The following is a 58,363-nucleotide window of genomic DNA, read 5'->3' on the forward strand; positions in this document are numbered from 1 at the left end:
GCCAGAAGACAGTTATTGCCTCATAAACAGAATTCCCAGGGTGTATGAGCACCAAGGGCAGGGGCTGGCAGGGTTGTGGGCAGCACCTCAGACATGACAAACTGCCCTCTGGTCCTCCAGCCCCAATGTATACATCTCTGCTGGCAGTTGAAGTTACACCCTGGCATGGGACCTGCTGGTTGTCCTCTCTGAACACTGCCCAGCTGGCTGTGCCCAGAAAGACTGGTCTCAAGACGTGGGTACTTGTCCAGGTTGTATGCTAACATGTGGCTTCTGTGCCACTGGGCGATTCAAAAATATATTAATGAGGCATTATACCAAAACAGATTATCTGTGAAGAGTACCCTAGCTGTGGGCTACATCACAGTATCACAGTATCACAGTATGTTTGGGATTGGAAGGGACCTCGAAAGATCATCTAGTCCAATCCCCCTGCTGGAGCAGGAACGCCTAGGTGAGGTCGCACAGGAAGATTTCCAGGCGGGTTTTGAATGTCTCCGGAGAAGGAGACTCCACAACCTCCCTGGGCAGCCTGTTCCAGTGCTCTGTCTCCCTTACTGAGAAGAAGTTTCTTCTCAAATTTAAGTGGCTTGTTTTGGCTGTTTCTCCACATTTTGTTGCAGGGCTGTAGGACCCTTTGCTGCCGAAAATGATTGGTGGCATCATAGGCTGCAGCTGTGTAGGGGTGTGGACACTGGCCTCTGGACAAATGCAGCAGCTATTTGCAGAAGGCAGGAGATCTTTGCGGTAGTGGGCAGGATTCAGGGAACACACCATCTCTGAGGAAAATGTATTCCTATGCTTCATAACTAGGGTAGAGTTAGGCTTTCCTTCCTTTTTCTGGGACATAAATATCCACACCTCCTAGCTGTTATGCTCAGCTAGCATGCAGCAATTCTTCTGTAGTGCTGGTTTACATCTCTGGTTATTTCCGATCAAGGAAAATCAACTAAAACCAGAAAAGAGGCAGACAAGCATGCCCAGGACAGTCAGAATAACAAAAAGGCCATATTGCACAAGGAAGGTAAAAGAACGTGGTTTGCTTGTCCATTGTTGATATTAAACAAAGAAAATTGGCAAAGGATGGGATTGGCCTAGACTGAATGACCTAGTGGGTCCCTAGTTTCTAACTTCAGTTAGTGATGTTCTCGTAAATGTGCATGCATATAAGATTCTCCTTTGGAAAATGTTCTGGTAGCACCAGTATGATTTCTGCCAGGCTTTGGGCTAGTCTGTACAGACTAAGGTTTGCTGGAAATTTCTGGCATGACATTTCAGCATGTCACTGCAGCTTGCCATGCTCTCTCCCTGCTGCACGGTGCAGCCAGCCCTGCCAGGTGGTTACAAGAACGTTTTGCTGTGGCCATCTAAACCAGCATGTTGTTGTCACTGCTGCATCTTCCTTGTTGTCTCTGCTGTGTGGCTACTTGTCTGAAAATGTCTAAGGTGACTGACAGTTCTGCAATACTCAGATTGAGACATGCCATCGGGCACCCTCATTCTTCTCCTACTGGTATTTTAAAGTGGCAACAAATAAATGCACACATCATAGAATCATAGAATAGTTCCTGTTGAAAGAGACCCTCAGGATCATAGAGTCCAACCATAACCTAACCTAACTAGCACTAAACCATGTCCCTAAGAACCTCATCTAAACACCTTTTAAATGCCTACAGGGATGGTGACTCCACCACTTCTGGGGCAGCCTGTTCCAATGCCTGATAACCCTTTCTGTGAATAATTTTTTCCTGATATCCGATCTAAACCTCTCCTGGTGCAACTTGAGGCCATTTCCTCTTGTCCCATCATTTGCTACTTGGGAGAAGAGACCAACACCCTCCACACTACAACCTCCTTTCAGGTAGCTGCAGACAGCAATAAGGTTTCCCCTCAGCCTCCTTTTCTCCAGGCTGAACAGCCCCAGTTCCCTCAGCTGCTCCTCCTCAGGCTTGTCCTTCAGGCCCCTCACCAGCTTCATCACCTGTGGAAAAGTCCCTGTGATTTAGCAGTAGGAGGGACCACATGAACATGAGCATAACATGAAGGGAATCTGCATTGCTGCACTTCCCGAACCTCATCTACCTGTCCCACCTCGGCTGGCACTTGCCTCCACCTCCAGCTTTGTGGGAGGTAGTTGATGCCGAGGTCAACTGAGGACACATTTACAACTACTCATACTTTTAAATATAGGTTAGCTGAGATACAGTTTATACGTGTGAAAGTACAGTAAATCCAGACTGATGGCAATCAATGTTATTGGTAAATAGTATCTACTTATTGTCACTGTTGGGAGTAGTGTACAATTAAAAGGATTTCCATAGCCACCCAGAGTGGTGTTTCAAGGATCATTTCCCTCTACTTTTCCTTGCAAGAGACTGATTGCTGATAGAAAAGACATAAATTTCAACCTGTTTGAACAGGTTGTAACCAGTTTTCCATAAAGCACATTACTGTTTTGAAACCAAGGAATGCTCTTTAGAAAGGATGGTGAAAAGGAATGGCATACACGCAAATAAATGTGGCTGAAGAAATTCTGGATATGCTTTTGTATAATAAACATCATGTATGCATATGTCTGTGTGCATACTTCATTTCATTTACATAGTTCTCTGTAAATAGTCTTGACTCGTTTTTCAAGAGTCAAATACCTACAGAAATATAATGTTTTAATGCTGTTTTGGTCACTTGTTCAGTATTATATCAATTTTTGCTCTTTCAGTGGCAAAGTGGAAATTATTCACACAGAGATATGGTATTTGAAGTTTATGGCTGTAATTCTGTTTTATTTTTAGAGTCAGGATATGCAGTGTGCAGACACTGACACTGTCTGGAAAATATTGTCTTTCCTTTATGACAGTGCCTGTAGTACAATGGCCTGCCACTCATTTTTGAAAAAATTCCTATTATCTATATTTGAAAATCAATATATTCAATATCAATATATTCAGTGATATGTAATTCCTATCAGAGTATTGACTTCCTCTACGAAACAGAGATTCACTTTGTCCTAGTATTTTTTTATTTAAAACTCATGAGCAGGATTTCATATGTGCCACATTTAAAGAGACTCTAAGTTGTTTTTCCTGAGAAACCATGAACAAAAGTTGATTATAGAGCTGACGAGTCGTGTTTTCAGACAGCCCCATGGTTTGCACACACATGCTCATACTCATGCAGGCTTCTCCTCGCATGGGCTGTATAAAACCACATAGGTTCCCCCAGCAAAGGTGGCCTGCAGTTCGAGCTGGCAGCTTTGCCCCATCACTTACGTGTGCTGACAGCAGTTTCTACATTTAGGGATGATTACAAACGTAGCTGAAGGCTGGTGTTTTTGAAATAGCTATGAACTTCCTTGTTCCTGCAGGAGCTTTCAGAAGAACTTTCCCCTTAATATAATCAGATCATCTTGTTTGGATTAGTGTGTTGTCAGTCTGGTTGTTGCTCCTGCTCATCTTTAGTTTCTAATCTAGCTACAAGCTGCGAATTACTTGATTTGATTCTTATGGCAGACTCATGGAAAAACTGCCATGCATTTAGGATCATATACTGCATGGCTGAGAGTGAAAAAGCATGCCCAGTTTGGATGTATGTTTTTTATGAACTCCACAGTGATGATAGGAAGCACAAACTTAAAATCCCTGCCAGAGCAGTCTGAGAAATACAGATTTTATTAGATACTTAAGGAATCTGAAAATATTTTTGAACGTATAACCGACAGTCTTTTGAAATATATTTGTCTGTGACCTGGAAAAGATTGTTCTTGGGGTTTTATGATCTAATGTGGCTTGTGCTACAGACATCCACAATGATTTTAATAACCAGTTCATTACCAGTAGTCTAATTCTACTCACCAAAGACATCTTTAACAGGTATATAAGCTCTCAGAGGGCACTTCGATGACATAATACAAACAAGGAAGTACTACGTATGGAACAGCCGCAAGACTTGTATTTTTACTTCAGTTAAAATATAACCAAACAATAATCTCTTGTACATGGCTGTGTGAGAGTTTGAATCACATGCAGCAGCACAGACATAGTGGCACTACCATAAAGTTAAGTGGTTGTTAAAGGATTTAAGATATCGCCCTCAAAGATTGAAAAAGGTACTTCTAAATATGGGGATATTAATCTCTTCAATTCTAGTAATGATATTGTATTATGCTATGTTATATTTTATTATGCTCTTTGTAATGTTCTTTTTGTCATGGCCAAAGCAACTGGTGTGTATATGAAGTGTGGTTTTAAAGCACCAGTGATACTTTTGGAAGTTGGCTGAATTTCAGTGGTGGCAAAGTGTCAAGTGTGTGGCTAAAATTTCAGTAGATTTGTAGCTTTTTTTCTCTGATTTGTCTGTTCAGGTGAATTATGCAGTTTTCATTGGGTTGGTGAGACTGATATTGGCATAGTACTTTCAACTCTAGAACTTTTTAAAGAAATTTAAAAAATGAATGGTGTACAGAAAAGTGCCCCCAAAGAGTCACTGGGGTTGTGGAAGCCTCTCTGTACAGTAAGAGATGTAAGAAACTCCCTCTGTCCTTTTAACTTACGGTGGGGCAGGCTGACAGAACTGAGAGCAACACACCATTTTATTCTGGAAAGAGCAATGACATGAAGTACTTGCAGACAGCTGAACAGAGTTGCTGAAACTTACAGATAAAGCAGAATTTTTAAAGGGAAGTTGATGAACCAAATTACTATGGGTTGTGGTTGATTATCTGCCTCTTGGTAACTATTGAATGGGGTCTTTGCTGAGCAGTATATTTTAGTCATACCAAGGTACTACTTTAAGCAGTAAAAGCCATTTCAATAAATAGAAAGAGAAATGACAAGCAAGATAATTCGGAGAAGTTAAAGCCAAAAGGAACTATCAGGGTATTAATGGGTTTTTTTTTTTTTTTTCAACCATGTAATTTATGATGTACAATATAGCTTCCCCAGTGTTCAGTGTTGGGAAAAGACCCAAGCATGTACTGGGCCAGATGGTTGAAGTTTGATGCTTGATGTTTATTCCTTTCTGCTATGTGCAGCAGGTTTTACGCAGTTATATTCTTCATAATATCTGAGCATTTCTCTCTATGATGGTCCCTTCGATCCCTTCTGGGGAAGAAGGTGCATATGTGTATTCTGTTTTGCTGCTTTCCCCTCTTTTGGAGACGGGTGTGTGTGCAGTGAGGATGGGGATACGTGATGGAGAAACCCACCCTGAGCTTTCTGTGAGACATCAGCCCAGTGAAAATACTGGGCTGAATATTTGCTGAAAGCTGAGTTGTTGGGTAACAGTGCTACAGATGTACAGAATTTTGTACTCCACCTCTTGGCCAGCAAGCTCATTAGTCCTCCATTTGGTAAAAAATTCACATATGTGCTGGTAGGAAAAACTGGCAAGGGAAAACATTTTGCTTAATACTCATAACATGGAGTCTCCAGGACCACAATAAATACATCTCTTAAAATCCCCCAGTATTGTCTTATATAACCCTGGGCATCCCAGACCATGAACTTTCAAAGTAGGGTTTCCTTTTTGAAAAAACACATCAGCTTTCTACTTGGCACTTTGGGATTTGCATATGGTGCACCCATGGCTACAAGGATCTTTTGTTCTAAGCTGATTGAATCAGAAGTCAGTGAGGAGCATTAAAGTCAGCAAAATGTGCCAATGCTCTGCAGTACTAGGTCTCTCTTTGCACTGTGGCTGGCATTCCTCCTTGATGCTCTGCTCTCTGTGCCCAAGTTCCCACGACTGTTTCTGGTTCTTATCACGGGGTGGAAAACCTTCCTTCAACAAAAAGGTGCTTCCTTCATCTGTGTTTTTTGTTCCCAGATGACTTATTGATCTGGGTCTGATAGCCCTGAGCATTGTTTCCAAACAGCAGAAGCAGAAGCGACTTGGAAAAGCAATGGTGAAACCAGAATGATAATTATTGTTATGAAGCATTTTTGCAGTCCCAAACAGGCAGGGGTGACTGGGTGGCCCAGGCATGGCTGAGAGTCAGAAATGGTCTCGAGACTGAGAAGTCTGCTCATGTAAGGGTGAGTCAGGCATCTATGTGGTGCAGATGGGTTATTTGCAACAAATGTCGGTCTATAGAACTGTGTTTTCTTCAACATGAGAGAAACAGGGTGTTTCCTGAGCTCGTAGGTTGGAGCCTGCCTGAAAATGGTCCCAGCGAGACCATCTCCCTCCCTCACTCTGCCTTGTCTGTAAGCCTGCTTTTCAGTGGCCTCTACAGACATTCCTCTCCTGAAATATTTTAGAGGAACAAATGGTTAATTCTGGAAATGACCTGTTTCACTTCCAGATGCCTTCATGCAGGCTGTGGTCAGGATTTTTATTTATTTATTTATTTATTTATTTATTTAAATAATGAAGTAAGTTGGCAATGGAAGGTTTCCTTTGCAGGACATATCACTAAAGAGCCCATGTGCTGTGCTGGCCTTGTGCCTCCTGTTGGACCAGTAAAGGAAGTGTCATGAAGCATGTTATTCCCACAGATGGATCAGTTCACTAACCCATTTCTGAGTGGCAGCATTAGGTTTTCCAGTTCCTTGTCACTCTGTAGTGCCAGGTGGATACTGTCTGTGGCTGGGTGCCACCTCTGAAACCAAAATGACCCAGTGTCCAGCCAAATGGAATTTTGCCTCCAACAACTATGTGCAAGAAGTTGTCTTGCCAGCACACGCATGGGTTGCTCAGAAGGTGTTGCATTAGTGTCTCTTCCTAATGAGCTGTGGGATGTGGGAGTCATGCATTAGGCTAATCTTTCCAGGAATTTGACTTGAAAGTTTACTGCATTTCCAAGTATAGGACATGCCCATGCAGTCGAACAGCTGGGTGTCTGAACTTCTATTTGGCTATTTATTCTAGATATTTAGTGGTCCCCGTTCCTTCAGGGCTTTTCAAAGTCCAGTATAATGTCAGACGTGCCGAATGCTGTAAAAAGGACTCATCAATCTTGATGGATTTTTGTCTGGCACTTTTAAGTTAGCCCTGGAGACTCAGCTCTTTTATGAGCATACTGTGTGCTTTTAAACACATGTATAAAGACATTGAGGCATGAGGTTTACATTTGCTTTGCACTGAACCATGCCTGCAAGTGAACCATTTGTATAAAACACACAGTCACGTTATATTTTCTTACTTCACCATGATGGTAGGACGCCCACGCCCTGCTGAGGCTGCTTGTCACTAGCCCTGTGCCCCAAACTTCTGAAGCTTGGGGCTGAGACATGCTAATGGAGGGGACCAGCCTCCTGTTGTGGGAGGACAGCCCATCTCCTGCCGAGTCTTGCTGAAGCCGCTGTGGCAACCGGGCCCCATCTTCTCCTTGCCATCAGCCTATTTTTGCCATTCCTGCCCGTCAGTGTACCACAGCCATCAACATAGACATTCCAGTGGAAGTTGTGCAGCTGTCCCCACTTGATCATTAACTCGGACATTCTGGCTGTTAATTTTTTTTTTTTTATTTCTGTATTTTGTGAGGGGAGGTGCTTGTTGGATGGGGAGGGCTGAAACACAGACAGAGATCTAGTGCTTAGGTGTGCACCACAGGCTAATCCTTGCCTTCTGCTGCAATGGCAAGACACCCCAGGTACATGAATCTCAGCAGTGCAAGGCTAGCCAGAACTGAAAGCAGGGTTTCCAATGACCAAAGAAGCAAAACCGGTTGTTACTCTTAAGGAGTTCTGGCTTTGCTGTCTGAAGGTTCTGGCTCAGAGCTGCTCCATGCTTGGTACTGCATCTGGCAATGTGCTGGGTTGACATGAAGAGCTTTGCAACAGGCAAAGGCAACGGGAGTGACCCACAGCCAGAGCCAGGACTTGAGCATCTGCATGTGGAGAGTCAGGTTGTCACAGCAAGATCTAAATTCTCATTATGGTGTGAGGATCCCTGGAGAAACACCAGGCCTGGGCCAATGTGGGGAGGTGTATAGCCAGGGCTGGAGATGTGGATGGAGTTTTATCCCTCCAGCACGCAGGTTTGTGCTCTCGCACTGTGGCTCAGAGCCCTCACTCCTGGTTGGAGGTCGCTGGTGGGGAGACGACCCCTACTTCTGCCCTCATCCTCCACCTGTGGCTGCATCTTGCTAATCAGCCCAGACTTGTCTTGGTTTGGGTTGGTGTTGCAGCCAAACAGATTAATTCCAAAGACTTGCAGATTTGCAGCACTGAAATGAGATGGGTGGATCAGCAGAGTGGTAATCTGAGTCCCTGCTCCCTTTACATGGGGTCTAACATGTCCCTCCTAAGTCTTCTTCTGTGATACACTGTCTTTGCAGTGGGTGTTTCAAAACATCCACTTTCAATAGGTGGTGTGCCAACAACTAAACCAGACAGCTTTTCAGACTGCACTTTCAGCTCCAGTTTGCAGGGTCCTACAAAGTAGTGTGAGGATGGCTCCTTTCCCTGAATGAGAATATAGGAGCAGAGGTGACAGCTGTTCCTGGGGCAGAGTCAGGAGGGACAAGCTGCGTTCTCTTCTGCCCTATGCCCTTACCCCTGGGACCAGGAATGGTGTAGCAAGGTTAAAGCAATTTACATTGTACCCAAAATATACCGAGCAAAGAAAAATCCAGTCTAGAAACCAATTTCATGCTCCACACAGGAATATTTGGCTGTTTCTGCTGTTGGTTACAAACGTGCCATACCATGGCTTCCCAGTGAAATCACTGAGCCCAGCTGGGTGTAACTGAGGGTGGTGCTCATATTGTCTGGGCTAAATGTCAGCAAGGAACAGCAGCAGTCAAATGAGAAGGATTTCTAAGCATTTCCCTTCCCCTGGTCACAGACAGCCCTCATGCTTGGACAGCTGAGGCAAAAGGACAAGAGCAAAGTTATTCTAGATGGAAAGTACCTAAATGTTTTGTTCTTTGTGCATAGAAACAAACAGAAATGAGCTCTAGGTTTTGTAAACATCAACACCCAGTTTCCTGTGTATATAACCCAGCTGCTAGGAAAGCTTGATGAATTTTAACTCTGCTTTGGGTTTAGGGGATAAACAGGATCAGCCCATAGGGTTTCTGTCCATGCTTCTGAAGATATTCAGGCAGGTTTTGGGCATTACCTGTGCCCGGCTGACCCACAGCTCTGCCAGGAATGGGCTCCATCACTCCACCAGACTCAAGAATTCATGGGCACTCCTTGGCCACTTTGGTGCAAAGTTGGCTTTCTTGGTTGGGAACAGATATCTGTCTCCTCTGATGACCACCAGCCTACCACTATCTGTTGAGTTACTGTTTTCTTCTGCCTTGGCAGCAGATGTGATTCTGCCCTCCTTCACGTTGGGCAAAGTCAGTTGGGTTAGCTCAGAGCCATCACTAAAACCAAGCATGTGATAACAGTGCTCTTTGGCAGATAGACAGTAATGTGCACTCTGAAGTGTCAGCTGCTCTCTGAAGGGACTGTCTGTTTAATCTGGTGGAATGAGGTGCCCTGAGGTGGCTGGTCTTGCACTGGTGCAGCCTGGGGATGGCCCATGTGCCTCAGGTAAACTCTGGAAGCCCAAACTCTGACCCAGGGAGCGAAGACAGGCAGATGGACAGTAAATGTCCATGGGTGCTCCTGCTAGACCCAACAGGGATGTTTACTCTTGGACTTGAGAGGAAACCTGCATGCAGGTTAGTGACTTTTTACTTAACTCCTTAATCAGCTTGCAGTTAATGAGAAAATGTCATTCAAACACAGGTTTTGAATCTAATAATTCATGATATCTCATAAATCTGAACTCTCACCTGTGGAAAAGAGGGGCTTAGTGCAGTCATCATGTCCATTGTGTCTGTCTTCCTGCAGGTGTGGGTGGACTCTATGCAACAAAACAGCTTGTATTGGGTGTGCAAGGCTTCTCAGCTACCATATACACCAGTGACTAGCATAGATTTGAGAAAAGTCCATCGTTCTAAGCCTTCCCAAAGACTGTGACCCAGATGTGAAGCCACAGACCTTCCTTTCTTCTGATACAAATTTGTCAAGTTCACGTATAAGCCACTGACTCTCCAGCAGAGCTGTAGAGAGCTCTGACCCGTGCTCTGGGGGTAGCTACTGTTGGACGAATGATGTAGGAGCAGGTCTCCAAGCAGTTAAAGACTGGCATATTTACATTGAATGTTTTGCTAATGTTGGTCTTCTAAGAAACTAGTTGTAAACCTTGCTGCAGGGCTGCTTCTGCAACTGTATGCCAGACAGCAACTGAAGCCTTGTGTCCAGGACAGAGGTTATGAACTGCTGTCTAGGAAACTCTTCTGCACCAGGCAAAAGCTTGGCTTTCTGCATTTACTGTCCTGATTTACCATGAAACGTGTTCTGAGATACTGTTCTGAGCTAGATATGATTTAAACTGTATTCCTTCTTACTATTCTTTTCATGATGCTCAGTTAAGACTTGCTTTCTGAATTCTTGCCTGCAAATTTGGAACGGGGATCAATATATTTATGTCAGTAGGGAAGGGAGGGATTTCTATTTTGGTCTTAACCTGTCCTATCAATGATCATAGACACAATTACGTTTTTTAAAAAGTATGTGAAACTGGACTTGGTTTATGTTCTATTTACATAGGATTGAACTCTTCTGGTGTATATGTATTTATTTAAGTATATGAGTAGTGGGAAAGGAAAGGGACAACTTGTGCAGTCTTCAGTGGACTACATTATTCTAGGCATATAACTTGCACATGTAGAGAAAACTGCAAAGCCACAATTCCCAGGCTACAAGATGATGTTGGTGAGATTCCTTAATCTTGCAGTTGTCATATCTATTGGGAGCCTGGTTGTGATGAACCTACAGTAAAGCCAGGCTCCTTGCAGGACAACACTGTCCACAGTGAATGCATTACTTTGAGCTCTTCTGCAGGTCTCTCCTGCTCCCTTCTGGTGAAGTCCTGAAATCTGAATCAGGGAAGATTTTGTCCACATCTCAGTTTGATATTAGGATTGCTCTCAGAAGCTCTGTGGTCAATGCGATCCTTGATATGTGTGAGTGTAGGAAATGGAGGATGGAGGTGAGTGTGCTTCATCAGCAAGTAAGTAGAATGATTCATGGGTTCCATTTCTCCTTCATTTTCAGGGGGGAACCCATAAAGCTTCATGGTACCCAGTATCTTCCAGAGACTTTTGAGGTCCTCAGAAAATACATGCTAAATAGTCACAGTCATTGCAGTGCTCTAACACCTTATTAATTTCTTCCTCTCCCCAACTTGAGGCTTGCTTTCCATGACACTTCCTTTGCCTCATTACTGTATGCCTGATGTTTAAATTCAGAGACTTCCCTGCTAACCTGACAGCCCAGACCTCACAGTACAGGCACAGAAATGTCCTGGTTTTGAACAGTGTAGCTGAATTTGGTGAAGAGATAGATTATGTCTCACAAGAATCAAGAACTTTTGAAGCAACAAAGTACTGCCCATGGCACCTCAGCACCTGGCTGCTTGTCTGCAAGTCAGTGTGCTTATTCTTGACCAAAATTAAATATACTGTGGCATTAAATGAGAGAGCATTTTTAACTATGAATTAATTGTATTTGCAGGTGAATCTCCTACCTTAACCTGTTTTACACACTTTTCAGCTTCTCTGAATAGTTGAAAGAAACCACAGGTTGGAGACTTGTGCAGGATTATTATCCCCTTTGATGGATAGGAAACCAGGACACAGAGACACAGCACTAAACTCATATAGGGTCCTATATGGAGCCAAGGCCACATAGGGAGCTCCAGGTCCTCTCTAGAGTTATGATCCTGTGACCCAGCCATGGCAATCCTCTAATTGTTTGGGAAAGAGGGTTGTCCAACGTTCAGATTCTGAGTCTCTCCATTATGTGGCAATTGACACTGTCCCCATGGGTGGCTGGACCTGGGGGGGTGGCTGGTTGAGCAAGCTGTAGGTGCTACCACTGGTGCACCTTGCAGTGCTGCTCTGGTGTGGGGATACACTGAGCTAATCCTACACATCTGGCTCTGGCTGCTGTTCCCCAGGTGGAAAAAAAACAGCTTTATTTGTAATGGAAGTTCTAACCTGCACAACTGACAACCCTAAACAAAAGACAGTGAAAAAGAAGCCCACTGTTTGTTACCTCACGGTTTTTTAGAACCCCATAATGTTTCAGCTAAACATACACCTTTTAGAGGGTATGACTCATTGAGATTTGACAACAGCAGGTAAATTAGCAGCTTGCAATACAGGAAACCTTGTTGCAAGGTTGGGATCTGAGATAGGTGTTTTGCAAGAACCTGCCTGTGTATGGACCAGCAATAGTTAGATATGTTCACATCCAGTGGAGCTGTGCTGACAGATGTTCCTGTTTAAAAAGCAAGATGGTAAAAAAGCCTTTTGTTTGGATGGGTTATATCAGTCAGGCTAAACAGTCCCAGCCAGAGGGCTTTTTTGTAAGCTGTCTGCACTTTTTTCTTCATGCTGATATAGTTAGATCAGGTAAATTTTTAGAATAGACTAGTATCATCTTATTTTCCTGCAGACACTCATGTCTCCAGACATCCATGGCAAGGAATATAAATGGGTTATTCATAATCATTGACTATCTACAGTTAAACTTTGCTGAGAATTAAGATACAAACCTGCTGTTTTTTTACCATCTTCCTGGCTACTGAGTGGCTACTGCTCAGCTTACGTGCCTCTTTATTTTTTTCTGCTACATATGTACAACCTATGTCAACATTTTTATTATGTTCAAAGCGCTGCCCTCCCGCCCCCTTTTCTCATCTTTCTCTTCCTTTTCAGCCTCCTGCTATCTTTCCTTTTCTCACCTAACCTCCTACAGACTACTGCTGCTAAAGGCATGGAAGTTGGATCATCACTAGGAAGATCTACTGATGTATGATGTTGGTGTTGCACACATTTGTATTTTTGTATTTTTGTTCCTTTATTGTTTCTCTATCTACCTATACCATGTGTGAGGGTCTCAGACTTTGTCTTTCAGATCTTGTTTGCCTTTTTTTTTTTTTTTTCTCTCCCTTCATTACCTAGTCCTCTGCCTGCTACTCACCTGTGTCCTATCAAACACTTAAAGCATTCTCAGTGTCCTCCAGCTGTGCTCATGCACTTATAAGGAGCCTGTGTCCAGCAGAGATAATTGGCAGGCCTTCAATGGAGACTGTAGGAAATAAAGCACAAAACAGGTTATTTTCCCTTCAAGGTCTATGTCTGTAATGACTACTTATGTAAAGAACCACTACTAGACTAACAACAGCAAAGGGGATGTACTGAAGAAGTCCATTCATAGGTACTGGTTAACATACCTATAGATTATCACACTGCAAACTGAGGTTGAATTATGTATCTCTGCTTGTGTCCTTGCCTAGTTCCTCCTTCATTTGCTCTTCATCTTTATAGACTGCAAACGCTCTGAGGCACAGAATTCACACTTTTGTGCAACACCTAGCAATCTTGATGAGGTACCTATGACACAGGTATTTAATAATGGTGTTATTATTACATAAAAATGAGTGTGTTCCTTATGACACTGGGGCTTCTTTTATCCACAGCTCCATGGTAATTTCACATTGAAAACCTCACTGGAAGTTGAAGAAACTGGAACATCTTGGGCTTGGCATTTGATGCCAAGAATCTGGAAAACCTTGGAGGCTCTATTGAGGGTAAGTTAAGAAATAAACTATGTTTTTGAATTTCTGGGCTTCATGTTGTGCAGCTGGGTTCTTGTGAAGCCTGGCTCTCTTATCTCATGTGGGATACCTCAAGCCTTAAGAATTCATCTAAAGTAGCACTGCAGTGTGGGCTCTCTTGTGGTATAGATCCATAGGCTTCCATGGTCAAGACTGGAAGTTGTCAGCTTTAAGATTTGTTTTTCACCCATACTAGAACTGCTAAGATGTGGGCAACTCTAATTCTAAGTACTCTTCCCCACTCTCTTTGTTTAATTTTTTCCTGGTCTTCATACTTTCTCCCTCTAGCTAAGAGGTAACGAGTGGAGATACAGGAGGTTTGGTCTGACCCAGAGAGGTTGAGCAGCAGAGCTGCTTAAGCATACAGCCATTAATGATCTCTTGAGGTTAATAAGTCCTGGTCCTTGGGGATCCTGAGTCTTGCTGAAGGTTTGGGCAGGCATGTCTTACTGCAAGGACTCATTGCATCCAGCCAGGGCTTGCAACCAGCTGTCTTCTCCATGCATTGTAATATGCTGTGTTTTAGTCTTGAGAAAGAACAAGAAGGGGGTTAGCATATGAGCCTTTTTCCATGTTGTTTAGATTCTGATGCGTCCTATCCAAGATTTTAATAGAAAGCTTTCTTCTCTATTCCTATGGGTCAGATACTCAGCTGGTGTAGACGCAAATACCATTGCTGCTGTGTTCCTTGACGCAAGATTCAGGCTTAGCTCATGGTGTTGTTGTGTCTGGGAATATTATTATCCTTTAGAGATATTTACCCCCTCTCTTCTTCTGTCTCCTCAGGAATTCTTTCTCCTCTGCAAACATACTTCTCTAACTGGAACATATGGGAAAAGTATTTTCTTCCATTCCTTCACCACTAAAATATTGTCAGATCAATTTGGCTAAAATTAAAACCTTTTGGGTTGAATCTTAGCCTAGAAAACTTCATTTCCCAAAGGAATCCTTAAAGAAAGTTGTGAGCAATTTCCGAAAAAGATGGAGTTGGTTTGGAAAACAGAGCTGGGGCAGAAACAAATTGGAAAAGCCCTTTGATTTTTGGTAGCAGTCACACCCATGTGTTATAGTGTGCAAATCTCACTTTGATTGTCACAAGAGAAGTAATGGTGGATGTTGATTTCTGTGGTTCTATATAGTCAGTGTGGTAACCAATTCTAGTGCCATTGCATGTCCTTCTCCAGCTTATTTTTCATCTCTGTGGATCTTTGTGCTTCTACTTTTGGCTGGAAATGCAAATGACTAAGTATTTGGTACCAGACCTTGCAGACTTAAGAAGGACAAATAACTTGGACAGGCTTTCCAAGTTTTGAATTGTTTAACCCAACCCTTTGAGATTACATAAAAAGCTGGCATTTTGGTGGATGAAATGCTGAAGGGCACACCGTTAAAAGAGAAAGCGGACTAATTTCTTGCAGCAAAACTTAGCTGGTTTTGTCCTAATTAACTGAATACTGTCCTGATAATTGTCCTTTCAACTTGGGAATAATTTTCTTCTTTAATTTTCTTGAGTATTGAATTGATTCAGGGTAACCTCTACAATTGGACTTGTACCAGTTACAGTAGTGGGTGAATCACTGGTAATTTGATGACTTCAATGTGGGAAAGAGCTAGCATGTGCTTGCAGCCAGGTGAAGAACATTATCTGATTTGGGGTGGATGATTAGGACTTTTTGTCCAGAGTGATTCATCCAAGGAGAGAACCCATCCAAAGAATGAGAGTTGTTCACATTAAATGAACTTTCAAGCTCTGTAGCCTATTTGACATCTGTTATACACACATTTCTAGCACTTTGTATCGAGGAAATAGGACTGGCACCTTTCATGAATTGTATGTGTCACAATAGCATTAGTTTCTTAGTACGGGTGTCATTGTTTCATGTACTCGCACAGGTAAAGTCTTATTTCTTATGTACCTTCAAAGGCTTCACAGCAAACCCATAGTAATTATGATTAGAGCCTAGATGATCTTTTGAGGTCCCTTCCAATCCCTGACATTCAGTGATTCTGTGAATTGCTTGGAGTGTATCCATCAGGGACTTATGTAAAGAGCATTGCTTGGAGCTGAAACAAATACTTTGACTGTCTTCATCACAAGTGGAATTGCTATCTAAATATCTAAATGATAGCTTCTGTTATTTAAACATCACACTTTACCTTTTGCAGATGTCCTTTCTCCTTTAGCACTTAGAGCATGTTATCTTGTATGATGGTCCAGTTTTTGCCAGCATGTACTGTAGCACATCCCATGGTGTTAGGTATGATATCATCAGAAAACAAGAAAAAAAAAAATTTTTTTGGTAAATCTTACTTGTTCTTTAAATGCCATTGTTCCACAATACACATTTCTTGAGGGCTAGTTTTAAAGAGAATGAGACAGCTCTGCAGGGCATATTTACCCTCTTAGCACCTATCTCCAGCTTCTCACTCGGTATGTCACTCGGAATATTGATGAAAATGTCGCTACCACAGGTGCTGGATACTCTGAGTCACCTCTTTGCTGATAAAGAACCATTATCCTCAGATTGAATATCAGTATTTTGAAAACACAACTTCTATAGATTAGCTGGGGAAGATTTTAATTGCCTGTGGACTGGAAGAGAGAAGAATGTAGACAGAACAGGACCAGGAGTCTGACGTCCATCTCTCAAATCTGAGAACTGGCCTGTTGGATGGCTTTGGGCTGTCTGCTTGGCATTGTGTGCCTTGAGGCCATCCTCATCTGTTATGCAAACAGCCAGTGACTCACGCTGAGGTATCATCCAGACCATGCATTTTCTCATCCATCCAGCCACACACAGCAGCTTATGGTGCCTCCGGGCAAAGCCAGCTGGGCTTTCCACAGCTGGAAAGGCAAGCAAGTGGGAGCCTATGCTGCTCAAACCTGGTCTTTCAAACCAGGACAAGCATGACCTCCCTTCCTCAGCTTTTCCCATCTGTCAATCAGGAACTCTGATACTGACCTCCTTTATTAGATATTTTGACATATACTGAAGGATATTTTTTCCTTCTATCAGGAATCCCAGCCATGCAGAAAAATCACTTTGGTTCTTTTTCTGGGCTGAGAGCAAATAAAATGCAGGGTGTTTCAAAAAGATAGGCCCAGTTCGAAACCACTACTGCCTTGAAACTGGGTCCTGTATGTAGGAACGAGATAAGGACTCAGCAAAACAAGTCGATTCAATGTGAATCATGCTAAAGCCATTTATTACAGAAACAAGTCTCCTTATATACGTAACTATATTCTAATCACACGTCCACGCTCCAAGCATGGATTCGCTAAATGAGTATCGTGGGCTGTCCATGCGCTGGAGTCTCACTGATGATACATCCGATGATTCACGCCAGGACCCCGTTGATTGAGGAACACCCCTCTCTCTCACAGCAGATTCTGTTCTCAGCTTCTCTAAGAGGCCTTGAGATTCCTTTGAGCCTGACTAATTCAGCAACAAATCTTTATCTATCAAAACCCCTCCACACCTGTATTCTCAGGAAGAAAAGAACAATCTCCGTATATCCAAAAACTTGCAATCTTAGTAGGAGGTAGATGTTATGGATAGGTAGATGTTTTGGAATGAACATAGGGTAGCTGTTGTAGACAAGGTGATATACCTCAGAAGTGTGTGTCCATAATCTTCCTGCCCTAGTGTCATCCAAAACCATGGCCAAGTTGTGTATACAAAGACTTACATAGTCATGCAAATTTAGAGATCTACTCTACATTAAGATAAAAAAGTGATTTTTTTTTTTTTTTCTGCTATAACCTTAGTGCTTCTTGCATATTTATGTTTTCACTCACATTTGTTTTCTTAATGCCCACTAATACTGAATTTCTGCAACACACATTACAAATAAAACAGTGCTCTTAACTTTGGGGTAAACATGCTATGGAGCAACACGAAAGTGTTTCTGAGGACACGGACTTGAACAGAAGCTGGATGCTGACAGGTTTGATGTGAGTTAAACTGGAAGAAGTGACCATAATCAAGAATGGGAATGTTTCAAGCCAGGGCATGAACTGCTGCTGGACCTGCTGATGCTCAGAAAGAGAGGGGACAGAATTAGACTGTCAGTAATCTGGATTAAGTCAGAGTTGTCTCTTACTTGAGAATTGAGGAACAGTTCCTACTAAGGGTAATTGAAAGTGAATGTTGTCCTGAAATGTCTATTGAGTTGAAACTTGGTTGCTCTCAGATCAAAACCTGCCTGGAATCAGTCCATGAACTTGAGCACCTCATGGAGGTGGGAAGAGGCAGCTGTGTGTGCAGAGCACTTGCTGGATTTGCAGTACATGTGCAAAGGTGGGTCAAAAGCAAACTGCTGCCATTGTCCCCACCTTTGATTAATGCAAAATGCCATGTGCAAGTGGTGGATTTGTTGCCTGCTTAAGCTGGCAGGTGGGCACAGAAGGTGCAGCAGGCTTGTTCCTCAGCTCAGTGTGCACAGCACCTGGGTGGCATTATGCTTTCAAGGGAAATCCGAACTGAACTTTCTGCAAGTGAGAACTTATCTTGGTGCAGGAATCCCACGTATGGGAACATGAGACCTGCTGCCTGGATTTTCCTGCACGCCCCATTGAAGATAGATGGATTCACCACAATGGAGGGATAAGCCATCTGCATGTAGACTCAAAGGGATATTTAGTTCCATGTTTGGCTCAACAGGTCTGGAAATAAGTGGTTAATTTGGATTAGGTGTCACAATGATATTTAGATTCCTAGATAGGAATTTGGGTGTTCTGATAAGAATTAGGACCTTGAAGAGTTGAATCTGCGATGCAACTGTGTCTTGAAAATGGGAGCTTTCTTCACCTCCTTAAGCAATTTGATAGGACCAACTGTATCAAGAATTTAAATACATTGAAGGAAGGAGGTAACACAGTGGAAGGTTTCTCGTGGCTCAAGAAAACGTATCCAAGCAGTCTTTCTCTCCCTCCCACACTATCTTTCCTTTATGTACCCAGATGGCCACGTAGTAAGTGCACTGTAAAAGACTGAGCCACAGCCTCCCTTTGCTAATCTCAGCAAGGTCTGGCTTGCTTGCTCTGTTTGCTCTGGATTTCTTCAGGCACAGCCAGCATGCATAGCTCTGCTTCTGACCACTGCTGTGATCTGAAGTCATGTGGGATGTTTCACTTGCTGAGCCACCTCCAAATCCCAAACTTCAAACAATGCTCTGACTGGAAATCTCATCATTCGAACATGGGTTGTGCTAGTTGAGAGCACATATAGAACAAGGAGGCTATTGCTAAGCACGATGCAGTCCCAAGGAATGCACTGAAGTTGGTTAGATAAATGGCTGATGTAACAACCTCACCAGTTAACACCAGTCGAGGGCTTGGGTCTCTGTGTTTTGAGGAAAATACACTCAGCTTAGAATGTGGAGCCTTCCCTTGGCAATTTAGTGTTTTCCTGGCTTTTTACAGGTTTTCCTCTAACACCAGATACTTTTTGTAACACCCTGTGGGGTGCTGAAACATGACTTTCCTGTCCTCAGGTTTCACTGGAGCGACTGATTCTCCTCAGCGCCCCCAGCACAGCAAAGTCACCTGTATTGTTCACACAGGCGCAAAACCAGGAGGGATGGGGTAGTCTGGGGATTCTCAGCACCCATCACTGGCCTGTGAGCTGTGGATGTTGCATCCTCAGAAGCACTCCAATATGGCCAGCAGTGAATGATTTGCCAGCTGGGGACAGAGCAGTGCCCAGCAATGGACAGGCTCTGCTCCCCACTTGTTTGTTCAGGTTGAGGGGGCTGTTTAGATTGACAGATGTTGTCTACTACTACTCTGCATTTGTGATGTGCCTGCTGCAGGGCTTATTATGAGGTGGTTATTTTGGAGACACTGTTTAGTGGACAGAAATTAGACATCAGGATTTCCTGAGCTGGAGTTCACATTCACAGGCATAAAACAGCAAGTAAGCTTGTAAGATTGGCTTCAATGAACAGGTCAGTGCCAACAGAGCCAGCTCTGGAGAGATGATAACAGGTCCCCACAGACAATGTTACACTCTGCTCCTTATGGGGAACATAGGGGAAAAAAGGCATTTTTCTACCCTACATTAACACAATATTTATGCTGTGTCTGAAGCCAACCTCCTCTTGTCCCTCTGCTCAACTTTTAAATAAATTAACTGATGTATTCCTGAGAACTTAGAAAACATAAGAGCTTTTGTACTACATGTGACTGGTTGAGTCAATGGAAGGTCTTTCCTCTTCAAAGGTGTGTGGGAATGAGATCAGACTGTGCTGTGCGGTGTTTTTGGAAGTAACCGAGCTAGCCTAGAGTTAGCCTTGGAACAGCATCTTGCAAAGATATCAGCTCAGGTGCCTGGAGTGGCATGAGAAGCATGGTTAATTACATGGGGTTTAATTAAGAATGTTCTGTCTGTGTGACATGTTAATTAGTGATACGTGGTGTTTCCAGACTTGGAAAGGTTACTGCTCTGATGACGACAGTTCCTGCATAAGTTTGGCATATCATGAGAGCTATACACAGTTGTGACAGCTGAGGGAGATCTCCCGTGTATTTGGGCTGCAGAGCTGGAATTTGCCAAGACCTGGAGTTCCTTAGCTGAAATGAAGGGGAAAAAGGGAAACTTGCACCTTTCAGCTCCAATTATTGCAACATTCTTTGAACTTCATAATAAATTCAATGAAAACTCTCATTCTCAGGTGACCTGCTGCTTCACTGGACTTTTAGATCAGGCATTTGAGTCAAGGAAGGTTCCTGCTGTCTTTATGGGTTTTGTTTAAACCTCAGGTCCTCTGAAAGCAGCAGGCTTATGCTGAACCATTGATTGCTGAACATGGTATTTACATCTGCTCACATCCACAGAAAGTTGCACATGCCTGCACTCAGCCAGAGAAAGACCTGAAAATCCCCATTCCGCTCAAAGGACAGAGAGAGGTTTACCTTCCATTCCTCTGCCAAGAATTCTTAGTCAAATCCTATGGAAAATAGTCTTGTGTGAGTAGTAAATCTCAGATGCTTCTGCATGTTTATTCTCTATTTCCATCTCATTGGCCTGAGTTCATTTTTTACCTTTGATTAGAGCAGCTTTGTAGTGCTGTAATGGAGGCAGGCTGGATGCAGTCATTTTTTTTTTTTTTTTTTAATTTTTCCTAGCTATGTTGTTTTTTTTAAAAGCCATCTAACAAAAGAGCAGGGCAGATGGTGATAGAAAGATTGGCCTTGCTTAGCAGTGCAAATAAGTGGTCCCTCCTTCCTCCCCCTCCTCTGAAAGGTTAGACTGGAACCAACTGACCTGGTTCTGCCTGAGCCAGCTCTGGAGAGATGATAACAGCCAAGGGTAAAAACAAATGAAATACCTGCATGGTTGTAGTTTGCAATAAAGCCCTTCAACTGTTTGTGTCAAATCAAGACCAGCCCATCCCTCATCTGACCGAAGGAATTTATTATATTTTATGCCGTATTTGCTCTTTGATCTCTGATCTTCAGGGTATCAGCTAAATTTCTAGTCCTCATTCACCTTTAGGTGGGCTCCTGAAATGCGACCTGAATTGAATTCAGTGCAATAACTAGACAGTAGCTACCATAGAGTGATGCCTTAAATTCCTGCAGTTTGCATTCTGGGATATGTACTGGAGGCCCAGATCTGCCTCTAAGGTACCTCCTTCCTTCCTCCAGGTGTGAAAAATTTAAGTTATTCCCTGCTCGAACATAGTGATATTGGTCAAATGGGGGATCAGCCAACATACAGAGGCAGTGCCACTTGTCCGCACTGCAGCTGGGCTGCCCTGCCTGCTACCTGTCCTACCAGCTGATGTGTACAGGCTCTTCATAAACAGCAGTAAGATCTCTGTAACACCTTCAGGAATGAGGTATTTTCCTGTTCTGTGACTGCATCTGTATGGAGAAATAACTTTGCACTGTAAGTCAATCATGTCTTTCAGTGGTTGTCAAACAGATTTTTGGGAACAATATGGTATTAAACTTCACACCAATTAAAAGTCAAGAAAACAAAAGTGTATTCCAATTTGTTGGATGGCTCTGAAGCATGGACTTGCTATTAACACATATTTGATGCTTTCAGAAGATATCTCACTGATCCAATCTGTGCATTGAACTGCACCTCAGATGGTAGGGCAGAATTTATAAGATATTTTGGAGCGTGCCAGCATCCCAGGCCTGGCAGCTATGATTGGTGCTGCTTTGGGGGCCTCCAAATGCAGAGAATAGGACAGGGCCACCAATACTTCCTTGGTGACCTAAAAGATGTGAAATTGATAACACCAAATGAGAACTGCTGCTAACAAGCAGTTCATGCTAGTCCCAGACAGCTCAAGTTGGAACATCTTAGTTCGCAGTGTGATGCTGAGCTGTGAAAAGAGGCAGCATGAAAATACGAAAATTCTGCCAGTCAGTAGCCACTGTGGAAGAAATGTCATTTACAAACAGAGCCTCATTTGCAAGTCATGATGTTGTCACTTCAGTGCAGACATTTTTATTAGGGTAGTAAGGTCTCCTTGTAGACTGGACCACTCTATCTCAGCTGATGAGCTAAAAAGAAATCTTAGGAGTTATCACCCAACTAATTGTTTACAACAGCATTTCTATATATCTCTCTTAACCTCCTGGAGGGGAATGTACCTATTGGTTAGCAAGAAGTTTCAGCTGTCCTTCTGAATGCAAATTAAAGGCAGGACCTTTGACATGATGAAGGCGAGTGCCCCAATGTCATCCTTTTCTTCCACCTGCATTTCCCTGCTGGACTCCATATATTTCCCCTTGTGATAATGCGGTGTCTGGGAGGGGGTCGGCCAGACATATTCATTCTTTACGTAACTTGCTGGTCTCTGGCTCTAATTTGCTTGTATGTGTCAATATGACTTCCAGATGTTGCGACAGACAGAGTAAACTGCATTTCTTAGCCAGCTCATTCTGTAGGCAGACAAGACAAGATGGAGAGGGTTTTTGCAATAAGATTTTTTTAGTGTTGACAGAGGAATCCTGTGGGCTCTAGAAATGTGTAGAAATCTCATGCCTAGTAATTTTTCTGAACCAGGTGGAGGGTGGTTGGTAAAGGAAATATGCACAGGTTCTTCTTTTAGTTCAGTCACTTCTGCTGCTTTGTGTACAGGTATTTTTTTCCTTGGTAGATGATATAAGCTTTGCATATGGCACTTTTGAAAAGGAGACTCTTTTGCTAGCCAGGCATGTACAGGAAATACATAGCTTTCTGGGGTTTATTAAAAACACTGTTTTTAATAACTTTTCTAGTGTGACTGATGGGAAGGAAAAACTCTATAGTCACACAGCAGAGGATTCCAAACTGTCTGCGTTTGGAGAAATAGGAGATTTATGTAGTAGTTAACATGGAGCTGTTTCAGCAACTGTTGTGAAAAACAGTGATGAACTGTAGTCAAGATTCAGAAGCCATCAACCAAGTCTGCCCTAGTACTCAAGGGATGGCCATCAAATAATGTAAAAAGCAGTGAAAGAAAGGAGAAAACCCTCCTGATGCAGAAGTTCACAGCTGGGGAAAAAAGATTCCCAGACTCCTGCATGGCTATGGAGACAGATGCTGCAGAAGACCCTTAGAACTTGGGTCTTATCCTTAGAGGAACTGTGGTATTTCGGTGACACAGAATTTTAAATTCAATTTCACATGGCCTGAGACTGAAGATAATGTTGTGGGATAATCTTAGGGAGAAGAATAAATTCACATATATAAGTGGCCAGTTTATCCTCTGATGTAAGTGATCATAGGTCCATTATGTCAATGGTAATGGATATATTCCAGTGCAGTGACCCCTGGCACATAAGATTTAGAAATGTAAAAAGTCCGCTTTTTGACTCTAGAATGGCACCCATGTAACTCAACTGGCTGTATTTGGCTCTGCTGACATTAACCACATTAAGTAGTTTGTATTTCATCTGTAAACAGCTTTTGATCCTCCATCAGTTCCTTTCCCATACATGGATTTTATTCATGCACACTTCACATCATTGAAACAATGATGCAAACAACAATTGGAAGAAGCACAGAAACTGGGGTTTGAGTAAAGCCCAAATGCTGCAACCATTTTACTTACACCCATCTCTTTTGGGGAGACTAATCTGCACCAAAAAAGTAGAATTATCCAAACGACTTCATGTAAATATTTGAGCTCACATAGAAAGAGAATGTGTGTTTTTAATATTGGAAGAGCTATAAGACATATGTGCCAGATTCTCAGCTGCAGTAACTAAGCATATCTACACTGATTTACACCAGCTGAAGATCTGCCCATATGTTCAGAGAAGGTTGGATGGAGAAATCTTCCAGTTACATGTAATTGAGATTGACAGTTACATCCCAAGCTCAATAGTTCTTCAGAGGTGCAGAAGTATCTTGTAAACCATTCAGATATAAATGTCAAATCCCCATTATTTTCTGTGGATCCCAGGAAGCAGAAAGGATTGTAGACTCATTCTGCAATGATGTGGATGAAGGCCACACAAATGCTGTAAACCTACTGAGATACCTATATCCAACTCTGAAAACAGGATCTGAGAAGGATCCATTGGCAGGTGTTCAGCCACAGAGTTTTTCTGTAGGCGGTCATTTGTGTTGTGCCATGCTAAGTGCCGGAAAGTAATATGCAGGAGGGGAAGGAAGGCAGAGCAAGGTCAGACTGGAGACTGTCTGACTTGTCTAACTGGGCTGAAGGAAGGGAAGGGCAGGGCAGAACTATCACCACAGGGAAAAGGAGAGAGAAACATGCTATGCTTGGTCGTATCCACCAAGGAACCTCCCCTCGGCTCTGCGGCAAAACCTCCTCAGCCTTGCTGAATGGGAAATCGCTTGCAACCCTGGGAAAGACAAAGGGCAAATGGAAAGAGTTAGCACATACCATGGCTGCTCTGTGGAAATGTTTACTTAGAAAAGCTTGAGATTGTGCTAAGATACCAAGGTGACAGGATTGTGAGATGAGATAAAAGAAGCAGCCTCAACCCTCACAACTTCAGGAATTTCATGTCCCATCATTAACTATGGCAGAACAAGGACAGCACATGCCCCTTGCTGGAAGGCATCTTGCAGATGTACAACATCTGCTTACCCCGCTTTTATCCAGGTCACTTCCATTGTAGTGGGTACTGTGCTTATCTCTGGACATTTAGGAAATGTCACTCGTGGTGACTTTCCTCTTTAACAAGATGAGACTCACAACAGCAGGTGACCCTGTGCTTAAGCTCTCACTTGTCTGATGCCCTCTGTGCATTTCAGGATGAATAACACATTCTGGGACCTGTGTGGAGCAACAGGGCTTTCCCTGCTTGTAGAGAATAGGCAAGGGGGTGTCACAATCTGTAATGTTGTAACTCAGATGCCTGAGAAGCTTTTGGGAGTCCCAGAAGCCCTGGCAGAATGAAAACATGCAGTGCTTTGAGATGAGGGCATACAGATTCTTGCAAGCTTCAGCTTGCTGATTCAGCTTCTTTTGGGGCAAAATTTGGGCTGCCCAGTACCACATCTGGTGGGAGAAAGCATCTAATGAATACAATAGAAATCTTCATGTTTTTATCCTATTTAGCTGGTATTTCCAGGGACAATAGTTGACCTCAACAGTTTCCAGAGACTTCTGCACACGGTGAATCATAAGGTTATGCTTAGAGATGGTGCAGCTGATTTTATGTGGTGCACCCAATAACCACGTTGCCTGCTGGAGGACTTCTCCTTGGCTTGTAGGCTTCACCTCTTGACCTCGTTTTCAAGCAGGAGTTAAACTATAACTAAATTGCTTTGCAGGTTGGTACAAACGGAGCCTGAGGCACTCTCTGCATTTTCTTCAACTAAAACAGACCGTAGAAGCACTTTGGACAGTGGACCAAATCTCAGAGAGACGTGACGCGGCCAGAAAAACAGCTCTGCTGGCTGGACCTATATGCTTTGACTGTGGGTCTCATGGACTAAAAATAAGGAATACAGGTTATTTCTGACTGTGCTCTGTAGGAACTGGGGTGACCCTCCAGAATGTTTCATGTTGCACAGTCTTTACTTCAAGAGTGGTCAGGAACTAGTTTGTGCTTCCACGTATCCACAGCACTGATCCCAGTGAGGACACTGCCTGTGATGGAAGACTATTAGATTCTAGCACAACAGATAGAGTAAAACATGAATATTTGCATTAAGGTGCTGTGTAAAGGGCCTGATGAGAGCAGTTGAGGATGTGGAAGAAAGAAAAGTACAAAGAAAGAGGGAGAGTGACTTCCAAGTGCATTGTGTAGCTCTGGTTTCTCTGTTACTCTCCCACAAATCTGGCCAATCTCCTGTTTTTGTTGCCTCTTTGCAAGACAGACTTAATTACAAAAAAAAAACAAACAAAAGGCTTTCTTCCACCCTGACTTATGATTTTTTTTTCAGGTGGAAAGAAGTTGTAGTAATGTGACAATATAAGTTTACACTGCTCAAAGTACATTTCTTCCTCTTATAATGTGGTGTGGTGGTTTTGTGTGTTTTTTTTTGTTTGTTTGTTGTTTGTTTGTCTGTAATGGGTACAATCACAGAGCTTTCAAAAATGCTGTGTTAACATGTGACACTGTGAGATATACTTCGGTTTTCACCCTTTAATTACACCTCTTCATAGAATGAACTAAGCCCATTAGTAACTTCCCCTCCCTTCTCTGCACACTTCTTGAAACAAACTTATTCAAATGATGTGGATAAACATTGCACATTCCTCTAAATGTTGAAGACCTGGTCAAGAAAGGTCACTTTGGTTCTGCTGATGTTCCTTGGCTGGAGGGAAGTTAGCTCTTGGCTCATTTCAGCAAACACACTGATCTTAGCAAGCCTTTGTGATGGAGAGGGGCAGAGTGTGTGAAAACATTAGCATTTACAGAATAACTTTGCTGCCTGTGAGCACCTGCAACTCTAAGTCATGTGCAACAGGTTCGCCTTCCTTGGCTTCTCAGTTGGATCCTGATTCCAGCATCTCCATCGCTCTGGATGGCAGAGGGCCCACCATGGGCTATGAACCTTCCACTACACGTGCAGACCAAGGGACTACAGTCAGATGGGGAGGCCTGGATGCAGGAGACACTGAGACCTGCAAGTCCTTTTTCTCCTGAAACCCCAAGACTGACAATATTGTGACAGTAGCAAAAATCACATGGACAAATAAATTCATTTATTGCAGGAGAGATGTTAGATAACTCAAGCAGCATGTGAAGAACGGGTAGGGAGGGTTTCTGCCCTGCACAGAAATAGCATCTGCATTTGTGCTCCTTATTGAAATAACATTTCTTGCTGGAATGCTGGCAGCTCAGTGCAGGCTTCAGTTTTTCCTTTTTTTCTGCGTAACTGTCTGCTGTGATGTTACCATGCAAAAGCCTGCCCAGCTGTTGGTAACAGTGAAAATGTCCTGCAGGATTTTGGAAAACATATGTGCTTTACTTTACTCAAACTTCTAAAATGGTTGTGCAGCACCAGCACTGAGTGTTACACAGATGTCCTTCTGCAGCAGCCTGGATCTGTGGTTAATATATAGACAAAGACTGTTTTGGGAGAGGTATGTATTTGGTGTGCTGTATGCGCACATTCCCCCTGCCAGTGAGCAATCACCTCTGGGGATCTGGGATTGCAGCTGCTACGTGCTGCACAGCAATGTTAGGTAACATGTAGAATAGGAGGAGAGGAAAACAGAATCCTACTAAAATCTATATGAGCATATAGTAAACAACTGCTGTCACCTAGATCCTGCTCCATAGCTCTTGCTGAATCTCACTTTGGATTTATAGGTGGGTCCTTCCTCTTAAAAGCAGTTCCTAATCCCTCTTTCAGCTGAAGCAGGATTGCTCACCTCTGTTTATTCTGCTTTAGCCTTATGGGAGAAAAGGCACTTTATCACTCAGCCCTTCAGGCCATCCTTTTTCTTGCTCTGGGTATTTTCAAGGCTGCAATTTTCTTGTATTCACAGGTTCTTCCCACCACCCCACATTTAAAATAAATCAGTTTTGTCCTGTGTGCGTTCCCTCCCTTCTTGACACCTGCATCAGGGCGAAGAACCAGTTTGATCTGATGTGCCAGATGCAGCTGATGGCAGTGCCAAAATCTCAGCAGCGCACGTGATAATGGGGGAGAGCGGGCAGGAGCTGAGCATCACTGGCGTATGGCTATCTGTGTCCTTCTGCCTTTGCAGTCAGTCAAAGCTACAAGCTGAACATGCACTTGGGAGCAAAGACAAATCTGGGGCAACTTCTCCCCAAGCCTAAAATTCCTATTCAGGACAGGTGAAAGAACACCACCATCAGAAGCTTGGTCTGAGGCAGGAGAGGCAGACTGTCTTGTTGCACTTGTTTGGAAGTGGAAATTATGTTCAGCTTTCAGAGTGCCCAGGAAAGTTTGAAATAGTTGATGTGATTTTAGTCAACTGGAAATCTATTGGTTATACTGATTAAGTGAGGGTAGGAGTGTTGATTTGTGAATTAAGAGGCACTGAGTCATGTGGGCTCGTTCTGCCATTTGATACTGATTGTATACATTTGTACGGCAGTTTTTTTTCCCACACGGGTTTTTTTCCCAAAAAAACACTGAAATCAGTGGATATATCTGACTTGGTATATCAGAAGTGAAGTGAAGGTTCTTGGTTTCTCAGTTGCTCAGTATCTCCATATGTAAAATGGTTGCAAAGGTGCTTGGAGAATACTTTGATAATACGCTTTGAAAATACACTGATAAAATTGATCACGTGTAATGCTTACATGTTATGCTTTGTAATGCATATTGACCCATCAAGAGCTGTCAACCTACCAGCTAGTGGACAGGAACTGGCTGGCAGGTGATCTCGGTGCCCCCTGGAAGGTGTTTTGCTGCAGTTCCTGGTGTCCATGGAAGTGGGAGCCAGTGGGAGAGTAGCAGCAGGTCCAGCTGCCTTCCTTGGGACAAGGTGTCGTAGGTACAACTTCTCTTTGGTAGTGTTGTTCAATTATCTTCTTACACTGTAAGCTCAGAGGCTTCTAGATCCCTTTTAGAGGTTTGTAGTGATTTTCAGAATAATTTCTGCCCTACTCTTTGCATTGATTAGTGTTATTCTGTTAGCATCTTCAGATCTTGCTTGTTGAAGGTCTTATTCAGATCAAACGGGTTGCTTTCTTGACTTATGTGTGGTGAACTCTTGTTAACATCTCTCTAAAAAGCAAAGGTGCATCTCCTCTTTTTTTCTGATTTTACTGGCATGATGCTCTTTCTGTGGAAATGGTCACTAATGATCAAGAGTAGTTCAGGATTAACAATACTCAAGATTCTTGCCTTTCAATCACATGTCATACGTTTTGACAAGTCAAAAAATATCTTTACTTGGGTTTTATGGTTGTCTTTGCTAGGGAAGTAGCTGAAGTCCTCAGCTTCAGACAAAAAAGCCATTCATATTTTGGCTGATGTAGAAAGGCAAATAAAGTAGTGAAATCCTGCATTCAATAGCATTGACTGTCTTTTCATAGAAGAAGTATCCATTATTTTGAGATCAATACAAAGTTTTATTTTAAAACTAGGGAAAACCCAAGCTAAGCTCTGTTGAACCATGGCTGAAACTTGATGCATCTCTACAAGGGAGCTGGGAGCTTTCACACAACAAAGTTTTGGGAAATCTGATTTGCTGTCTTTGGGTTTGTCTCATTATAAAGGTGTTTTTTTTTTCTCCTGAAGTATCCTTGGTGTCTTGGTGGGAGGGGAAGCTGTTCTGCACCTCCAAAATTGAGGGAAATGGATACCTTGCCTTCAGCACTCAGTCTGTGGCTGGAGTGTAGGTAAATGCCCCATCTCAAAATTAACTCTACCAGAACCATATGGATGTGACTGTTAACTTTGAATGTGTAGCTGAATGCCTTTTTGTCTGAAATAGTTAATTCTAAGCCTCAAGATATGGTAATATAGGGGTTGAGAAGAACTGAATTTTGAGCTTCCAGTTTTCCAACTTGAAATGGAGAAGGCAATAAATTCCTGAAAGATCTCTCCAGCATCTTTCTCTGAGGAGCTGTGCACGGCTGATGGGCCGGTGGGAATACAGGTACTGCTTTCTGTCTGGGAGCATCCTTTCAAAGTGGGTGTGTTAGTATAAATACAGATGGCTATGGGAGAGGGTTATTCTCACATTCAGAGTGCTGTAGCAGTCGTAGCTCATTGCTGGGCACCTTTGGCTTCATTTTAATATTTCTTGAACTGTATGTTTTTTAACAGGATGATGTTCATGGTGGATCATTTCCAGCCTTGACCTCTTCCCACAGGTGGCAATCAGGAGATGCATTGTAGGCTTAGCTTGCAGACCTAAAAACTTGAGACACCTCCTGGGAAGTGACAAAGGGAAATTTTTGTCTTCCTTTGTAGCAAGCTTTCTTATATTTATATTTCCTTACATATTTCCTGGTTTATATTTATAATTCCCTATACTGGGCTTGCTTTCCTTCTTGTGGTAGGCTCTGTTTATACTGTATTCAACCATTCACACCAGGACCTGCTTTTGCCTAAAGCCTTCCCGGATATGAACCAACACAACAGCACTAAGCTAGCCATTATTTAAGTTATACATTAATTCGAAGCTATAGTAGGATTCCATTACTTGCCTCTAACAGATTACTTATAAATAGTAAAATATTTAGTGGTTTTTATTTTGTTATGCCAAAAAACCTCCAGTGTCTTAAAGCCAAAATGTAACAGTCTTACTGGCAACTAAAAGGAGTTAAAAAATAATTACAAGGAACTGATTTATCCTAATCCTGGAGAATTTGGACCCATCTTAAATACTTTTTTATCTTGAGTGAACAGTTTAAGTGACAAATTGCTTTCTTCAGAGTTGTTTGTGCTGATTTCAGGTCAATTAATCAAACATCCAGCCCACACACCAAATAAGAAACCCTGCTGACTTATCCGGGGTCAGCCTCATGGTTTTGTAAAAGGAATAAGCCTTTTTGCAGTTTTACACACACACAAAAAAACAACTCATAGTGCCATCACTGCATTTGCTGCACCTCAAGCCCCCTCATGAAACTGCTGTTTACCTTAGCGAGTCACAGCTCCCAAGTAGTAAAACTGTCATATTGTTCCCATTTCCCAGTTCCTTATTTATAATGTAAACATACATCCTTTTGGGAACTTGACCTCTTTCAGTGTTTGCTTTTGGTTATAATTGAACTATTTGCATAGGAGACCAATTTTCATTCTCTGTTCTTGTGGCAAGTACACTGCGTTTTCTATTAAAAAGAGTCAGTTTTCTGATTACTAAGGAAACTAGGAAGGTTTTACAGACAATAATGTCATAAAACATGTGAAGTTATTAAATGTATGACCTATTCTTTCATTTTATGGGCAAACCAGGATGTTGAAGGAGCCTTTCTCCCATCTCTCAATCTCTGCCTGGTTGTTTAACAAAGCTATCAAACTTCCCAGGCTCAAAATTCTGCTTTGCCTCTCGAGGTTGCTGTGTGAAGGGTTTAGATGTCTATTCCCTCAGGCTCCAGACTGGCAAACTTAACAGTGGTTCAGAAGATAAGCCATGGGCTTTTTGCATCAGCTTGGTCAATTGTAGAAAAATGCTTGTGGGAGATGTGGGTTTGTTTTGTTGGTGTGGCACAAATGGGAGAATAAATCATGGGAAGGCTGGGCTCGAGTCAGCTGTGATGCATGGGCTCTTCTAGGTCCTCTGCCAACTCAGGCAGTGATCTGTGCCAGCTGGGTCAGCAGAAGGGGTAAGCTAATGACCAAGAAAAATCTGGCTGCAGAGTGTCTGTGTCAGGGCTTGGAGCAGTGGGTAGTTCAGCTACCATGAGAGGTGCATAGGAAGACATGGTGTTGCCCCAGGATAATCTCCCATGGTGCACAAAGGTAGCATTATGGAATAAATCAGGTTGGAAGGACCCCAGTATGACTCTGTTCCAACTCCCTGCTTGAATCAGGGCTCACTTTGAAGTCAGGTCGGGTTGCTCAGGGCCTTGTAGGGTTTGTAAGGCTTGTAGTTGAGCACAGAGCAGCTGGGAGGGCAGGTGGGTTTGGTGGCATCAGCTTGAGGTGCACAGCTCCTCTGCCAAGCCCATGCAATGTGCTCCCTGCCTCTCAAGGCAGAGAGGCTCCTGGATCACTGTGCACTCCTGCCCTGTGCTGGAAGTCTACAACTTGTGCAGGCTGCAGAAGTGGGCAGGACAGTGTGGGACGTCCCCTCTGCCAGCCCACGAGCCTCTAGGTTGTTTTCTTTCAGGAAAATTTTTTAACCTCCCTTTCTTGGTAAGCAGGGGTTCAGCTGGGCTGTGAAGGGACTATATGTCTCAGGCGAGGCAGGATTGGCATGCAGTGGGGAAGTCCTAAAGGATGGGCTTCATGTGCTGGCCTTACCCAGGACACGGCCACCCCATCCACGACGCCTTTTGTGGGGGTACAGGTGCCACTACCCACCTCATCCTACTGCTCAGCCCTGTGGCAGGGCAGCGAGCACTGAACAGCTCATGCATTTTTCCTTGGTAAAGCCTGTTTTGCAGGTTATCTTGTCACATGCCACTGAGTGATCTGGGGACAGTGTTGCCCAGGCCAGATCTCAGAGGGTGTTGTACTTTGATCTTTGCTTTTCTTCCCCCCAAATACAAGAAACCACAAAGAATTCAGCACCCTCAGAAATTGCCATGAGATGAAAATCCTGCTGAAGAACAATGTTCCTATGTGTTTCGTGCAATGTCAGGCTGCGGTTATGCTTGTGGAGCAAATAGCTCATTCCCTACTGTTACCATGTGGCAGAAGCACTCCAGAGATGTGAAAGCGTGGAAGAGCTATTGTAGTTGAATGTTGGCTCCCATGTGTCCTGAGCCAAAAATCCTCCTGTTTCAGCTGCCCTGAGTCCATAAATGAAAATATAATTGGGATAGCCTGGACTTGGCTTGCAGAACAGCTTTAGCCAAACTTCTCAGGGTCCGTAGGGCTGCTGGTAGTTCAGGGTGGGATCCAGCCCTGCTTTGAGCACTGGCGCAGACTCTTAGGATGGTATAATAGCTCAGCATAGTGTACATGGAACTGCACTGCAGTTATTGCAGAAGCAATAAGTTAAATCTAACAGCATGAATACAGTTTCTATTTAAATGTGTTTCTTTTAAAACTCTTCTTAGGATGCCCATGTCAGATGCTGAGGTGTCAGCCAGACCTACCCCAGAAAGTGAGGTTGCCACCTCTGAGGAACCCCACAGGGGGAAATGGACCTGATTCATTAAGGATGACAAATCTACCAGATTCCTGTGGAAGTTTTTCTGCTGGTGGGTTGTCACCCTCACAGTTAAAAATTAAATTAAGAAGGGCTGTGTGTGAGCTTATTACACTGAAGTTATTGTTTTATTTATTCTATACATTAACAGCCTGGGGCACTGGTGCATTGGTACATTGAGCATTTGGCAGGGAGATGCATAAGACCCCCATCTGTTGCAGGGTCAGCCTGTGCACACTCGCATCAATCCTTATGCCTTCCTGTAACCCAAACACCATCAAAGAATATCCCCATCCATAAATCTTACATTACTTGTAATCACTGACTTAATAAGGGAGTTTTATAACCTACCAAAGCAATATCTTTAAAGTACCACCTTTGGGGCTTCTGGGGCTCAAGGCTGGCAAATGCCTGCTTTGCCCTGGGAGGTGACCTTAAGAATACCAAAAAGGCCTTTGCTAAGGTATGACTGTGCCTTACGGCTATGAGCAGGACAACATTATCTACCACTGAAAACTTTTACAGGAAGTTTTAAGACGGAGAGTATCTTGGAGAGCTCCCATGGGAAGGGGGGACAAGGCCTGAGGGATACTATTTGCTTGGCAATTGCCTGAGTTCCCTGGAAAATGGTGAAAGCCATTTCAGGTGTCTCCCTGAGTGATGTAGGCAAGGCTGCACGTGAAGCCTGCAGTGGGGCTGGGAGCTCCAGCAGGGAGATTGGACTAGATGATCTTTCAAGGTCCCTTCTAATCCCTAACATTCTGTGAGCTGAACACCACATCCTAACCTCAGAGCATCTGTCTTCTCTCCAAAAAGACAGAAGGCTTGGCTCCCTCCTCCTGGATTTGAAACAAACATTTCCTTTTCTTAATTTGTGGCAGAGAGGGGATGCTTCTAAAGGCCACATTGAGCTGAGTCTTTTTAGCTCCACTCCAAACCCAAATATTTCTTTCCCCCAGGCAGGGAGGAGCTGCACCAGGCGCCTCCACACTCACTCCTGGTCTTGCAGCTCCACCTGCTGTCGCTGTGCACATCCCTAAGTGGGACTGCAGGGCCCTGAGCGGGTGCATTTTCCTCCCTGGAATAAGGATTAGGCTTAGATTTACCTGTTTACCACAAGGAGTTTAAGGATTTGTGAATAAAGTCTCGTATTTTTGTTCTGCACCAGGAAAAAGATGTTTCAGCCTCCACAAGGGGATTTGGTTGCTGGGAGGAAAACCTCGGTTCTTGCTCCCACCAACCAAGTCCCCTTGTGGTCCTACTTTTGGTGACAGCAGCAGATTGGTGGCTTGGAGGAAAGCTGGAGGTAAGGAGGTCCAGGGCACCCTCAGAGCCCTCAGATGGCTGGATGCTGCCTGGGAACTTGCCTGGAACCAGGGATGCAGTGGCTGGAATCAGATCACCTTCTACCCCAAAGTGCAATATTGTAGGTTTTAGTAAAATATACAATTCCCACCATTTTCGAGATGATGGGAGTAACAATTTAGGAACAACTTGGAGTTATTATTTTTCTCTGAAAAAAAGACTTAAAGTATTCATGGCTAAAAGTGGAAAATATTCATGGACTTTTTTTTTAAAATACATTTTCTCACAAGCCCTTCTTCCCTCAATTGTTCAAATTGCTTTCCTACTAAATAGTAGGAGAATTTCAATAGTCTGTTTAATTCCCAATCTTTATTATTCAGAACTTGAAAATGTAATGATGAAAAGGTCACAAATATACCTTTTTAAAATTAGCACTGTCTCCACTCTGATTCGGATTTTGAAGCTATTTTAACTTTTAAATACAGAGAAGTGTACTCTGTAGCTTTTCTGCTGATGCTGAGTACCTTCCTCTATGCCAGTGCTAAAACACCTTTAAAGTTAATCCTCTCTGTCTCTGTTTCCCATCACTAAAATGGGGTTAATATCCCCTAATGTCAAAAGAGTTTTTTGAGGCTAAAACAAACAAACAAAAAATGTGGAGCTCATGAGGGACTACCATAAGAGCACCTAGAGCATTCCCTGCAAGTAGAAAAAATTAGTGTGTTGAACAGATGTCATGAATTCCCTGGGAGAACTACTAAAAAATGCTTCACATTTTAGCACAGAGCAACCTCGGTAGAGGATATTTATGCCAGGTTTTAGCCTGCCACTCCACTAGCTAATATGTCTTGTTTTTCTCTGCACCCCAAAAGCTTGCCTGCCTCCCTAGTTATGTTTTATCTCAGCTTCTCCAGATGTTGTGGGTAACATCTGCATGCTGCTCTTGTTCTCTCTGCAGCCTGCCACTAGAGAGCACCCCTAGCACCTCTCCTCTGCCTGGGAGGTGGCAGCAACACAAAGGTCCTGGCCTCTGCAGAGAGGCCAAGGATGAAGAGCCTTAAATTCTTTCCAGCTCCTAAAGCACCTGTCAGTTGTGCCAGAGGTGAAACCAAGCCCAAATCCTGCAGTCAAGCTGTCAAGCTTCTCAGAAATTTGAGGAACGTGGGAGTTGTCTTTTAGGCAACCAAGCACTGAGAAGCAGCACTGCATGGGAGCCTGACAAGTGTAGAGTTGACTTCTACTCAAATGCTGAACAAATGCCAAAACTGTTTTTTCAGAGAGGCAGCAGGAGGAGAAACTCTTATAGCTCTCCCCTGCATGCAGATTTAATGACCAGGTTCTCTTCTGTCCTCGCCCTCATATTGCCCTCAGGGCAATTACCTGGTTGGTTACTCACATGACCAAACAGTAGGGTTTGTCTCCTGAGTAACTCCAGACTAACACCCACTGTTGTGGAAGAAACCTATATAGTGTCTCTATAGCTCATTCACCTTTTGACGACCTTGAGATGTGACATTGCTCTTTTTCTTAGTGTAAAGTTTGTTGTCTTGTGCACAGTAACACCAGCTGATACTGGTATCAGTAAGTTTCTGTTTCTAGAGCTCTTTCTACCCATGAGGAGTTCATCACCTCTCTTGATGGGAAACTGAGCAAAAAGTCTTCTCAGCCACCTGCCTGCTAAGACTGAGTAGCAAAGATATTAGTCCCTGGAAGCTTCTTCTCTACTTGTCCATCCACTTGTCCATCTACTTGTTTGTGTCTTGGTTTAGTCTGATGCTCTGTGCTTTGTAGAGGTAGCAAACCTAGAATATATGAAATCAGAGGTCTAGACCAGTCAGAGAAAGAAACTCTGGCCTGGCTTCAGAATCGTTTGTGGTTGATGCAAAAGCCTGAAATGTGGCAGAGCTCCTGGTTGTGCCCCAGCCTTCATGAGCTGCAGAGAGCAAGGTGTTTGGAGTGAGTTTAGGTGGTTTCAGCCCATCTGAGAGGAGCTGGGGGCGCCTGATGTGGGTGTGTTGGCATGTGCCTGGGTTTCCACCAAGTCCTGCCCTGTGCTTTTCTGGGGTGATCATATCTGCAAAGATGGGGGCAAACCCACCAGTCAGGGCTGGCTTCATCACTGTAGCCCCACCAGCACTACTGCAATAGTGGGGAAAACAGGGCTGGGAGGAGGAGTAGTTGTTGTTGCTCCAAACTTACCTGTTAATTTTTTAAGCTTTGCAGATCAGGCTGAAAGCTCAACAGTTTCCTCGGAGCTGTGTGTCCACGGGAGTGCCTCTGGGCAGCCCCTTGGCATAGCCCTGCTCTCCAGCCTCGCACCTCCAGTAAGTCCTTAGTGTTTTGTGTCAAGAAATTATTTGATTAATGAAGTCAAACCTAGGCAGAAATCTGTTCAAAGGCAGCTTTCTGTTGGCAAATGTCTCCAAAGACCACAAAAAGGAACTGGTTTTAGTAGCTGGGAAAACAGGAACATATGCCCTGACATCTGTGGCTGGGGCAGTGCTGAGACTGGGTCCTCACAGCCACTGTACAGTGGTGCAGTGTCAGGAACCTCTGGAACCATGTGCCTGCAGTTTGGTGATGCAGATCTAAGGCAGCATTTAAACGTGTGTGTGTGTGTGTGTGTGACCCAGGCAACTTGCCTTCCCAGCTCATCAGCTGAAGGATTTTCTGGGTCATCACAGACTCTCTACATGGCCCATACCACAAGGCCCTGGGTCACAGCAGCACAGGTGTGCTGGTCCCAGGGACAGGAGGAAGCACTGAGGGATGCAGGGTGACATCTCTGGGACCTGCTTCCTGAAACTGGGTCACCTCCTGTGACAACAGAAGTGACTCCCAGCACAGATGGCAGGCGGGACCTGCGAGTGGCCTTGCCTTTTGGTCATTTTCTCATGCCCAGGCTTAGCTGTGAGGCTGCACTGCAGAGAGTTCCTTGGTGACTTGTGTAGCTGGGACCAAGCTCACTGTGACCAAGCAGTCCCTACAGCCTTGGGGACAGCCACTCATGTGAGTCTAGGAAGAAGAGATGGAAATAACAGGAATGGTCAGTGACACCCTTCCCTCTCTGGGGCTTTTGGGAGGTGTTCAGGCATCACCATCTCCTGTGGTAGAGGTGCAAGCCTTGTGTCACAGGGGCTCCCCTTTTGGAGCAAAGTGGTGTCCTGTCACAGCTCACCCCAGGAAGAAAGCGAGTCCCTTTCCCCTCTCCTGCTCTTCTCTTTCTTCTTATCACATGACCCGTTATTGGAAGAGATGCCCTTAGGAAAGAATGGATTAACAAAGTCCTCTCCAGCACTTAGTCATCAAATTCACATAAACACTTTGAAGTAAATAAAAATAAAACTGTCACTGGTTGCACCGAGACAACTGGAAATGCTGCAGTGGCTATTTATTCACCAGTTTTACTGATGTCCAGTTATTGCTAAGAAAAGCTTGGGTAATGCAAATAATGAAGCCGATTATCTCAAATCTGGCCTTAGTGGGCAGTTTTAAATGCCTTAACTGAGCCTAAAAGTGATGCTGCTTTTTCTTATGTGAAAGTGCACTTAAGTGTTTGAGGATTTTGCTGATTGACTGCAGGAGAAAAAAATTACAGGCTTGTATTACATTGTTATGCCATATAAGCACCTTGCATAATTACCTTAGCCCCAACATAATTTTAATTATGTTAGAATTAGTGCAAAGAATTTTATCTGAGACTCATGTAAATATTTTGTGCTTTCAATACTTTGATGTGCCTAGAAAGAGATTAAGGTTTGCTTTGATAATTAGTCTGTTGTATGTGGCCAAAAATTCATTACAAACATAGTTAATTAAGTTGTCAACAAAGCTTTGGTCTCCGGCGGGTGAGAATAACTCAATAATTTTGTTTGGCTTGACAGGGGATTTCCATTTTATTGCTCTCAACCCCGGCTCTCTGCAGGGGCCCACAGCAGAGTGGTATTTTCCAGGAGGCACCGCAGAACTGTACAGGACATGGTGCACGCAGTGTCACCCTGGGACGTAGCACAAGGAAGAGAAACTTCAGATTTGAGCTGAAGCAAAGCTGGGTGCCACTCCAGACAATGGCATTGTGGCTCTGTGCCACAGAAGGCACAGGAGAACAGGGGCTCCTGTCCTGGGATTGGAGAAACAAGAGACACTCATGCTCATCCCCATAAAGTTATCTGGTCCTTCTGGGTGGATGAGGAGCCCCAGGGCCAATTCTGCCACTTGGAGTTGGCAAAAATGGTGTGGAATGCTCACTTCATGCCTGAGGCAATGGGCTGGAGCACTTCTACTGCCTGTTCATACTGTGGGTCCAGACAGGGTCCAAATGCCTTCACATGCTCCATGAATACACCTTACGTGACAGAAAATCAAGGTATTTTCCCCAAATACCCTTTCCCTGTAACAGGATTTCTTCAGGTGGACTCCAGCCTGGCATGAGCCCTCTGTCTCTTTGCAGCATCCTGCACTGGTGCCAGCACCACGGAAAGGTGGGAGCACAGCCTTCTCCAGGGGTAGAGACCTCTTGGGACCGTGACTGCACTTCAAGCTGGTGTTCTGTGCCCTATTCCTTGTGTCTGAGAGCCATGGCCTTGGCTGCCACTGGACTTGGTCCCAGGTAGGTGACAGGGAGCCCCAGGAGGAGTGTGGGTTTGGGGCATCACTCAAGAACCAAACCCTGAGTACCTCCAAGTGGCTCATTTCCATTTCAAAGAGCCCGTTTGTTTTATCTGGCAATTAGCTTGCACCCTCTGTAGAAAACAACTCCATAAATACCACCAAGCTCCTGGCTGATCTCCCCTTTTAAATATTTTTTAAGTGCATGATTAATACACTTTCCCAGCCCCTGTCTGGGACTGTGCGGGGAGGTCAGAGAGCAGGTAAATGAAAGAAAATGACTTCACTCGGCATTGACTGGGCTATTAATCACTGCCCATTTTCTATAAATCATGGCAGATGGCAGAAACAGGCAGGTACTCATGGGAAATGACACACTGTGCATGACGGGAATCGTGGATCACAGCAGACAGCGGGGAAAAAAAGAGGTTACTCCTTGCCCTGCTGTCCCCAATGGAGGAAGGCTACTTGCACTGCACCTGCGGTTCACCTCTGCATGTCAGCTTTCTCCTGTAAAACCAGCTGTAAAAGTTTGGAGGAGCCCTGGAAAATTCCCCACATCACAGCTGGACTGGATGGGTCCATCCAGGGATGTCTCTTTCTCATCAGGTGTGGAGGCAGTGGTGGGGAGGGTTTGCATCATGTGGGTGAGTGAGTGCTGGGAACAATAAGCCCTGAGTGTTAACATCTTTTAAGCCACTATGGTGAGGGATACTTTTAATTGCAGCAACAATTTTGCATGTAGTAGACAATAAAACCCAACACCAACATCCTTTGCCTGAGAGCAGATGCAGATGGGAAATGTGGGAGAGGAACTTACACTGATAAAGATAGGCAGGCAGATAAATCATAAATTGAGCATGCATTTGGCAGCAGTGTTCATCCAGGCACTTTCTATGCTGTAGTCTCGGTGGATTCCCTTTGCATGAATGGGAAATATGGGCACTCTCTCTCTGGAGTGGGTGACCCTCTTCTAATAGTGCCCTGCAATGCTGTGGAAGTTTTGTTCCCAAACCCTGTGCCTGTAATGAATCTATAGCAGCAGCTTTAGGTGGTGGAAAGCAGCTATTTTTTTTTTTAGGAGGATACGCAATGGTATATGCATAAATGAATGAAGAGTATTTTCTATGAAGGTTGTATAAAAGATAAGGCAAACACAATTTATAGGCTCTCTTCTCCTGCAAATTGCCAGTTTCAATGAAATTAGTTGGAATAAACCACTGTCCATTTGGTATTTCTTCCTCAGGGAATGGGATTTTTCCTCTCACCTCTCTTTTCTACTGTAGAGGCACAGGGATGTATTTTGCCCTCCTTAGGTGCAAGGGGAGCTTATGTTGAGCTCATCAGTTTTGCTTTCCCATACACTTGCACTCCCCTGCTGACCCCAGCCAGACCTGCAGCTGGGTGCCCTTGGTGCTGCTGGGCAAGGAGAGCAGCATTGCTGCCCGCAGTGACTCCTGCAGCTCTCACCCCCAGCCCTGGTACACAACAGCAACAGCTCCCTTTTCTGCTGGCAAAACAGCTGGAAGAACAAAACGGGCCTGTGCCAGGCAGCTCGAGCTGGACCTCCCAGCTCAGGCACGACCAGCTGGGAGAAACTGCTCCAGAGCAGGGAAAAACAGGGTCATCTGCTCCAGGTCAGACTCTGTCCTGTCAGCAGGGAAAAGGATGGACAAAGTTTGGGGGGTGGATGTTGTAAGTGGGCTTAAAATGATGAAGCACAGCTCATGTCCATCCCTGTGAAGGTTAATATGGAGAATAGCTACCAAAGAGGCATGGTGGATGGTTGAATGTGCCATGGTGAGCGTATGCTGGTAGGCTGGCAGTGGGTGCGAGCGTACATGGGTGTCACAGGGGCTTGCAGGGAGACAGACCCGGAAAGTAAGCTGGAAAGAAGATAATCCTGCAAGTGTGTGACCTGTGAAGGAAGAAACAGCCTCAAAAGAAGCCAAAAGGACCCATGAAGAGAGTGGGTGATGTGAAGCAGAAGACATGTAAGATCCGGAGACATGGAATATGCTGTAGCCAAGAAAGCTTCACATTATAAAGAGCAGGCGGGGTGATGGAGAGGATGGCATGGGGACTTCAAACACCAGCTGGGTGGCCCTGGTGCTCGCCAAAGACATTTTCCCCAGCCCAGGAGCTGCTTGGGGACATCGTGTTGCTCCTACCGGCACAGCTGGATGGAGTGAGGAGGAGGGCTGGTTGCCTCCACAGGCAGCTGTGTGCAGATGTTTTCCAGGGAGGGAAGAGCAGCGAGGGCGTAGTTTGAAAGGAAGGGGAAAAATTGTAGCGGGACCTGAAGAAAAACTGCTGCTGAAGGAGACCCAGCTCTCAGGGGCTGTCTGCAGCAATGTGGGGTGAAAGCCTTTTTTATCTTTCTTTTTTTTTTTGGCATTGATGTCCTTCCTTCCACTCAATATGTTATTGAAACTGGATGTTTTTGACACCAAACTGGCCCTGCTTGACTGTGCTGGGCTCTCCAGCCACGCCGTATCCCTGCTGCCCTGGTCACAGCCAGGCTGGAGAATCTGCAAGGAGCTTTGAGGAGAGGGCTGGGTCCTCCACCACTTCCTGATCCCCCCCCAGCTTCCCCGTAGGCCCCATGGGGGCCTAATATTTGTGCGTGTGTGTTTTAACACAGCATATGGTCTTCATTACACGCAGACTTCTCACTTCCATAATTATACCATGATGGGAGTTCCTGTCAAAGTCATAAAGCAAATTCTCTTCCCCTGCCCCATCCCTCCACCCTCACCAGCCCTCCCCATAAAACTCACAGGGGTCTCCAGTTTGCAAGGAGAACCCCCCTCAGTAGTTGCACCGTTAACCCTTTGCATCCTCTGTTTTGGCAGCAGTTGGAGGAAAGACTGACTTTCCACATTGGCGCTTGCTTACAAGGCAAGGTGAATGGGGTGTCCAGATTCTGGCTGCATGAGAAAGAGCATAGAGAGCTGGTGCTGCTTAAACTATGTTGGGGAAGCAGAGGGGCAAGTGGCAGCTTAACACAGCACCCTCCTTTCCTGCTTTCTCTCCATCCATGAAGCGTGCTGAACCCACCCACTGTCGAAATACAAGCCCCTCTGGGTAGCGCATGGCAGCTGTTTAACAACACAGTGCAACACTACCCTACAGTTTAGGACAGGAAATTAAGGCGGCTGTATCTGCAGGGGGAATTTAAGTACACAGACTGCAATTACCTGTGCTGGAGTTTGGCCAGAGCCCTGCTCCTCCAAGAGCCACTGCTGGACCTGACACCGATGGCCGGTGCTCAGGTACTGTGGGGCCACCACAGCTCCTGAGGCTGCGGGCAGCTTGGGGTCATGCCCAAACCTTGGCTAAGGTGGTTGGAGGCAGGAAAACATGGAGAACTTAAGCATGTGTGGAAAGGCAGGGTTTTTTTAGCGATGCTGCTGAATTGAGAGGCACTGAGGTGCGGTAAATCTAGGTGCTCTTTTGCTTGGTGACTGACTGGAAAATGGGTTTGGATAGTCCTTATTTGCACTAGAAATAGTGAGTACTGGAGGGGACAACTTCTCTTAACCAAGCCTTGCTGGTTCCTAAGACAGGGTGATGCTAAGAGTCACGAAGGGACCCATTGACCTGATGGCTTTTGACAGTCATTGGGATGTTCCCGGTAGGCATGGGCAGACAGGTTGCAAAGGGCTTATCCAGGCATCACACAAGTAATACTGTTCAGCACCATGCTTGCCATGGTGAGAAAAATCTGATTTCCCACTAGGTGGTAGAGAAGAGCTTGGCTGAAACTCCTCTTGCTTCTCATAGCTGAGCACAACGGAAGGGAGGTCATACAAAACTAGAGACCTCTGTTTTAACCAAGACTCCAGCAGACCCAAATAAACCAGGGGTGCTGGGAGAGAGGCAGCATGTGTGGAGGCAGAGAGTGAGTTTGGTGCAGGTACCAGCAACTCAGTGAGCCCCAGGTCCTGCTCACCACCACCCATGGTCCCTGCTGCGCCAGGCACAGGCAGCACATTTGTTTTGACACCTGTGGGTGTTTAATGACCGTTTACTGACTGGTCTTAGGAAACATATTTTGAAATGGGCTGTATCTATTAGAAAGAAAGAGAGGTGGGGGGAGAATGCGTCCGTGCTGATTGCAAGGGGGCCTAGCATCACCAAAGCCCATCAAGGAGTTGGTGAGCTTTGCCCGATGTCTGGGCTGCCTGCTTACCACGTGTCAGCACCTTTAGTGTTTTCCACTGATGTTAACTCCCTGTATCTCTCCCTTTTTTCCCCTCCCACAACTCAAACACATCTACTTTGGCAGCAATTCTAACCAGGTACATGTGAGTTATTCCCATGTAGGATTCATACCCAGCATGGATGGAGAGATGAACAGATTGCCAGGAGGAGCCCTGCTGCCTGAAGAAGGTGACGTTTCCCATTTTGATCTCCACTGCTCCCGGTGACAACCCAAGGCTGGGATTCACAGCACCCCCGGGTGACTGGTGTGCCTGGGTTGCTTCATCGGACCCTGGAAGACCAGAGAAGTGGCAGAAGCCTGAAGGGGTCACACCTGCATGCAGGATCAAACACACTTGGCTCCTGCCTGACATGTATGTATTCATCTGACCAGTTCTTAAAGGTCTCTAATGGGGGAAATTCTGCAGGTTCTCCACAGTCTGCATCAACCTTATAATTAGGTTGAGCTCATCTTGCTGTCTAACCTGCATCATTTTTGCTGCACTTGATGCTCCCAAATTCTTGTGCAGTGCACCCTGGGCACTGGGATGTGTAATGCTGGCTCAGATGCCTACATTTCCTGTGCAGGGATGGGAGTTGGACTCGATAATCCTCGTGGGTCCCTTGCAACTCAGGACATTCTATGATTTCTATGCAGTGAATTTCCAAAGCATGATAGCCCTGATTGGGATGGGCTGTGATGAAGGTCGAATCCAGCTGAGTGGAAGTACCAGTGATGTGTTTGAATCTGAAGGTACCTACAATTACTTTGAAAGGCCCCTGCAGCCCTGAGGTGGTTTGTTTCACGGCATGAGGATTCAGAGGTGATGTGTCTTGCGCTTAGCTGTCCAGGGAGAATGCTTAAATGGAAATAGCTTGGTTTTCTTTAGACACGCTCATGATAATGGTAGACATTTTCTAATAGAGCCCAGGAGATGGTGGAGCTGAATTTTAAGCTTTTTTGTCAGTTGAAGGAGGTCTGAATCCATATTATTAACTTCCCCAGAGAGAAAGGTTTCCTCTCAGGAATTCATGTCTCATGGGCCCAGAAGGAAAATAAACATGCAGCATGAACTGGAGAGCGTTCAGCTCCCAGCTGGCTCCCTGCAGCTTAAACAGCCGGTGCCTATGTGAAAAGGAAAGGTCCTAGAATCGCCATTGTCCTGTGCTAAATTCAATACCACAGTCCCCATGTGACATGACCCCGGCCAACACACGCTGTGCCAAAACACGCTGTTAGAGTGAGATTTCCTCCAGGAGGGGCAGAGCTACAAGCCATCATGTTTGAACGATGGTGAACTGGAAGGAAGGGGAGGATTGTGTGCTTCAGGAGAGTGATTATATTGCAAAGGGGTCTCTAACGCTAACCTTACAAGAGGTTTGTGCTGAGGTTTTTCAGAGGTGCCTGATGGGTTTGGGGGGCTCAACATGGTCTACCATGAAGCCATAATAGAGCCAGGTGGAAGAGTGACAATTTTGGCACCTGGTGGCTGAGCCTCTTCAGACTATGCAGCTCCAGGCTTTGCGTTGAGGTCAGAAAGCAGGGAAATCTGTGTCTACCAGCTTCTGCCCACAAGGAGGTCACTGAGTGCCTGGCAATAAAGGCTCCTTGTGGGATTTCAGCAGGTTTCACCAATTCTTGACCACAGTTTTCACAGTAGTTTTCAAACGTCCTATTCCTGAGAGTGTTCCTATGTGCCCACATGCTGAGCAGTCCCCTCTGGAGCACAGAAAGAGATGCATTTGTTTTGCTTTAATTTTAACTTTCAAATCTTCCTTGGACAGGAACAATATGGAATAAACCAACATTGTGTTGAAACACACTCCTCAGTGCTATATTGACTTTCTAACTTGCTTTTCCTTTGGAGAATCTTGACACACTTTGTTCTCTAACACATTAATCTTCACAACATCCCAGGGATGCCAGGAAATGCTGTTACTTCTCTCTCCCTCTTATTTTTAAGGATAGGGAACTGAGTTCATGGACCAGTTAAGCAGATTACCCAGGGTCTGGCAGTAAAACCCATGCCAAGGCAGGACTGAGGTATCCCAGAATCAGCCAAATGCCTTCCAAAGTGCTCGTTTTGTACATTTTCAGAAAACTCGGAGACACCAAGCACAGAGGGTGTGAACCAGGGTGGAGAGGGCTCTGAAGATATTTTTTTTATCAGATGGTTTCATGGTATGTGCTTTGCAGATGGATTAGACCCAGAACTGACTAGAGTTGAAGGTTTGGATTGGCCTGAGGGTTTTTCCCCTGCTAGAGAAGGTCTGAGGGTCCTGCTAGGCATTGCTCCCTTCCCAGCATGAGGGCAAGCTGGTGTTCCCTGGAAGTGGAAATCAGCAGCTGGCTGATTTTGGGGTGTCCCTCTCCTCATGGTGTGTTATAGGCTAGAGCAGCTGTTTTGAGATGACTTCTTTATGACCTCAAAGCAGTCAGGCAGACCTCCAAGCCTTGCCTGCTCTGACACAGCAGGACTTCTCTTTTTCCTTTTTAATATTTTGAAGTAAGGAGCTTTCCAGACAGTTGTAACATCAAGTGTCTGTGCTGGTGGGAAGGTGGCAAGATGGGACCCTATTTCATTGCATGTGCTACCAGACCCCCCAAAAGGCTGGGAGCTTGGAAGGTGACTGCACAGTTGGTCACTTCCCTGAACTATCTGTGCTTCATGAGCTTCCAGCTCATGAATCTTGGAAGGAAAGACTTTCTCATGAGATTTGTGGTGCGTCCAGTCCCAGCTAGAAATACCACAAGAAAAGCCTCTCTTGGGGAGATCCCATCTCTAACCAGGAAATGCAGAGTGATGTGAGAGTGAGAAAAAAATCCAGATGTGGCCACTATCTGCTTTACTTTTCTCTGGGAAACCAAATTCTCCTTTGCACAACATAGTTTTGTCAAGCATCATTCTCAAGCACATCTAACCATTGCGTTTGCCAGCTATAATTAAGTCAGACCCACATATCAAAGCTCTGTGTGTGTGTGTCTGTGTGTATGGAGACAGCTTCCAACAGATCACTTTCAGCTATTTTTCTGCTAACAGACTGAACGGAGCTGCTCACTCCCACATACAGAGCGAGCTCTGGCCCGGACAGCTGCCTTGGGAGAAGCATTGGCTTCTCTCCTGTTGGGCCAGTGCTGCGTTTTTGAATTACTTTAATAAGAAGTGCTTAAACATTTACATTTTTCAAAGTGAAGCAATTTCTCCACCACCAAGCCTTTGTTCTCTTGCATGGTTCAGGGGTTTTCTTTGCAGTGTTACCTTGTCTGCAGTCCCAGGCCAGCCTGGGAAACACACGGTGTAGTTTAATGCTGAACAAAGTACCTGTTTCCTTTTAAAAGAGACTAGTTAGTAGTGTGTGACAGCTACCCATGGGGTTAGAGATGTTTGCTGGATTTTGGAGAGGCTGGTGGTGGACTTGAGCTCTGGAGGGGTAATTGCAGGGAAGGAAAACAGCCTGAATTTGCCAGGTAAGTGCAAACCTTAAGATGAGTTTGGGAGATGTGTCGTGACCTTGAGTGAGGTTGGTGCTCGTGGTGCTCTGCTCCTGAGTGAGCTTGGCTGTTGGTCCGTGAGATGGCTGTGACTCCAGGCTCCAGTGCTGGGGAGCAGGAGGACATCAAATGCATACTCAAGAGCAGCCAAAGAGTTAGTCTCACTCAAATATTAGTTATTTCTTACGTTTAGGGAGGGGGTAGATACCTTCAGGTTTTTGGCAGCTCACGTTTACCATTAAAATTAATAATAATAGGAACAAAAAAGCAGAACTGCTGGCCATAGCTCCCCCACCCCTCACATGTGTTTTTTGAGTGGGTCCGGTTGGCCCCAAACCAAAAGTGCTATTCCCTAGCAGAAACTTTTCAACATTTATTATCCATCACATACGGAGGCAAAAAAGTGCCTCCAGTTCTCTAGTTACCAATGCACTAATGAATATCTCCTAAGGTTTCTTGCAAGTTCAAGGACTTGAGTAGGGAGTAAACAAGGGACTGAATTTCACTGTGTGTCTGAATAAGGTGAAAAATGGATTTTACATGATGGCAGACCCTTAGTCTGGCATTCCTCACGCTTCTCAGAAAATGGTTTCCAAAGCCCCAACCCTTTGTTTGGCAGCTTCTTGTGGTAAGTGGGGCTTTGAGTAAAGAAATAAATGTATCTTGAACTATCAGAAGAAAAAGAGGTGATAGCGATAATTTTTACTTTGTAGGTAAGTTAGACTGTTCCAAGTAGATAGACTTTGTTGTTGCTGGTCCTGGAGAGTTTGAAAGGTTCTGGCTACCATGCAAGGTATTTCTTTTCTCCCTCTTGCTAGTGGAAACAAAAATTGCCTAGCAGGCAATACACAGTTAGGTTCCACAATGAAGATCTTGGAAAGACAGCTAATTACTTCTCCAAAAGCTGGGAACGTTTGCTCTGGAGAAGTGTCAGATAGCAAGATCTCCCCTGTATGGCAGTAATTGCTATAGAGCTTCTGCAATGTTACTTTAGTCATAGCACTGTTGTATTGCTGGGTGTTCCATACAGGGGGAAAATTCGGCTTTGACTTAACCCCTTGGATTAACAGCAGGTACAAATTGGGGTGGCATTTTAACTGAGTCTCCTGAAGTGTAGTTTTTGTGTTTTTAATAGTATGTGTTTGTTTGCGTTTACACCAGCCTTTTCTGTGCCTTGTTGCCCATTACCACCCAGCCTGTTGTTTCCCAGTGTGAAGATAGGATGTGGAAATGGCTGGAAATAAGGGATCCAGCTTAAAGGACCATGTGCTACCTGCTGGTGGGTGTTACTCAGCCATACAAGGAAACCAAACAGCTCTGAAAAATAAGAAAGGTACAAGGTGATGCATTTAACCACTGGGGCATCTCCTTTAGAGGTCACCATCAGCATTTTTCTTCAAGACTGGAGCTGGCTGTAAGTGGTTGGTCACAGGTGCCTGTGCACTGCAGGGTGGTGGTGTTGGTATGGACTGCCATGCAGCACACAAATCATTTCTGATGAAAATTAAATACCCGAAAAAGAAATTCCACTACCAATGGTGTGAGCAAATCATGCACAAATGACTAATAAATAGCACTGCAATCTCTCCTTAAGCTGTGATTTATCTGTCTGGAGACTTATTAAAGAAATGTTCCTGCTGTTTGCACAATTTTTATCATGCTGCTGCCTTTTGATGCTCTCAGGTGTCACAAACCTCTTTCCCTGCTCTGTCAGCCACAGGAAAAGCCCTACACGTGACTCCTCCACTGTGCAATGTCTGTGAGCAAGCACATCCACACCCCAGCACCCCAGCCCTGCTCTCCCCTGGCCTCACACTGCTGCTCTGTGCCGGTGAATGAGATCTCTGTGTTCTGCTTCCTCCTGCTTTTCCCTTTTCTGGGGTTGTTGCATCACTGCAGGTTATGTGAGTGCCTCCTGCTTTCCCCAGGCAAAACCCACCCAAGTTGGTCCAGACCCATAACATACAGAGCATGAGTGGGTCAGGCTGCTTTGGTTAGAGCTGCAAGAGCAGTAGTTCCTGCTGGAGGGGTGAAAGGGGGAGCTAGGGACCACAACCTGTTTTATCAACACCTGGTATTGAGATGTGACTCCCTCTGTGTTTGGAGATCTAGTCCTGTGGTTTAAGGGGACAAGACTCGTGGTTCCTGTTATCACATAACCTCTTCCCACATGTCCTTCTGCCCCCAACACCCCTCGAGCAGCTCCCGGTGGTGCTCATGCTGGGGGACCAACATCCTGCATAGGCTTTGTTTGGGATTGCCCCCTCTTGAAAGACAAGTACTTTGGAGGCTGGTGCTCCCAGGGTGGTGGTGGCAGCTGCTGCCCCACACCATGGCCAGGCACTGTTGGGTGGCGTGTGCCACAGCCCCCGGCTTATCTCCGCTGCTATCCCAGGCATCACCCCCACCACCCAGGGGCTTTACTTGGATTTTCACTGTTTTTCTCTCTGCGCACGTCTGGGGAAGAGGGATGGCTTTGCTCTCATCAAGCAAGGATGTGTTTTTAGTTTTCCTTATGACAGGTTGGTTGGTATAAACAAAATAGACAAAAGTAAGAATGTTACTGGTATGGCAGTAAACGAGTTATTTTAGAAATTAAAAGCATTCAGGTTTCCCTGCCCTCCTCCTGGGAAGTGCCAGGGAGGTTTGTAATGCTGGCCTCATCCCGCAACTTGCCTGGAACAGTGTGGGGTGCAGGCTGGCTGCTTTTGTACCCAAAGAAAACAAGCCAGGCATTTTCTCTGAAAATACCACAAGTTTTCTTGCCACTTTACATTTTTTTAGCACCCCGGTGGCCTGTAATTGGGGCAGATGAACATGGCCATGCTGGTGACAGCTGCCCCAGGGCTGTTCCTGCCCCGGAGGAAGGGGAGGGATGGGGAAGCCAGGGGCAGGAGGGTACCCCCAGCTGGCATTGTCCTGTGGCAGTGCCAGACCCTGGGGACAACAGGGGGAATGGTGACTCTCTAGCCCCAGCTTCCGTCTGGGTTGTTGGGTTTTTTTGCAAAGCTCAGTCTGTGTGTGGCTGCTCCTGCCCCATTGTCCACCAAGGGCTTTGTTTGCACTCTTCAGTGTGCTCAGAAATACTAAGCTAAAGCCAGATAGAGGAAAATCTCAAATATGTGACTTTAAAAATACTTCTGTTTAAATTTGCTTCTTCTTTCTTTTAGCTAAACAAGTACACTTTGCATGACTGGCTCACCAGTTCCAGCACATTTGGGGTCAGCAATACTTTGAGGATGCTGGCATCTTGCTGACATTTTCGGATCATGGGACAATGGGACCCTGCTTGTCTTTTTGATGTGTGGGACATGACAGAAGCATCTATAGCTATTCTGACTCAGCCCTCAAGCACTTCTGCCATGGAAGTGTAGACACAGGCAATGCTGGATGATCAGGGGTTTGTGCTGGATCCTTTCTCTCTGTGAAAAAATCTTTAGCTGCCGATGAGGTTGATTTTCACTCTGACAATAGTTCACCCTGGAGAATATATAGCATTATGTGACATCTAAAATTCGGATATGATGTAATTTACAGGTTTCTGCCTTCTTTATGAGATACATGTGTTATGCATGTATCCACCTTTTAATAAGCAGTAGCGTAATTAGCAAATCTCAGTGCTCAGAGGAGGAAATGGAAGGGAGAGTAAGGGGCTTGGGGGTAGCAGCTTTCATTGCCCTTTATAGTAGTAGGACAGGGAATATTTGCACTCATGTACCTCTCTTCCCTGATCCGTCAGTCAGAAGTGCTTCCAACCTTGAGACTCCTGCACAGCTCCAGCTGAAAGAGCAGGTCTGGCTGCCCATCTTCCTCCTCTCTCCCCATGGCTGAAGGACCATCTCAGGAACCTGCCACATCTGTTGGCTTCACACCATATGGGCCCATGTCTGCCCACAGGAGCCATGCTACAGGTTGGCCTGTCACATTTCTGACTGCAGACAGGTCTGCAGGGGCTGAAACCTTGTAAGAGCAGTGCTGGGAACAGAGATCCAGCAGAAATAACTTTTATTTCAGGAAGGAATTGATGTGGAGGATGCTCTTCAACAAAGCAGCCAGCTCTTTAGATTAACTGTTTTTACTTGCTTTATATCACTCCAAAATCATTAATATCTCTGTTAGGACCTTCAGGAGTAAAACCACCCTTCCAGTACCAGCTGGATAGAAGCCAGGGGTGTAGGAAACCATCATCTGGGCAGTGATCAGAGCTCCTGCTGCCCAGCGGTGGTCCCCACCTCCCAGGCCCTGGGGGGGTCCTGCCCTGTGGCACCACACACACGCTCACGTGCAGACAAATACATGACTGAGAAAGGCTGAAAATTTCCTGCTTAACGTCTACTGTCAGAAAATGCCGCTCTGCTGAAACTAAACTATCCCATGGGAATGTGCCAATTCGGACAAACTTAAGTTTAGAGGAAAACAATCAGAATAACTCATTTCAATAAACTCACAGCAGTCAGCTGTCAGAATGGGACATTTCAAGTTTCAGTTTGAAATGACTTCTCTTTGGCACCACTGTGCATTAATGTATACTATAGTGGAAATTCTTACATGAAAGAATGCAAAATGAATTATGAAACAGAACAATACTATACAAATCTGGACTGGAAGAGAAACACGGAATACTTGAAACATGAAATATACACTAACTATAAAGATAATGGAATGGAAAACCTATAAAAGAAATAACCAAAAATGTGAAGAAATATTTCAATTGACCTGAAGCGAAGTTTTTCCAGAACACTGTTTTGTGAAGAATTGTTATGAACCCTATTCTTACTTTTCCTTTTCAGTTTTATGTCAGAAATCCCAGTTAGAGGCAAACACATGGCAATAGATGCATGAATGTTTGTATAAACATACACAGATATAACTGCACATTCCTTTATTCTCTTTGTCTGTCTGGCCACCTTTTTCCCACAACATCTGTCCCCTTCTGAAAATGTTTTTGTTTTCTATGACAGAGTTACTTACAAAGCAAACAATTTACCCAGTTATTTCTGAGAGTTTTCAGTCATACTATGGATGCTAAAGTGAAGTGTAGGGCAGGGCAGGCAGCACGTGGTCTCCTAATCTAACCCATTTTTTGATGGATTGTGGCAGAGTCCTGAATCTGGGCCTGGAAAAACCTGCAGAAGCCCCACTCTTATCTGGGTTTGCTTGACGTATGTGTTTCCATGCTATATGTGAGCACCTGCATATACTGGAATGCCTGTAAAGGGCTTCAAATGCCCTTGTTTTTTAACCTTTATGTTGCAGGCAGGGCAACCACAGAAAATTGAGTGGTAGCACAGATGAAACTAAAAGACATATTGTGGACTCTCTGGAGTCCATATTTTATAAAAATGTCCTCTGCAAAATTAAAGACCAAGGCAAAGAGAGATCTATTCTCCAAGGCTACATCTTAGACATTTCTCTTTGCTGGAGACGTGGAGGACATCTGTGCTAGGGGCTGGTCTGGCTGCACAGTGGACGTGGGTGTTCCATTCAGTGGTCTGACACACATCTCCTCCGTTTCTCCACAGCCCTGGGCTGCATCATGCCCTGTCCAGTGGAGCATGCTGACATTCTCCCAGGTAGGTGGGGAAGATTTACCTTTTTCCATTTTTTTTCTTCAAGGAGTTTTGGCAATCCACAGTGCTGGTGCTGATCCTTGTGAAGGGTAGTGAATCTGACCTGCGTTGCAGACACAAGCAGCAAATTCATCCCTGCATGTGGGAGCCTGGACATCACGTCTGTGTGTGGAGGAGGCATGCAGAGCTGCTGAGCTTTTGCAAGTTTTCTGCCAGGCTCAGGGGACACTGGATGCTGTTTTGTCGGCCTGAGAAGAGGAAACGTTACTTTACTGTAAACAAATGAAAGAGTGGCCAAAACCTGCATCCAGCAGTGACTCATCTGCATTCCCACAGGTCAAGGTCAGAGTGCCTATTTGAAGGTGGATGTTTCCTAATGTGCAGTCGTTGGTAACCTAAAGCAGGTTTATGACATAGCCAAGATCAGGCATTAATGCAATAGACTGGTAATTCAATCACTTTATAGAAGTTGATCTGTCCTTTTTATTACAATTATTGTCAGCCAGGGTGTTTCGTTCCATCACTGAAAATAAACATCATTTATCATACTTGTAAAGATTAGCCCTTGACAGCTCCAGCTCTGCTTTGCATAAATGTGTATTAATGTCGGCTCTGTCTGAAGTGGAGAGAGAAGTCTATATTTCACAAGAATGATTAGACAGTGTCACCACTGCTTTAAGTAATGTCTTATCATGACGGATAATCAAACTGTGAGAAAAAAAAAAAAAAGAAAATAAAAAAAACAACCAGAAAAAGGCAATTTATTGCATATGCATTTTTTGCTTTATTGGCCTGAGATATAGCAATACTTTTGCTGCTGCAATACTGAGGTTCCTACTGTCCAAGCTCTGAGCTGGTGTTGCTCCTCTGGGTTTCAGGAGGAGCGTGCTATCACTGCTCATGAGCAGAGCTGGGACTTCCAGGTTTCTGTGTGGCTGCCTGGGTCTTCCCATTTGAAGACCCAGCAGTATGTAACTTTGCCAGACTTTTAACGGTCCATCCCTCCAGCTGAACTTGATTTGGAAAGTTTCAGCTAAAATGATTCTGAGTGAGATTAAGGGAAAAATATGATGTCCAGGCTAAAATATTCTTAGAGACATTTTACAGAGAAGCTCTAGGGCTCCTGGACTTGGGAGCAAGACCTAAACAGTTAGCATGGGCCTATCCTCAGGTCAGGGCTGCACTTTTGCTGCTTCCATCAACATGTACCATCATTCATTGCAGGAAATACATATATATATATATGTATATATATATCTGTTTGTCAGTGTGTATTTTAGAGGTGCTAGAGCTCCGCTACCAAACTCTGCACCTCCATGAGCTCAGTGAGTGCTCCAATCCACAACCAAATGTGCTTTGACCACCTCCGCAGCTGTATCAAGCTGGCTGTGGGAGTAAATAGGACTTTTCTTGCAAATCTGCTGGTGGCAATGTGTTTAGGGTCTCAGCTGACAACAGGGACTCTGTTCCAGGGGCTATGTGTCCTTGCAGTCAGCATGGAGGATATCTGGCTGGCATCCAGAAGGATGAAGAATAACTAAAAACATGAGCTGAAGTCTTGCTCTTTGCCGGTGGAGCCAGGCCAATGCCAAGAATGTGTCCTTGTTTGCTGGACTGTGTTGGGACAGAAACGGACATGGGCACCAACATCCATCAGACACTGACTGTAAGTCAGATTCCTGCTGTGGTTCAGAAAAAACAACTCTGTGACTTTCATGCAAGAATATCAGAGCTGAAGAAAAGTCTTTCTCGGACTCAGTATTGGGCCTAGTTTCACCGGTTTTAGAAACTGAGGAAATGAAACCAAACCCCATGTGTGTTTTCAGGTGCCATTTTTGGTGAGCTGGAGAAATTCTAGTATGGCACTGAAAATCTTTGTGATTTCTGGTCATCACATCTGGCCCAGGTTGTGGAGTGGGAGTGTTTGTGCGAGAGGATCTCGCTGCTGGTTTTCAGAAATGATTTCCTGTGGTTATGTCTTCAGTGGAAAACAAACAAATAAACCAAAAAAACAACCCCTCAAACAACAAACAAACAAACAAAAAAACAAACCAGAAAACCAACCCTCAAACAAACAAACAAAAGCAACAAACACTCAACAACCTGGAGGCATGGATCCTTAAAAACAAATGTCAAAGAAAGCATTTGATTTATAATCTTAGCATTTCTAATGCAGCTACCTTATTTTGGGAGGCTTGTGATTGAGATCAATGTTAATTGAAAATGATGTTTTGAAATTAGCCCACTGTGGAAGTATCTCATTGAATCAGATCCTAAAGGAGCAATAATACCTCAAATATCATACATGAGAACAAATGAACTTCTTCCCTGCATAAATAACTGCTACTTCTTCTATTAAGAAACATTAAAAATACTGGAACTATATTGAGTGCTTCTATTGCTATTTTCTCCTTTGATTTTTTTTGTATGTCAGCCCCAGTTTATTCACTTTCAGGTTACAGTTTCTAGCAGTTTCACCTTCTCTGTTCTAGTTTGGAGCTCGTCGTGATGCACAAAACACTGCTGCACAGCCTCCCCTTTGCCAAAGAACCTGAAATTGAAACTTCACCCTGGAATAAAACTGAAAAAAAAACCCCAAAACATAAGCTGAAGTGCCTGCCTCAAAGCAGCTGGGGTGAAGGAGCCAGTTGTCAGTGGTAGGGGAAGGAGCGGTTGAGGATGGCTTTGGGACCGTTAGTTGTTGAACCAATGCTGATTTTAGCCAGTGGTATTAGCAACTGGTGCTTTTTGAAGTGCTAAAAGCTTTGGACACAGATTACTATGTGCATATTTCAATTTCCCTTAAATCCGGGGAGATTTCCTCTTAGAGTTCGAGCACAGACTCTCTTTTTTTTTTTTTTTTTTTTTCGGTTCAGCTAGATTGTGCTTGATGGGGACTGTTAACTGAATACAGCATATTATATATTACTTCAATAAATCACCGACAGCTGAAGCATTCAATATCATGCAGAGCAGTAATCAGGGGAAGTCTTAATCACACTTTAAATGGTCTGGATTTATGCTCTGCTTTCCACAGGCTCCTGTCACTGCTGGAAAGGGGTGGAGGCTCCCGGGTGGCCCACCAGGACTGGTCCAGCCTGGTGCCAGGGGCCAAGAGTACAGCCAGGGTACAGGGTTTGTGCCAGGGGTGCAGTGCTCAGACCAATGAGGATGAACAGCTTTGGTGTTATTCCTGGAGCTATTTGTACCTATGCAATGGCCTCTTTAGGTTGCCTAGAGCTTTTGGGGTAAAAAGGAGCCACTCTGGCACTGTAAACAGCTGCTTTTACTGTGTTGAAGTTGCACAGATGTGTTGCAAGTCCTGGCTTTGTTTTGACAGAAAAAATGTATTTTAACATAAAATTTTGTTTTTAAAGAAATCATCAGATAAGAGCAAACCCAGCTGCTGTAATCCTTTTTTTTTTTTTTTTTTTCTTTTTTTGCTATTCCATTTGCATTTGGTCCAGGAGATTAACAACACCTCCTGGATTTTTGTCAGGGTGTGGGAGAAGCAAAGACAGAGAGCTGGCTTAAAAAACAAAAAACAAAACAAGTCACAAAATGCCTAAATATAGTTTTTAAACAAACTAATTTATGATTGATGATCTGACCCACGAAGACTTTCCATCAAAGTAAAACTTTACAGCCAACAGACATGGGCAGCAGGTGCATGTGGGTCTCTTGTTGGTGAATGCCAAGTGTCAGCCCACCAGCAGCCACCGGCGAAGGATGGGAACCTTCCTCCCCAGAATCGTCACACGCCTGACCTTCACCTTTCCCTTGCAATCATATGCAGATGTGCATGATGTAATCTCTCCTGGCCACAAGGAGAAAAAGAGGCGAAATCATAGCAGAAAACAATAGCCCTTTTTGGGGGGAATTTGACTGTTTTGGTTAACTCTGGTCCCTGGAGTATGACGGCACCTGTGAGCGCTGACACCGGGCATGGCCACTTGCTGGGGACTTCTGGCGGGGCGGTGGGGAGATTCGGGGAGGTTAATGGACTTGTTAACCTCATCTGGCTGGGAGAGCCCTGCGCCGGCTGCCTTTTCCAGCTCAGAAATACTTTGTGGGCCTTTTCAGCTGAAGAGAGCAAGCCTCCCACCCCAGCATTAAACACAGTCACACCGCCTCTGCCATAAATTATTGCTCTTGTAGTGGAAATTTGAACAAGACTCAAGCAGATCTGAGATGCAGCAGCTGAAATGGTTAAATAATAGTCCTACACAGAGGAAATTCTCCCATAATGGTGGATTTAAGTTGCAAGGAGCTTTGGTATCTGGCTGTTGGGTTCGTCCCCTCCACCCTCTGTTTTGTTTTTCACTCAATTCCATGTTGTTCATGTTTCTTAATAGGGCATCTTTCATTATCATTATCCCTAATAGTGGTTTATTGTATTAGTTACAGTTAATTTAAATGTTACTGAAGCATTGAAAACAGATTGCAGATGTTTTGAAACAGATGTTATTTTAATGTTAAAACAAAATCATGAATATTTATGGATCATTATTGCCTGGGTTGAATTAGACTCTTTAAATAGTAATGTATGGGCTTAACATCTTTTGAAGGAAACACTCCAAAAAAGGTGAATGGAAAAACACTGTCATATAAAGAAGTGTAAATCATTTCTTCTGGCCATACTGAGTTTTCCTTTATGAACAGTCAGAATTAATTACTCTTATATTACAAAACCGGGTACTGTTCTTGTTCTATAACTGAAGTTAACCTAAGAAACACCTTTCCATCTATTTCCTAGCAAAGGGGCCCACCTGCTCCCTGCAAGCAGATCTAAAGCTGTAAGAATATTTTGAGGTGGAGTCATCAGTATGAAAGGAAAATAAGGTGAAGATGATGCAAGCGCACAACTCACTCAGTGTCAGTCTTTCCTACAGAAACACAAAGAGGGTTTGTTAATGCCGTATGCAGGCTGTCTCTATTTGAGTCATATTTCTTTCTTTATGGAGATGAAGTTAGTCTTTAAGGCATCAGCTCAAAATTGTCTTTCATTCATTACAAAGTTATTTAGTTACGGGTAGGTAACTCTAAATGACATTTCTACATCTTGCACTTTATTAGTTGATCCTAGCTGCTAAATTATATGGAGAGATCAGCAGACTATGGCAGGGGAGTTCAATGTGTTTTGGCCAATTTTTTCTACAGAGTCCAACCTTCTGGAGTTGCAGATTTGCCTCTGATGGGTTTGTGCAACTCCCTCTGGGAGAACTTGGCGGGAGGAGGGAGAAAGAAAAAAGAAAGTAAGGGAAAAATGGTGAAAGAAAAAAACCGACCTCCTGTAAACACAGGGATGATACCCCGCTCCCCAAAGAGACAAGCAAACTGCCTCAGACAAGCTGTGTCCTATTTAAAAAAGGAACAGCCCAACCATCAGCTCGTCAGCACTGACTGTGGGGATGATGCTGGGGTGGAAAAGCTGGTAGCAAGGGGTCAGGTTACCATGGAGCCACCTCATGTCTTACTGGGCTTTGCTCATTTCCACTAGGACAATGTGCTCTAACCTGCAACACTAACCCTTTTTCTTTCCCCACCCCCCAGCTCCAAATTTACTAATTTGGAAGAAAGCCTGAGTCCTCCTGAAGCTGGCAGAACTCCTTGTCTACAGGCACAAAACCCCAGAGCAGATGGGCACACATTTCAGCTAACCACAGCAGCGTTTGTTGAGCATTAGGGTCTGTAATCTCATCCAGGAGCAGCCGAACAGCCGCCTTCGCTTCTCCCTCAGCTGTGGGGAGCAAACATCACGCATGCTACTCGAGCGATGTGCAGAAGGGTTTTTCCCCAAGGGCTCAAGACCTGCCTTTTCAGGAAAGGACAGCAGTAGTGCACGAGCCTTTTCAGCTTCCACAGTGCGGTCTAGGTTTAGGGATCACAGGAAAAGTGCTAAAACCCTGCATGTTGCATTTCGCTACTGAACTGAGCGGTGGCACGTAGCAGACACTGCAGCTGTTTCTATTTGTTGGCTGAGTGGTGGCCAGGCTGCAGGGCTTGGTGGCATTGAGGTCTGCAGAGCTCTTCCAACTGACTGCATCAAGGTATCTATCTGGGCAAAGAGCCCTCGCACCAAGCCTAATAGAAATGTTCACATTTGTTTTGATTACCAGAAATTGGCCAAGAGGCTTTTCTGTTGTGATCTCATCTCTTAATTTTAAAATCTGTACTGAGAAATGACATACGTTCAAGTGAAGAGATGTTCCTTCAATGGCTTGGACTTGAACTTCCACTACCTTCATGTCCTGAGGATCACACAAAGCCTGGTACAGTACATTGCATTCAGTAGGCTGCCAGAAAGAGAGTTCATTTAGTTTGATGACAGATTAATACTGATTCGCAAATTAATTTTGTCTCTTTGTATATC

General features: G+C 44.4%; 1 long non-coding RNA gene across 2 annotated transcripts; it reads left to right on the forward strand.

The window, feature by feature from the left end:
- The first annotated feature begins 4,002 nt into the window (after positions 1-4,002).
- On the forward strand, positions 4,003-56,535 carry LOC110366119 (uncharacterized). Of its 2 annotated transcripts, XR_010474002.1 has the most exons (7): positions 4,003-4,105; positions 13,489-13,599; positions 36,329-36,437; positions 37,998-38,479; positions 38,564-38,722; positions 39,061-43,301; positions 52,037-56,535. It is a non-coding gene; the product is annotated as an uncharacterized LOC110366119 (long non-coding RNA). The 2 variants fall into 2 exon arrangements; XR_010474001.1 differs by having other exon boundaries at positions 38,564-43,301.
- Positions 56,536-58,363: the final 1,828 nt, after the last annotated feature.

Source organism: Columba livia, chromosome 7 (genome assembly GCF_036013475.1).
Source record: "Columba livia isolate bColLiv1 breed racing homer chromosome 7, bColLiv1.pat.W.v2, whole genome shotgun sequence".
In the NCBI taxonomy this organism is placed as follows: domain Eukaryota; kingdom Metazoa; phylum Chordata; class Aves; order Columbiformes; family Columbidae; genus Columba; species Columba livia.